This window comes from Amblyomma americanum, chromosome 9 (assembly GCF_052857255.1).
Source record: "Amblyomma americanum isolate KBUSLIRL-KWMA chromosome 9, ASM5285725v1, whole genome shotgun sequence".
In the NCBI taxonomy this organism is placed as follows: Eukaryota; Metazoa; Arthropoda; class Arachnida; order Ixodida; family Ixodidae; genus Amblyomma; species Amblyomma americanum.
Window position 1 is genome coordinate 138156371 of NC_135505.1, and position 54343 is coordinate 138210713.

The 54343-nt window shown below is 45.4% G+C and overlaps 2 protein-coding genes, 1 long non-coding RNA gene and 1 pseudogene across 11 annotated transcripts; 3 read left to right on the forward strand and 1 right to left on the reverse strand.

Moving 5' to 3' along the window:
• Positions 1 to 3164: 3164 nt before the first annotated feature.
• On the forward strand, positions 3165 to 6145 carry LOC144104565 (cyclin-dependent kinase 1 pseudogene; annotated as a pseudogene). Its single transcript, XR_013308573.1, has one exon. The product of XR_013308573.1 is annotated as a cyclin-dependent kinase 1 pseudogene (transcript).
• A 1612-nt stretch (positions 6146 to 7757) lies between these two features.
• On the reverse strand, positions 7758 to 44906 carry LOC144104567 (uncharacterized). Its single transcript, XR_013308575.1, has 3 exons — positions 44791 to 44906; positions 19917 to 20107; positions 7758 to 8174 (listed from the first exon to the last, which is right to left on the reverse strand). It is a non-coding gene; the product is annotated as an uncharacterized LOC144104567 (long non-coding RNA).
• On the forward strand, positions 12136 to 40784 carry LOC144104566 (uncharacterized). Of its 2 annotated transcripts, none has more exons than XM_077637656.1 (4): positions 12136 to 12351; positions 15185 to 15342; positions 18245 to 18442; positions 39540 to 40784. In XM_077637656.1, the coding sequence occupies exons 2-4, from the start codon at positions 15236 to 15238 to the stop codon at positions 40042 to 40044; spliced, it is 810 nt and encodes a 269-aa protein (XP_077493782.1). In that variant the 5' UTR covers positions 12136 to 12351; positions 15185 to 15235; the 3' UTR covers positions 40045 to 40784. The 2 variants fall into 2 exon arrangements, with proteins under 2 accessions (XP_077493782.1, XP_077493781.1); XM_077637655.1 differs by having other exon boundaries at positions 12136 to 12338.
• A 46-nt stretch (positions 44907 to 44952) lies between the features above and the next one.
• On the forward strand, positions 44953 to 53387 carry LOC144104574 (zinc finger autosomal protein-like). Of its 7 annotated transcripts, none has more exons than XR_013308578.1 (5): positions 45049 to 45492; positions 47300 to 47469; positions 48160 to 48429; positions 50146 to 50305; positions 52551 to 53387. XR_013308578.1 is itself a non-coding variant. In XM_077637672.1 (3 exons), the coding sequence occupies exons 1-3, from the start codon at positions 44966 to 44968 to the stop codon at positions 52936 to 52938; spliced, it is 615 nt and encodes a 204-aa protein (XP_077493798.1). In that variant the 5' UTR covers positions 44953 to 44965; the 3' UTR covers positions 52939 to 53387. The 7 variants fall into 7 exon arrangements, 1 of the variants encoding a protein (XP_077493798.1); XR_013308581.1 differs by having other exon boundaries at positions 47358 to 47469; XR_013308577.1 differs by lacking the exon at positions 48160 to 48429 and having other exon boundaries at positions 45060 to 45492.
• Positions 53388 to 54343: the final 956 nt, after the last annotated feature.

Consider the following 54343-nt stretch of genomic DNA (forward strand, 5'->3'; position numbering starts at 1 on the left):
ATGTCTTCGACACTCCTACGTGAAATGTGTAGGTTGGTCACAGCAGCGGGCTGTTGCGTTCTCAGTTCACAAAAAAACACTTGTTCCCATCTTGCTTATTTCAATGCACAGTTAGCACAGGTTCCCGCTGAGCAAACTCAGCTTGCCGCATAAATGGCTACCAGCGAGGGGGCCCACGGACTTACGGCCTAGTAGGCACCAGAAAATGGGCTCAGCTCACTTCGAGTCAAGCGCCTTAGGATGCTTCGGTTCTCAAATGAACTGCATGCATTGCTGCACTACACAGCCACAAAGCGCACGAAACATCAGTAAAACCTACAGTGGTGAAAACGAAACTGAACAACCAAAACAATTAATGTGAATTAGCTCAGCTAATCCAGGATATACACAGCGAAAGATATCGGCGTTCACTGTGTTCATTGGCGTTAGCATTGACAATGTTCTAGACGGCGATGGCTTTGAGCAAAGGAAGGGCGCATAACTGGCTCCCTGGATATGTGGACGCCTCATTCGTGCTTTGATTTGTGGTGATAGAGAGATGTGGAATGAATGAATTGCGCTGGAAGCGTTGTGGCTGACATGCGGCACTGCAGCAATACCTAGGCCGCAGCGTTCATTTGGTGATCAATCTCTCGCGATCAACCATTAACTGCATGCGACCTCCCAGGGTGGCAGGGAGGGCGCGCTGCCTATCCAGTGTGCGGAACGCAATCAATTCAGGCTTTTGACACTAACGCCATGTACATGAAAGCGAGATTGAGGTCTCCACTGACCCACGGAGCCGGTTGTGCGCCTTCCCTTTCGTGAAAATGAACCGCCATTGCAAAGTTGTCAACGCAAATGAATTTTATGAACGCCGTCGGCCCTCTTGTTTTGTTTGGTTTTTAAGGAAAGGAAATGGCACAGTAACCGTCTCACATATCTCGGTGGACGCCCGAACCGTGCCGTAAAGGAAGAGATAAAGGAGGGAGGGAAAGAAAAAACTGAAAACTAAAAGTTGCATTTCACCGCGCACCGGACGGCGGCTCGCTGCTGCAGCGTATGCGCTCGCACCCGCGCTCACGAATGGGCGCGGCGCTGCTCGAGTATGAGCAATTGACCCAAGGCCCACCCCCCTACGGCTCCTGCGCGCCCTGGCCTGCTGCCTCGGAGGTACAGCGAGATATCGTCAGCATTGCGGGAAAGCGGAGCACACCCCTCTGTGCTGTGCAGCAGCTGGCCAGAGCCGTCATACACGAGGAGCTCCGGGACCATCTCCTCGTGTTCACCGACGGCTCAGTGGCCCGCGACAGCTGCTCCCTTGCTGCGGCGGCCACCATCCCCGCCCTGCGACTGCACAGCCAGCAACACGCAGCCTTCCTGGGCTCCTCCACCACGGCGGAGTTGATGGGGATCCGGCTCGGGCTGGACCTGCTGCTCACCCTCGGCCCTCCGCCGCTTTCAGCCGCCTGCAATCTAACGGCCGCGGTACCCCACTAGTGCGGGAAATTCGCTCGCGCATCGAGTGCCTCGCGCAGAGAGGTTGTGTCGTGCGTGCACAGTGGGTGCCCGGTCACTGCGGCATCGCAGGCAACGAAGAAGCTGACGACCTCGCGACCCGCTGCACACCAACTACCTGCCAGCGATCTGCCCCTTGCGCTGGAGGACGTGCGTGCGGCCATCCACGACCATCTCCGAAAGCAGCACCCCGACCCACGCATCGCGGGAGGTGAGCGCATCGACAGTGTCACCGGCTGTCGCGCTCTTACACGGTCACAACGTGCAATGATCCTCCGCGCGCGCATTGGCTGCGTGTGGCCCGGGGAACGACGCGTGCGTCACGGAATCGCGAAGAGTGATGTGTGTGACGGATGCGGCACAGTGTAAACACTAGAACACCTGCTCCTTCACTGTACCACGTTCGCCGATGCTCGTCGCGATATGCTCGCGGCCTATAGGGCGCAGGGCATACTACCAGACTCCATCAAGACGCTATTGTGGCCGCAGGGCAGTGCGCGCACTCGTGAGCGAGCTTTGGTGAGCCTCTGTGCATTCCTAGAACACACGGGCTTGACGTCCCGTCTGTTCTCCGTCAGGTAGTTACACGCAGTGACCGAACGCTCCGCGAGTTCTGCCTTGAACGATTAATAACTGGACGCCCCACTCCGGTTGTAACCAACACAGTGATGTGCGCGTGTGTGATTTAATTCCTCTAAAATGAACTAAGCACGCGCACAACCTGGACAGATTTCTTATTGTGTAAATAGTTTGTACATATTGCTTCTCCCCCTATCCTCTATTCCTGTCCCCTCACCTCTTCCATTTGATTTCTCCATTCTGCCTGCTATCCTTTATTTCTGCTGCCCCAGCTCAGGTGCTTCAGTATCGATGGCAGATGCCGGGGCTAGCAAAAATCTTTTCCTTCCTTTTTACTATTATTTCAGTAAAACCACTACCACCACCACCATTTTGAGGAAGGGAGCGGCGCTGCGCAGTGGCGGGACACCTGTGGCTCGGTGTGACTAGGGAGCGAGAGAGAGAGAGAGAAAAGGCGACGGAGTCGGCGGCGGCCACCTGCGCCGTGCGTGACGTCACTCGTGCTCCGACATACGCCGGCTCACGCGAAGCGCGGTGTTGACTAGCGCAGTGAAGCTTTTCGCTTCAAAATTCAATCTGTAGCACAGTCAACAACAATCCGGTGTGCTGTCTTCCCGGCATGCCTCGGGCGTCCATGGTGCACGAAGTGAAAAGCCGCCAGCTTTCCCTCCAGTACACAGTAAAAAACTACGGGAAAAGGAAAAGCATTGAAACCTGGTGCGTGACCTGTACCAGTGCCTTATCAAACACTGCTCGGAATGCTTCGCGGAATGCCTTATGAAACCCAGTGCGACACACGTCGTCTGCACCGGCTCAAACCTTTTTCAAACGCCGCGCCATTGATACCGAAAGCGCTTCGGGGCTCGTATCACCATCAGCGCCCATGTTTGTTCGCATAACATGGAGGCAGGAAATAACCATGGTCCCAAACTTTATGATGGCCCCAAGCATAGAGCTGGCCCCATGGCTTGCCCAACGGTATATCAACGGTGTAACTCATTGTTCTCCACTAGGCAGCTTCTTCGGTTTTGGATTATTGTTCGTTTAGCGCAGTCGGCCTCCGCCTGGCTTTTGCCCCCGTACACCTGCTACTTAAAGCCAAGCCAAACCTATCCGTAACGCATACGTTGGGATTTTCGAATCGAGCGGGCGTCGCTGCTGGGATGTCACAGTCCTGTGGGCGCTCTACAATGAACAACTACGTCAAAGTGGAGAAAATCGGCGAAGGTACGTACGGAATTGTTTACAAGGCAAAGGACAAACGTGATGGAAAGATTGTTGCACTGAAGAAAATTCGCCTGGAGAGCGAGGATGAAGGCGTACCGTCAACAGCCATTCGAGAAATTTCTGTGCTGAAGGAATTGAAACACAAGTATATCGTTCGCCTTGAGGACGTGCTTATGGACGGGTCTGACAAAATCTACCTGGTGTTCGAATACCTCTCCATGGACCTCAAGAAGTACCTCGACGGCTTCGACAAGCACAAGCAACTTGACAAAGAACTCGTGAAGAGCTACATGAGGCAGATATTTGAGGCCATCCTGTTCTGCCACCAGCGGCGTGTGCTTCATCGTGACCTGAAGCCTCAGAACCTGCTCATTGACGGCAAGGGTACCATCAAGGTGGCCGACTTTGGCCTGGCGCGGGCCTTCGGCATCCCCGTCCGCGTGTACACCCACGAGGTGGTCACGCTTTGGTACAGGGCGCCAGAAGTGCTCCTTGGAGCGCAACGCTACTCCACGCCCGTCGACATCTGGAGCATTGGCTGCATCTTCGTCGAGATGGTCACCCGTAAGCCGCTGTTCCACGGGGACTCGGAAATTGACCAGCTTTTCCGCATCTTCCGCACGCTTGGAACGCCAACGGAGGAGTCGTGGCCAAATGTGACAAAACTGCCGGACTACAAGCCGAGCTTCCCCGGTTGGAAGGAGAACATTCTGGCAAGCCTACTGCCAGAGATGGATGGCGAGGCTCTGGACCTGCTGAAGAAAACGCTCATCTACAACCCTGGCGACAGGATCACGGCCCGGGCAGCCCTCAAGCATAAGTACTTTGAAGGGCCCCCAAGCTAACTGGCCATTTTGTGTGCAAAGTCCCATTACGAGTGTCGGGAAAGGCTGTGGAGTAAACTTTTATGCATGTTTCCAGGTTAATCGCGTGTGCTGTACAAATCTTCGATGCTGCATACTCGGTTTACACAATAAGATGTTACTACAGGGACTCAACAAGATCTCATGACATTTCATGTCGCTTTTTTTCTACTCAGCTTGGTAAAACAAACGTGGCCAGTGAGCTGAACTTGCAGGATAAAGCACGTGCTTCGTAGCAACAAAGTGCCTCTAGACAGAAAAAAAAAAAAGTGCTTTTTTTTTATGTAGTGCATGTCAAATGTTAAGCGGGTACCATTTTATAAGGCTAAAGTTCAGCATTGTGCATTTGCCTCACTCTGTAGTTGGTGTGAAAGCGACTACAAACTCGAATATGTCACTTTGTATGCATATGTTACTTGTAAAGGTTTTGAAGCATGCAGGTTGAAGGTATGGGTGCTTTGTTAAAAGAGAGAATAGCACAGATGCCGAGTACCTGCGGCAGCTCGCCATACACTTTTCAGCACCACAAGTGATGATGTTTCGATATGCAAGGTGGTTGTTCCCAACAAGTAACAGCTACTATTTTCCACTTTTTTACTTTTTTTTAAATGTTTAATAAGTAATGACACTCTGAACATGATGCACGATGCTTTGTGGCCTGATATACCTTGATGCTTGGCTAATTGAATGCAATGCAGGGAGCACATTAAAATGTACAAAAATTATTCCACGCTGGTGTTGGCGCAGACAGCTGGCCCAATAAGACTGTGCGTCCCTTAGTACTGACTGATCTCGCAATTTCTGCTGGCCCAACAATGGTAAGCATCCCGTAAAATTCAACTGCCCTCATGTTACCCAGCGCAAGCTGCTACTTCAGCATCCTGAATGGTTAAAGAAGCTTGTTGGAAATGATGTCGCCTCTCACTTAGGGAGTGAGGCCTCTGCAGTGTCTGGAAGTGGTAGCTCTCACTGATATCATGTGCCCTTCATGTTGCTGTTGTCCGTCCTTTGTGGCGCGTGAATTATTTTCAGTTGGCTCTTTTCGACTTGCCATGCAGAACATATACGGAGTTGCTAAGATTGTGCATGTGCGATGAGCAGGTAGTTAATGAATTTGAAATGACTGTTGACAAAAAATTGATTGGTACTATGTAAACTTGATTCACATTGACAGTGTAGGGTTGAGAGTTCCAGCTAGTTTTCACAGCAGACATACACCAGTACCTTTTTCTGGGCCATTATTACTGTACTCGAGCAGTTCATAAAGTGCATGTATTCATTAAAATAGTTCGGAGATTTTTTTAATTGCATATGTTGTGGAACATTGTACTTTGTGTTCGTGCAGACCATAAACTTGCCTGTTTCATGTATGTCATAAAATCACATCATTTTTCTAGTTTGCAAACAAATTCTTTTACTCTCTGCTCTGTGTATTGCGAAGTGGTATTTTCTTTTTTCTTGAGCTTTGTGCAATCAAGTAGAATGTATGCTTCAGTGCTTGCTAGAATCTGTCAAGTATGGTATCCCCATTAATTGCACCACTGGTCTGTTTTCTTGTGAAAAATGCATTGTTTTGGTCAGTTGCTTGAAGTCGCTGTTGTATTAAAATATATTTGGATGCAAAGCTGTGTATGAACCTCTGTGTGACCTTTGTCCAAGCGACTCTTTCATGTTGCCTTGTGCTCACACTTGCTACAGAGACTGTGCTCAGGTTTTTCATGGGCCAGCAATACTCTATATTGTACCAGAAGATGTTTTTTTTTGGCTAAACAGAACCAGGCAAAAACCTACCTTTGGTGTATTTCAGTCAGAATTTTTCTTTTTTATGCTCATAATCTGTTAGCTATTATGTACAGAGCACACTGCCAATCCCTTTGTTGTGTCTGTCTGCTATTTGCGTCTGTTTAAGCCCTTGTTTGGTAGACCATGTATATTGTGCTCTTGTTCTTGTGAATAAAATTTTACTTTATTTAACGGCAGCCACAAGAATGCGGAGCTTAATACTGCGCCAGATACCTGGATTTTTTCTTAGAGAGTTTTTGAACCATGTTGGTTCTTTTTGAGTTTGTGTGATGGATGGAATAAGTGCAGAAATGCTTGAAACATTTTCAAAACCCCAGTCATAACATCCATTACAACCGTTACCTGCTCTGCTTCACAGAAAGCTTGAGCAAGTTAATCTCTCGCAGCTGTTGCTATGAAATTGAGGACTTGTAAGGATGTTTCCAATCAAAGCATAAAAAAATGTATTTGTTGCCAAATTTATATTGTTTTAGAGAGGATTTCGATGTCTGCTTAGACTTTTAGTGACTTTTGATTAAGGTGTAAACATTCTATTTTTTATCAGACACTTGAAGCAATTAGGAGTACGGTTAAAAAATTAGTGGCATGTTAAAATCAAGTTTCCTGAAAGGGAAAAAGGAAAAGAGAGTAACAAACCGACAGATTATGTCTTTTGGATACACACATTTGGGGCTCCGCCAAGGTGGCTCAGTGGTACAGGCGCTTGACTGCTGGGTCTGAGAACGTGGGTTCAATCCTGGCCATGGCAGCCATGTTTTGACGGAAGTGAAATGCAAGGTAATTGTGTACTATGCAATGTCAGTGCACAATAAAGAACCCCGGGCAGTTGAAACTAATCCAGAGGCATCCACAACGGTGTCCCTTGTAGCCCATGTCATTCTGGGACATTAAACCCCGTATACCTCACAACATACTTGGCATCGAGAAGCAAGCAACGAAAAGCTAAGACATGATGCTAAGAAAGAATCAGTACAGAGCATTGAAACCGAACCTTATTGCTTTTGCAATGCATGTCCCACGTTAATTGTTTGTGCTGTCTTGTGTCCATTTATATTCTGACTTCTTGACCACTAGTGAGGCGCCGCAGTGACTCGGTGGTTATGGCGCTCGGCTGCTGACCCGAAAGATGCGGGTTCGATCCCAGCTGCGGTGGTCGAATTTCGATGGAGGCAAAATTCTAGAGGCCCATGTACTATACAATGTCAGTGCACATTAAAGAACCCCAGGTGGTCGAAATTTCGAGAGCCCTTCATGGGGTTTAACGTCCAAAAACGACTCGGGCCATGAGGGACGCCATAGTGAAGGGCTCTAGAAGTTTTGACCACCTGGGGTTCTTTAACGTGCAGTGACATCACACAGTACACGGACCTCCAGCAGTTTGTCTCCATCGAAATGTGACTTCCGCCGCCAGGACTGAACCCACATCTTTCGGGTCAGCAGCCGAGCATCATAACTACTGAGCCACCGCGGCGGCTTTATCAGTGTTTGTATTGGCACTAATAGTAATAAGGATAAGCATTTGTGCAGATTTTTGGAGGGGTAGCTGGCATCTTTTAGGTGAAATAGTATACGCTGTTTGTTTAAAGCTTGCCTGACTTCAGCTGTGCTTTTGGCATTTCAGAGAACCTTGTCAGTATTGTTCCTGAAATGAATTCAGCAACACTTGACTGAGTCCGTGGCTGTTTGTGTTGGTCACCTGCTGCGCCAGTTTTGTGCTATGAACAGTGGCTGTGAGTTTAAACGCTACTAAATTCCATATTCAAAAGCTGGTGCACTGGGAAAAAATTTGCCCCTCTCCAGGCACTAGATGATTTTGTATGCAAAAGTTTAAATGGCTAGGTCTAGAGTATGCTTTTTCAAGGTGTGCTCATTCAGCAGCTGGAGTTTGTTACAACTTCCTTTCTCAGTTGTAGGATGTATGCGACAATTTGTTGCTTCACTCTTGGGAACGTACTACATTTTTTTATGCTGCATGCATGTTTGGATATTCATATTCACTGCCCATGCTCCTAATGCTTGTAGTGTGGCATATACTCAAGCACATATATTTGTTGTGTGACACTGCTTTTTTTACCGTGTTTTTTTGGCTAATGTTTTATACTGCATCAGTGGTTTTATTAGTTGGTACATTCACTTAGCTGCCTTGCACTTGTTACTAGCTGTTGGTGGCTCTGATGTAGTTTCTTGTATGCAATCACTTTTAGCCTGCAAGAAATGAGAAATGAACATCAGCAAACATTTGTGAAATTCAAAAAACAAAATAGGGCTTTAAATTCTACTTTGGTTACTGCACTCATTTATTTTGAGTTTACTACAGCACATATCCCACAAGGAGCTGTTTATTCGACTCCTAAGGGCTGAAGACCTGTTCAGTGTTTTAAATCATTTTCTGTTGGCTACATTCTTTTTCACAAGTAAAGTTGGAAATGAAATGCACTTTTTTTTTTTCCAGTGATGACCAACATTGCACTGTTTCTTTTTTATCACTATGAAAGGTTTTTTGTATTGCTGCAATGGTTTTTGCTCTCGGCAGATTTCTGTAAATGGAATCCCGGGAAATAATGCGCATAAATTTGTGATAGTTATGTCTGTGGTTCGCTCTTGGTTAAGTTAGTGGTAAAATCTCAGTGCAAAGCTCTGGAGGGCAATTACGGTAGTAAAATTTGTGAACCACAAAAGTAAGCTGTTCTGTGGCGATTAGCAGGTTGCTAAAGGAGTAAAATTATTCGTTATTCATGGCTGCTTGATTGTAATTGGATAATTGGGAGTGAGTGGGAATATTTTTCACTGCTTCTAATTGAGTCATTGAGGTAAAATGCTGGGATGCAGTACTTGCAGTGTGCATTCACGTTATGGCATATTCACGTGAATACAATCTGTGTACAATGCGCACTCAAATTTAGATCAGAAACTACATCTGAAGTCGGACTTTGGGGGTGGATGAGGAAATTAAGTTAGCTCTAAAAAACTTGAATGAAAATTTGTTCAGTCTGCTTTTTGCAACATTCATCTAAAGCGTGCTTTCACATGAGAAACTACTGGTAAAATCACTATTCGTGAAAGCACTTAGGTCACCTGCAGTTGTGTTAGTACTTCAAATATGTGGTGGGAATACTTTACACAAGGGGGAGAAAGAAGAACAAAGCAGTGTAATAGAAAAAAATTCACGGGGACACCTAATTACATTATGTTTTACATTATGTATCATTAGAAGCTGTTGATGCCTTTAGCGGAAGTGATATCACTTCCAGTCTGATGAGATTATTTTCGGTCTATAGTCAGATACAACTTAAAAATGCAGAGAATTTTCCCTGTCAAACGATCCCCTTCCAGCCGATTCTCATGACCCTGCTATAGTGTGACAAAACAGGGAGTGGTAGATGAAAAGGGATGATCTCTATAATTAGGGATAGACCCCTCTCTCCATTGTGATGATGCTCCCTGCATTGTCACGCTAGCGGGGTCATAAAAACCGGCCAACTCCATTGGCTGGAAGCAGTGTCATTGACGAGGAAAAGCCGCTCTATTCTTGAGTTGTATCCGACTGTAGTGATGTCATCTCCCTCCAGCCAATCAGTGAATTTTATGACTGCATCACTCCACAGATAGAGTGCACAGTTTTCTTCAGTAGTCATACAGTAGGCCCACAGAATTTCAGTGACCTTTCCTTACTCACTGCATCTGCTTGTTTAGGGCACTTGATGCATATCCCGAGCATGGTCGCCACGGCACATGGTGGGATATGGTTGGCATTTTTGTTTTTGTCCTCTGTACCATTATTGTACGGGCTGCCATGCACACTTCACCCCTCGTCGACCCCGCCCGCACCGAAACCACTTTGCTGCTCATGAGAGAATGCACATTGGCGGGCAGCCCTTTGTGTGCAAGGTGTGCAAGAAGGGCTTCAAGAAGGTGAGTGACCTAAGCCCCTACAAGCTGATCCACATGGGGGACAGGTTGTACGAGTGCACCGACTGTGGCCAGCGCTTCTCCGATCCATCAGACATGACGCATCACTGCCGGCTGGTGCACTCGGGCAACGGTGCAGCCTTGCACATGTGTACCCATGCTCTGGACATGAATGCGCTGATGAAGACAACGTGCAGGACACCATCAATGGGTGATGGAAGTGCAAGGAGCAGGCACATCTCAATGGTGGATAAGTGGTGACGGAGAATAAAAAACAGGGAGCTGGCTGCAGTCGTCTTCAGCAGCTAAAGGACTTCATATTAATGCAAGAAAACTGTGGGTCCCGAGGCACACACCAAACCTCAGCAGCAATGAGGGATATGGCAAGAGGACACATCTTCCTTCAGTGAAGAGGTTATTTGGAAGTTTTTCACAGAAGCAAAACTACATCTGCGGAAAAGGTAGCAAGCAAGGAGCACCAAAAGCAAATAAAAGTGGTTACGTTTACTGGAGCAACCTGTGTTGAGTTAATGTGGCTTCGATATTAAAAAGTCTGGCACCAATTTGCTTTTCCAGAAAACTCTGTGACGCTGTCTGATGTCTGAATTTTAAACATGGTTAGCTACACTTTTCAATTACTGCGTCGCTATACCTGCCAGCCAGATATGTTGTATCATGAGGCCTCGTTGGCCTCGTGTTATCCCAGCTTAGACCACAGCTGGAGGTATATAAGAATCATAGCCGTACCAGCAAAAGTGGGTTATTTAGAAACATGCTTAGAGCCGAACGTGTGAAATAGCCTAATGTTGTGAAATATGCGGGCACAGACTAGTGTTGTCCGGCAGCGTCGGAGCGCTTACTTCCGGTGTTGGCCGCGTGTTTGCGGGCTGCGGCCTCGCGCTTACGTGCAGCGCATACAGATATACAGCTGTAAAGGGAAATGTGTGCTGTGCCATGGATAGACTTCCTAAATGGCTAAATGAAAATTTTGAGGACGCTTAACCTTCGTCTTTAAGAGCAGGTTGCGACAGCGTGTTGCGGCGTTAATTCCATTCGTCCGTCCGGCGTGACCCCTTTCCCGGACAATTTAAGGAAAGGAAACATAGCTTGGTGGACACACCGAACCGCGCCGTAAGGCAAGAAAAATGAAAATAAAATTGGCTTTAAGGAAAAGAAATTTATTATTTATTTTTTTTATGGTAGTTTAACGTTCCAAAGCAGCTCAGGCTATGAGGGACGGCGTAGTCAAGGGCTCCGGAAATTTCGACCGCCTGGGGTTTTTTAGCGTGCACTGACGTCGCACAGTACACGGTCCTCTAGAATTTCGCCTCCATCGAAATTCGACCGCCGCGGCCGAGATCGAACCCGCGTTTTTCGGGTTGGCAGCCGAGCGCCACAACCACCGAGCCACCGCGGCGGCGTAGAGGAAAGGAAGCGATGCCTGTCTCGCATATCTCGGTGGACACCCAGACCGCGCCGTAAGTGAAGAAAAAGCACCCTTCTAACAACACCGTATTCACTAGACGCGCCTTCGTTTATTCCAAACCATCGAACTGGCGTGGCGTGGCTAGCGTGCTCGCCTCGCACTCCGGAGGCCCTGGTTTGATTTCCGAACTCGACCATTTTTCTACTCGGTTTTATTTATTAATGCTTCTGGGATTTCTCGCTCACGGCCAACGCCGCCAACGCCGACGACCGACTTTTCTGCGACACGAGCCCAAGTGTACGAACCGATCAGGGTCAATAACAAACTGATGAATGTTTCGCGTCATTTTGGCAAGCGCATTTGCCACTAATGAGAGCATAAATAAACCAAGCACACCGAGAAATGTTTAATTACATCATGTTTTCATTTTATCACGAACACACATAGCGAGGCCACGAATCGTCAGCAGGCGTTCAATTTTCACCGGCGAAGCTGTCATAGATCAGTGACTGTCTTTGTTGTGTTCATAGCCGCTATCGTAGCAGCGCTTGAGGATCACAGTTCGTTCTCGGTTGCGGCATAGAACGCTAATGGCGATAATGAGCGAAAGGCTGGCGCACAACAAGCACCACGCCGGTTTGTTTACTCCCGCTGTTTGCGAACTACAATGCACATGTAAAAATATGCGGAGCTGTCATTTTAACTACTGAATAAATAATTATTCGTAAACTAATTAGCGCTGCCTAAAACTTGTAATTAAAATTTTAAAATTCGTTTATTAGTCTCCGGTTTTTATACTTTTGCTTTCTTTAATATTGAGAGAGTGCGAGACTGCTGCTTGAGACAGCGTTTCGTTGTAGTTTCGTTTTGTTCGCGATGCCGCGAATGTCTGTGGACATTGAAAGTGGGGCAGCGACCCATCTTCATTGAGTTTGATGACCTTACTGCAGCTCTGTTTGTGACATTTCGGGGTGCATCATCAACCGTGTTCTTGCAACCTCAGCACACCATTGAGACCATGGCTACTCTTGCAGGTTGCTTACTACAGTTCGTGTCGCGCCAAGTTTTCGTTGTTTCTTTGTGTGGCATTTATTTGTGCTAACATGCGGCGACAAGCGGCCAGGTTATTTGAAGCGTAACGGTAGCCGCCTGGGAACAAATTTTCGGGAGATGTAATCGCCACGGTGACCGCGTTTCTATGAAGGCGTCTTTTTAAAACTTTTTCTCAGTTGAACATGTGCAGTAGTTTTCCCGTTTCGTAGGCATCCTGTTGTGCATGTGTAGATGCAGAACGCATATGCTAAGAATGTTTGGAGCCTATGCTTGCAATATTGGAGACGCGTATACGTAATCTTCTTAGCTAGTCATTGTAACTGCACTAGTTGCGGTTGGGCGTTTTGGTTTTAGCTTTTGTGCATGTGATCCACAGGTTCAACCACACAGTTTAAGAAGCATAATTTGCAAGCGGACAATTAGGCTCCAACTTTTCCCTCAACAGAGTGCACCTTGAATACAGCCAAAAATAGGTCCTGTCACGAGTTATATCTGTAGCCCAAGTGCATCACTCTCCTCATGCTTCTTGGAAATGTGCTAATTTGTGTCACGCTGAGCTCTTGCTGGTTATCGTAATAAACAAATGTGGTTGCACTGGTCAAAACCCAGAGAATAAAAATAAGTCCTGCATTCACACGCGCCTTTTACAGCTTTTGCAGAGTATTATTTCTGAGGGAGTAGGAGCACTTGTAAGAATAGGGAGTGGGCTGACAAGTATGTGGCATGACAAATGATAAAGCACAAACATTTGCTTTGAGAAGCTATTCTATGTTGCCCTGTAATGTATTTGTATTGCATCACTGGCTTTATTAAACAGCTACATGGCTGCTTGCACTTGCCGCTAAATAATGGGAATCCCCATGTCTTTTCTCTTCTGCAACTAATTTCAGTCTGGAAGACGTGAAAAATAAGACATTACAGTTGGTTACAGTTTGAACTCAGTATATGAACCGCAGAATACAATGCTATGCTCCTACGCGTTGCCTTGACCACTGAGCTCGTTCCTTCCGATTTCACTGTGGCATATATCCCATTAGGAAATGTTCTCTAATCTCTCAGGAAAGGTGGTATTCTGGATGTTTTAGTTAATTTTGTCTGCCGCATTGTCCCAGTTTTTCGCTTGGACACCTGTGAATGCTGTGCTAGAAATATGTATTTTGTGTAAGACGGGGGTTTACTGAAAGAAACTGGGAGGACGGGGGGCAGCGGTGAAAACAGTCCGAGGTCAGCCAGGTCGAGCCCAGACATTTGTGGCGATAGCAATACGGCTGTTGTTGTTTGCCTCACAAAGTAGCACATACCCAAAAGGGGGATTGGCCATAACCAGGCGGTGACTATTTGCATTGCAGATTGCGTGCGGCAAGCATGGGATGACCTAAAAAATTGGGCAACTCAGTTTCTGTGACAGAGGTGGTTGCAGGTAGTTAGGGCGTCTAACAAGCTTAAATTTAGTCAAAGGAGTGAGTACAAGGAGAAAGGAGGGAGAATCGGCTGTTACGCAAAGCCATCATCTTCTTTGTCATGAGTCATCTGCTTTGTATTTGTCATCTTCTTCTTTACATATGATTTAGAATATGTTGTATATTTTGTTTTAGCCTCTTTCTTTGATAAGTTGAGCTTGGAATTCTTGTTCCCATCCTGCTGATCTGTGGATGTTGAGTGCAACTCCAAGTTCATTCTATTTTCTTCCACAAACCATATGATTGCAGCCTAGAATAGCAATTTCATCAAGATTACGAGGAACATTCTAGGTTTTGGTTTATCAGTAATGGCAGAAAATCACGTTGATTTAGATGGAGTACCTGATACAGGCATGATTGCAGTTTTCCTTGAACAGAAAATTACTCGTTCGTAATACCACTCCAAAAGCATGTTTCACTGATGTATGGTTTCTAGTTAAAACAAATTTTTTCTTCTTTTTTTTTTTTAGAATGACACTCAGGGAGTTTCCTGTAGATGTAGAATGTTAATGAAAAGTGTAGTCGCATACTCGTGCTCTCATGTACTTATTTAGTAGAACAGGTAAATTATTTCTGAGTGTCTGCGAATCCTAAATGATGCTTTGAAACCTTTAAAAGTAATCAAGCTGATGAGAAAGATTTTACATCGTAATGCATCAATGATCGTTACAGGGAAAAATGACTTATCTGTAGTTATTGGAATTTTCCCTTCAGATAACATGATTTCAATTGGTTTATTTATAATCTGAATGGTGCAGCATTAGAGCAAAGGTCTGCAAAGTGGTTCAGCTTGTAAATATTGTGAGACAGACAGGATTGAGCTATTTCACTGTAAGCAGCGAGTTTCACAGACAGTTTTATGTGGCTGTCATGAAGGAAGTGGTAATATTTTGCCCTTATTCTAGCTCGGCTGTTCAGGCAGGTCTGCAGGGATGCAATATTGATAGTGCACATTAATGAGGTGGGATACAGGTCTCAGTAATGAGTTTGTGAGCTCAGCGAAGGTATGCTTGCGAGACACAATGGGAGAAGAGTGCAATGTTTGAATTAAGCCCGAAATGACCAAAATAAGGATTTAATATCTCTTACATTCAGCAGAGTTCTGCTTTGAGGAAATTAGAGAGAGGTGGCAGTCACCAGTTCGATTATGTAGCTGGAATGCAGTTATTCTTATAAGTACAGATACGCGGTGTGGATACTTCATACAGGCAAAAGCAGTATGTTGAAAGAACAAGATAGTAACGGAAACTTGCACACCGTCTGTCGTGTGCTTGTGGTGACTAACAATTAATAGTAGGTGCTCTGCGGGAAGCTCTGCTAGTTAATAATAGCTCTTTCACTCATTTTTCTTACGTTTCTCCTCATAGGTGGACAACAGGGTGCTTACCGCCCACTTCTCGTGTGAGACGTGCAGTGAAATGTTCTCCACCCAAGCCCTCTTGGAGACACACCAGCAACGTGAGCATCTCAAGAGACCAAGGGGAAAGTACTACTGTACCTACGGCCCATACACAAGCAATGAGCAGTAAGCCAGGTTTTCATTGCTTGCCTTGTTTCTGTGTTGCTTATACGTGAGTGTACGCACAGCAACGTGGGCTTTCTTTTTTAGGATTTCGAATCTGTATTGGGGGTGGAGGTCCGGGATGATCGGGGGTGTTATCAGGTTTGGGTGTCTTTAGAGGCAACTGTGTTGTAACAAGATGAAACAGTGGCATGGAAAGCTGCCAGTTTTCTTCTCTCTCTGGGGGATCGAAAAAGTGGCACCAATAGTTGTGCGACACTTTGTGTACTAAATTGAGCCTTTGAGGGATGTGTTGGTGCAACACTGCATGGGTAGAAAACGCCCATTTGTCAGTAGCCGCTGCATGCCCACATAATTTCAGTTGCCCTCAGTCCACAGTACCTGCTGCGACCTCTTGTTCCGGCGCTCGCTATGTGTTCAGTTCCTTACTTCACTGCTGGTATGAAGTAGCTGGCAGTTATTGCTGGGGCTAGAGGTAGGGCAGATAAATCCAGCCCATTTTTCCAGGGTATGGTAGATGGATCCAATGAGTGTTTTTCAAGCTGTGACTAAAAACGCGTCTGTCGTTTCACAAAATATTTTACGCTTAAGTTAGAGTTATCCTGAAAGTAGCCATAAGGGTGGAAGCTGGTCTTAGAAAAAAAAACTTTTATTAATGAAGTCACAATTATGAAATCTTCAGGGAACATGTATTTCTGCGTGCTGATTCCAAATGTGGAATTTAATTTAATGTACAACAAGTCCTTGTGGACTTGATGCAATATGTTATGTAACTTTTGTGGAGAGCTTTAACGAAATTTTGCTGCAGGGAACTTGCTAGAATATATGCCTTCCGCTTGTCTTGACAACAAGCTATGCAATAAGGGTAAAATTATTATCCTGCCTATCACAGAAGTTTAGTTACAAGGTTTTGAACTTCGTACTTCACAAATGGGAAGAAAAATTTGTCTTCCTGTTTCTGACGTGACAACTTCAAAATTCTATAACTCAACTTCTATGACAGGCAGGATGATAATTTTAGCTTTATTGCATAGCTTAATGTCAAGAGAAACCAATTGAATGCATTCTAGCAAGTTCCCTGCAGCAGGATTTCTTGAAAGCTTTCCACAAAAAGTTACATAACATATTGCATAAGTGCTCAAGAAATTGTTGCACATGAAATTAAATTCCATATTTGGAATCAGCATGCAAAAATACATGTTCCCTGAAGATTTCATAATTGTGACTTCGTTAATAAAAATTTTTTTCTAAGACCCTCTTGCCCCCTTAAGGGACCATAAAATGGTACCCCCAGAGGTTAGGAATACACGGCAAGCAGTCGGTATTCTATGACACGTCACTGCACCGCAAAAATCAGTTAGACTGAAGGTATTGGTTACTGAAATTAATGTTCCTCCTTGCCCCCTTCAACTCATACATGCCAAAGTGCCAGGAAAAAAAAAAAGAAAATAGTTCGGGGCTGCACCCCTCCGCACCCCATCTATCTCCATCCCGGTAGCCCTGAGCACACCCATTGAGTAGGCTCAAACATATTGCCTACTGGCATCATAGGGGTAGGGGTGGCTAGGAACACTCAGTGAGGTGTTACCCTAATCAGTTGCTAACTAGTGCAAGCAGGAGTTAAAAATTATTTGTAAATTATAGGTTCCACACAGAGCTTTAAAATTTGGCTGGAGTACCCACAAAGACCACCTCTACAGATCTGTTGCACTAGAATATAACCATAGGTTCCACACAGAGCTTTAAAATTTGACTGGAGTACCCACAAAGACCACCTCTACAGATCTGTTGCACTAGAATATAACCATCATAATCCAGCAGGCAGGAGCGTGTCGGTAGGCCGCCTGGCTACAGGGAGACTGGAATCTGCGGGCGGGTGCTCGTCAGTAGGCCGCCAGGCTACCGGGAGGGTGGAGTCAGCGGGCAGGGTAGCGTGGTGCTACGCGGGCAGCCAGACCCCGCAACTCGATGCCCAGCCGGTACAGGCTGGCTGGCCTTGGGGAAACGCCGCACTCCAAAAGCTGCCCCCCACTCAGCCACCCATTGCCACGACTGTCTCGAAGCTGAGCTCCAACGTTCGGTCATGCACGCGCACCGGCACACCCCGCACGCGGCCACACTTTTTCTTTGTTCGCCCAAAAACCCATATTGGCACAATCCACATCATCACACTGCCCTCTTTGCGCACTAATAGGATAATGATGAGTTGGCTGGTACCTCCATAACAAGTACACACTGGTTTAATGTCCGAGCCAAAGTAGAGATACAATTATACCGATGCGCCACCTGTTAACAGTGCTGTGGAACGAAATACAGAGGTTGGGCAGCAGCCACGGCAGTATGAGTGTTCTAACAGGCCCTCTGATTACTATGGAGCACCTTCTGTCAACTACGCTATGAGGCTACACCTTATGAAGCACTGTTACATACTTTTATGAGCAGATTGGTTTTATGTAGTTTAATGTCCCAAAATGACTCGGGCTATAAGGGACGCCGTAGCGTAGGGCTCAGGATAATTTTGACTGCCTGGGTTCCTTTAACGTGCACTGACATCGCACAATACACTGGTCTCTGGCATTTCACCTCTATCGATTTGCAGCTGCCACGGCCGGGATTGAATCCGTGTCTTTTGGGTCAGTAGCGGAGCACCGTAACCTCTTGAGCCACCGCAGAGTCACTCCCCTCCATTTTGCTGTGTGGTCTGCACGTTTACAGCGACATCTACTGCACATTTTATGAATGTCAAATGGACATAAGTCAGATTTAGCATGCATCTGACAACATCAAGGCATTCGTAGACATCTTTTTTCAACTTCATTTGTTGTTGTTGTCCTGTACATCAACATTGGTGCAAGCACACGCTTAAGTGTGACCACTGCCCTTCCTCTTTTGTCCATGCACCCAGGGCCCATGTCACCACACACAAGAGGACACACACTGGTGAGCGGCCCTTTGTGTGCAAGGTCTGCAAGAAGCACTTCAAGTCACTGAGTGACCTTGCCCGCCACCGTTTCATCCACACGGGGGACAGGCCATTTGTGTGCGGCAACTGCCTCCAGGACTTCAAATACGCGTCAAACTTGGTGCGCCACCAAAAACTCGGGTAAAGGTAAAGCTTTGCACGTGTGTGCCCACTGCGGAAGGGGACCCACCAACTGAGCAACCTCAACAAGCACCTAGTGACACACACGGGAGTGCGGCCGCATGCCTGCTCTCGATGCAGCGTGCGGTTCAAAGAAGAGCGCTACCTCAAGCGCCACATGACCATAATGCACGGTTCTGCCAGAGAAGACAACTTGCAGAATACCAAGTTAGTGACTGAGGCGCAAAGGATAGGCAACACATACCTCGGAAGTGAGGAGTGCATCAGTTTCAGGTTGAGAAGAGACAACACGAAAAGATGAGGACGAGCACAAAGGCGGACAAGACTGGCACTGGCCGAGTGTAGAAGAAATTAGGCAAACTAGATGTTTGGCTTGTCTGCCTTTTGCATTCATCCTCGTATGTTTACGCTGCCCTCCTCATTATGCAAACAGCCCAACAAGGCCAGACCAAAACTCTAGTCCATCAACTGTAGGGACGATGCACGTGAAATAAAAGTAAGGAACTGGAGGCTGTGGTTGTCTTCAGTAACTAAAGGACTTTATCAGCAACATCACGGCGGAAACTTGGGGCTCAAGTCTCAGGATGAAGCTCGGCAACACTGGGCATTGCCTCTTCAATGGATAGGTTATTCAGCAATTTTTCGCTCAAGCAGAATGATCTTTGTGAAGAATGTTTGCAAGCAGGAAGCACCAAAAAGACCAAATAAAACTGCTTGCGTTTATTGAAGCAACCTATGTTAATTCTTTGTAGGGTAGCATGACGCACGTGTCCCACTTGCTTCAAGTGCTGGCAGAAGGAAAATGATGAACCTACGAACCATACATTTTTGCGTGCTGAATACTACTGAGCTATGAACCAAACCATTTAATGTGTTTATATCTTTTGCTAATAGGCCTCCTTGATGTTTTATGCGTTCTTACAAGCACGGGTGTACAGTTTGACAAAACACAGCCTGGTGACAAAAACATAAATTGGAAAAATATTTGAGGTGTTCAGCCTTTTCCATCGGTCAACGGCCTCGTAATACTCCTTGAAGCAATTTTAAATTCTATGGTAAGTCATCTTACATGTCGTAAATACTGAGCTACGGGTACATACCTCATTTGAGATTTTTTTACGAAGGAAGTGGTTCAGCTAACTGTGAATTCTTTTTTTCTACAAAACCAGGGATTGAAATGGCTTGAAAACGATGTCATTCAATTCCTAGAGACTTTCAGAGTGCAATTTTACTATTTGTATGCTTGCGAGACATGCGCCTTATAAAGGGTTCAGTCAGCTCTGCTTTTTACTCGCATGTGTGAACTGACCTTTTCTCCTGAAAAAATCTCTTGAAATTTAGGAGGGAGGGGGGGGGGGGGGGGGGGGGTGCATTCATTATGTGGAGCAGAGTACTATTCAGAAAAAATTTAAATAGGTAAAAACAAGGCAGAAAGTAAGATGCTTGAATGAATACTTGATCCAGTACAACTCACCTTCAGAATAAAACAAAATGCAATCTGCAGCACGATTTCCATGCTCAGGAGTGTATGAACAACTTGTGGGGTTGTGACAGGAGGATAAATACGTTTTCCCTGCTTTTTTCATGGCCGGTAGACCACTGGCTCCACCCAGTCCCGGTAGTCACTTGTGCTACTGAGTGCACGTGGCCATGGCGATCTGCGCTCTGAGAGCAAAGGAACAACACATGCTGACACTAGAAAGGCATTTATTCCTTGCATAGCGGCCCATTATGCCGAGTAAAGAGAGCACAACTAGAGATCAGTCTAGCACAACCCGCAGCAAAGACCAAACATAACGCTCCTTGTTATGCTGATCAAAGAAAGCTCTGCAGCCTGCGGTGGTTTCTCATATTGGTTCCTAGACTCTTTGCACGATGTTTTTATTGGCCATTCTTCCCATATGGTGAGATATCGTCGTCTTGACATTCGACAGGTGGCGCTTTATAGTATAGAGCGCTTCATGGCTGCCACAAGCTCAGATGGTCACGGTGCTTCGGTATGGGTTTGCTCAACATGAGCTGTGCCGGCTGTCGAGCAAAACATAAGGAAATATATCAGGTGCTGGACAAGGAATAACTGTCGCTGTGTACTGGGGCCAAATCGCACCTGCTGGACATAGAGCAGCCTGCAATCCACCTGGGCTGGCGCAAATTGAGCCAGCCACAACCGCAAAGGAGGAGGGGTGGGTCTGCTATGTCTTTGGGACCTGCATTAGCAGTGTGCTGAATCAGACTGTACCGAACATATGTGGGCAATGGGCGACCTGCTCGGTATGCTCATAGCTGTGTACTTTGTATACCTCTCTTTAGGGAGGCCTTGGCTACAAGAAAGCAGCATAGTTATAGCATTTACTCAAAGGGAAGCGAAAAATTTTGCTCGAGACATGGGGCTGCTTATCATTGGTGATTTCAATGCCAGTCTCTCGGAGCTAGACAGCTGCATGGATTAGAACGATGATCTACAGCGTTCGGAACGTCTCAGTCTCATGACCGCCAACCCAAGAATGAAATGCGAGGAACCATTTACTTTGTGCGCCAGAGGCAGTAAGACCACCACAGGCTATGCCCTGATGTCACTGCGCCTTGATGCTCTCTTCAAATGCCTTAACGTCGATGAAGACTGTGCTTTTACCCTAGGAAGCAGCCACTACCACCTGCGTCTGGATTTCAGTCGCTTCCAGCACACAGCCATGAGACGAAGACCCAGCTCAGCAAACACCCGGTATCTACCATTCCATGAGCTGTAGCATGAGAGGTTGAGGCTAACACAACACACCAGGGAGCCAAAACAGAGCCAAAACATCTGTCTGAAGGCTGTTTTGTGGGCAGGCGAGCAGCCTGAGTTGAAAAACATAGCAGAATTTAATTCAGAACGGTTCGGCCTTTTTCGAAGAAGGCCGGTCCTCCAGCTGAAACATTGTGAATTATATATATATACACACACATACACACACGCGCGCGCGCACACACACACACACACACGCATAGCAACCCACCATAGCAGCTCATTTAATCATGAGAGGCAGCTTGGGAAGAGCAACCCCAACCAAAGCAACTCAAGTCACACCAGTGGCAGCACCTGCCATAGAAGGGCAGTGGCACATCGCTTGATCGCTACACCACTGCACCAGGAGTAGTAGAAAGACTCCCACGGATCCATGAATTAAGAGAATGACCAATTCTGCATATATGGACGTTAACACATTATCGCTATCTGAACAACTGCCATCCGTTACCACTGGATCTGAACACCAGAACCGAATGGGAAATCGAACTACTAGCATACTTAGTTCGCATTTGGCCTAACAACGCAAATCGACCGCATATTTTTGTTTCCATACATATGGCACCAATGACAATGTTTGCGAGGTGCTGGTAAGATTGTGCGAAAGCTGGAACAAGGGGCATGTGAGGTTAACGCAAGTGCAGGTGTATAGGGCTAAAGAGTACACCCCGCTGCCTGGAAGTTTTGTGAGTCGTTGAGCTGTGTACCATATGCATGTTATTGATGGAAGACACTGAAACATTGCCAGCACCCTATTGAAAGCAAACGTGTGCTACAGCCTTGCCATCATAGCTGCGCTGCTCACAGAAAAGCTCAAGATACAGGCAGACCTATGGCTGTTATTCCTTTGAAAACTTATAACTTGCAGCAGTTTTACTGCTTTTGCATTCCGAAATATATTTGCTGCCAAAATATGCATTGTTCTAGAGAGAAATAGGATGTACCCTTCCCCCCCCCCCCCCCCCCCCCCCCCCCTCATTCTTTGTCCCGTGCAAACACCATTCTCATTCGTCAGGCACAGACAAACTCCCTTATCTGTGAGCCATATTCCCATTGTATCCTTTGTAAACCTGGGCACCCCGCCTGTCTCTGTGTGGTGAGCATCCCTCAAACATTCATGCATATTGGCTATGCCCCCTATGCAACAAACCTTCAGTTGTTAGTCAACACTTTTCGTGTCTCCTATTCTTGGTCTTGTCTTTTGCCTCTGTTTTTGTTGAAATCCTCTGACTCCCTCGACATACTTCCCGCACATCTTGTGCCTCCTTCCTACCACCTCACTTGGTCCCAATGGACCACTCCGCCAAGCTCTGTGGAGCTTGTCCCCTGGCCTCTTCTCATCACCCACCTCCAGCAAATCCAAAGGCCTATCAAACAGGTGACTAGGAAAATTCGGACTTGAGCTGGTAAATAAAAGTTAGTAGCTCCCTAGACAGAGGATTAAAATGAGCAATTTTAACCACTCCAGCCGAGTTTAAATTAACTCATGAACTGGCATATCAATCAGTTGAGGTAATTCAAATGTTAATCAGTTTCAAATGTGCATGCTGCATTAATGGCTAACAGAAAAACTTCAAAATATGTAAGTCTCTGACGATGTCTCGCGTCATTTGACTGCGCAGAGGTGGTGAACATGGAATGAAAGAAAAATTGGTAGAAAATGTGAAAATAGTGTATTGCTTCTGTTGTGTTGTCTCCCTTATTGTCATTCTTTTTCTGTCTTGCTCTTTTGTACGATTCTTGCTTTTTGACAACTAATACCGAGGTCGTTTCTTATGTTTACAACTGAATTGCCTCAAGCTGGTGTTAACTAGTAAATAACTTAATAATATAATTTGGGCTTATTATTGCTGTAGCACTGAAAAGCCTCAGAGGGGGAAAAATGTGTCAGTCATAAAATGCACCCATTGTCTGGAGGGAAGTATCGCCAGATCGGATAATTCCCATTGGCTGGAGTGAAGTGGCATCACTTCCGTTAAAGGTATCAACAGCTTCTGATGCTGTTGCTTTGCCAGCACATAATGTAATTGGGTGCCCCTGTGAATCTTCTCAAATAGCAAGGTTTGAATAATCATATTGTGCTTTAACGCTACACAATTAAATTTCAAGTGATTGTGTCCATGTTAAAAAATTTTTGGAGCTGTAGCAAAAATTCTTCAGATTATGCAGCATGTGTTATTGTAACTTGCCTAACTACGGGTGTATATGTGATATTTCAGAGGACCAATTAGCCTTTTGGTGACTACTTCAGCAGCACACTGCCGAGACCATGGGCGTTTGCGCAGGTTGCCTACTACAGCTGATCTGTCCAGCCTTCATCATTTCTGTGTTGTTTTTATTTATGTTGACATGTTTTGCAGCAGTCTCCAGTTTTGTTAAATGTGCTGCAGCAGTTTTTTTCATCATGAAGGATGTCCCTGCACATTTCACATTTTTGTTCAGTTCAGTGATGGCAAGCACCTGCTCCAGACAACTTTATTCCATGGGAAAGTGAAGTGCTCAAAACACAAGTGCATCTTTTAGAACTCTTTTATTTTTATTCGTTTCTTGCATAAATTATTCCACTTTTTGCATGACGAAATGTGTTTTTGCTGCCGAATATGCATCATTTTGGAGCCATGATACGAAACTTGAGAATTTGCATGACTTTTAATCAGTTAACAGCTCATTATTCAGATAGTCACAGTAATTAAAAATGGTGTTAAAGGGTGTTTCACTGACTAATGATTATTATTTTGCATCATTTGACTGCCCAGAGGTGAGCATGGCATGAAAAATAGATTGGTATAAGATAGCAAAATACTACAGTAGAATTTCGGTGATACAAACCGGTTGGTACGTATTTCGCGATGATACGAATTCGTGAAATTTCCCGGCCAGAGTACACTGTGTATGATGTGCAGAATTTCGGGTGTTCTGAACACTCTGCCTCGCCTCTACGGATAATACGAATGCGCGAGCCGCTGCCGCACCTTTGAGCACTAAGCGCTGCCCGCAAATCGCCGACGTCGCAATCGCTAATCGCGCGGTACACACCGTACGCAGTGAGCGGCGGTGCGCGGCCTGCACATCGCCAAAGTCGCAATCGCTAATCGTGCGGTGCGCACCGCGAGTAGCGAGCTGTGGCCGCACAGCAGCGAATAAATCTCGTCAACCATAAACAGATCTGCGTGAATGCATTTTTCATGCTTCTGCACACGAATTTTGTTCGTTGGGATGATAAAAAATTTCAAATGATAACAATTTTTTTGCAACGCCGTGAGATTCGTATCACCAAGATTCTACCGTACATCTTTTGTTATGTCCTTTCCCATTGTACTTTCCATCTTTCTGTTCTATACAATTCTTGAATTATGGTGACTATAGTCAGATACAACTTAAGTCTACAGTGAAGCTCCGCCCACATTCAGCTGCCGCACACAGAATTCCTCCACGACGAAAAAGTAGTCCGCTGCTGAAGTGTTTCTCGTTACCGGAACAAGAAGCTTATCACAAGAAAAAAAATTATGAGCTCTAGAATTTCGATACATGAATTGTTTGATATAGCCAAACATTAAAAAGCTGATTTCATTCGCTGTTGCGATTGGCCAGCGGAGTAGTACAGGACACAGCGGACGGCGGCCCAGGGTTACAAACTGCTGTTTCTTTAAGTTGTACCCTACTATAGCACAGTTTGTTCTTTTCATACCTTAATTACCTTGAGCAGCAGCTAACTAGCAAATAGCTTTATAAGTGGAGCTAATTTTTTCAACTTATTTTCTTTATTTCTTGGTTACTTAGAGGAACCCTTGCAGGGTTTGAATAGACATTCCCTTTAATGCTCCTTAATTCAATTTTAAGTTATTCTGTCTTTGCTAAGAAATTTCTGCAGTCACGGCAAACATTTTTCAGATTGTGCAGCATGTGTTCCTTGTAAATTTCCTAACTGTGGCTGTGCTTGTGATATTTCAGAGAACCGCATTAGCCTGGTTGCAACAACTTCAGCAGCACTACATTAAGACCATGGCTGCTAGTGCAGATTACCCGCTACAGTGCTGGACACGTCCACCTTTATCACTTATTCTAATTTGCGCTAACATGTCTTGCAGCAATCTCCAGTTTTTTTTTAATGTGCTAGCAGTTTGTATAATGAAGGATGATCCAACACAGTTAATTTTATTTCATTCAGCAGTGACAATCTCCTGCACTGAGGAAAAACTTCAGGTCGCTCTGGGCGTAACGTTCCTGAACATTGGAAAGTGGAAATGGCTTGGTTCTCCGAAGCTCAACTGCAGCAACAGCTGTCTGGGGAAAATGTTTTGCAGGACTGGTGTTGCTGCAGCACATGTACATAGCTTGTTTCGTTTCTTGCTCAGTTGAAGGACGCATGCAGCAGTTGTCACTTTGGGTGAGCATCCTGCGAGATGTGTTGACGCAAAATGCATGTTTGGACAATGATACTCAGTGCCCATACTCTCACTGGAAGAGAGTAATCATCTCTACTAGTCACTTGTAGCTGCTGTAGCTGTGGTTGACTATTTTGGTTTGTTTTCAAGCTAGTGTCGCCAACTGCACACCATTAAGGGCCATTGGTTGCAAGCTGACATGAGTACATTGTCAACACAAGGATTACAGAACACTCGCTAGTCTTCAAAAAAGTGTACGCCTATAGATATAACGTATGTTTCCTTGTATTTATTTTCATGCTTATGCAGCATTTCTGAGATGCTCTGAGATACCATAGAAGTTGTAGTGTTTGCTTGGTTTGTGACTACGAGGACAGTGTGTTTTTGTGACCTTCAAAACATTGTTCTGGACCATGTTTAGCATTGTAAATTTCATGCAGCTAAAGCAGTCAAGGGTTATTCATGGGTGAATATCTACTTATGTGTGGTGAATTTTCTTATGTATAATATATGTAGGCATTTTTCAGTGCAGCCAAATGATGCACTGAGACATATGATGACACCTCACTAAATGACGCATGTATAACCAGACAGTGTGCTTGTTTGTGACCTCTGGCTCCTCGATTGCTGTACAGATGTGGACGAAACTGTCAGCTCACAATGCACGACTGTAATGCATTGTGCTCTCAGAACTTAAGAGAACATAATGTCGTAGCTATCACAATATTTTTCTGCACTTGAGTTGTTCAGCTGTTTCCAATATGAAGCTGTAAATTTTTCGCACCTTGAATACAAGCAGAAGTTGGGTCTGTCCCAAAATTATGTGTCTCCAGTCTGAGTGCATTTTCCTTACTTCTGAAGTCTTGTGAAATATGAGCCAGTTTGTCGTGCTGAATTCTTGCTGGCTATTTTAGCTAAAGAAAAGTGTTTATATAGTCGTTTTGTTTGTTATAACCCTAGAAAAGATGTCGAGTCTTGCATTGCCAGGCAGGTTATTCACGTGCTTTTCTGTAGCCTGCCATTTTTCTTCGAAGAAATGCCCCAGCAAGAACACTTGCATCAAGAAACTGGACTTGCTGAAATTTGTAGCTTGGTGCATGCAGTAGCAAGTGCATTTTATCTAAGAAGCCTGTGACAACACATGGGAAGTGGTGTGGCCTGTGTGTGTTCAGTGGCTTCATTACTTGGTGCACATACTTGGCCGCTCACACCAGCTGCTGACTGTTGGGGTTCCCTGTGTCTTTCCTCATATGCCATCACTTTTGTTTTGGAAGAAATGAGAAACAGTCATCGCAGTTTGTTACAGTTTCAGCGGACATTTATGCAAGCTGGAGAACAGTGCAGAGCTTTGAAGTATGGCCTTGATTACTGAATTAAATACGTCTGCTGATTTCACTGTCGCACTGGTCCCTGAAGGGACATTTCATTAAGCACTTGGGAGGTGTGCTGTCAGTGGAGAATTTTGATTAGCTTTGTCTTGGCCACATTGTCCTAGTCTTTCATGTGCAAAGCTTGAACTGCAATGTACTAGTGTGTTGTGGTATTGTGGGTAATGAACAACCTTCATTTGTTTCATTTGTATTACTGTGACCAGCTATATCATTGCTGATGTTATGCATTGCTTTGATGATTTGTGCATTATACTATTGTATTGCTCTGACAGGTCATATTTTCCATTTTGTCTTTGCCTGCTTCTCATAAAAGTTCAGTGTGGAATCCTTGTACCCATCCTCATCTCTTGTGCATACTCAGGCAGGGCTCGTGTTGACTCTTCCTTCTACAAGTCTCTCTCCTTATGACTGTAACCTAGAAGAGTGGTCATTCAGTGAAGATTTGGAAAATTCTCGGCCTGTGTGCAGCATTATCTGAAAGGAAATACTAACTGCACAGCTGTACAGATGGGATGGGGGAAAAATCGTGGTTCTTCATAAACACAAAGTTAATGTACTCGTAATAGAACTAGTACATCACCCTCAGCGGATGATTGTTTTCAAAGCTGAAGCCACTACTTTGTCCCGTTTCCAAAGTGGTTCTCGAAAAATACCTGGAGACAGAACACATCATTTAATGAATGAACTACTGCCGTATTTGCACATATTTCAGTTATTTATATGCACCTGTAAGGCCCAGTCCGTATTTTGGCACCTTGCAAAGTGAACAAGCTTATAAGGAGACTGTCGTTAATAGTTATTGCAAAAGATAGAAATGACTGTCACAGTTTTTTACCTGTGGTTAATTCAACGTCATGTTACTGGTGTGTTATCAGTTAGAAGCTTCGGATTTTAATTATGCATGTAAATTTGCAGTAAATTCCAAAATCTACATTTCTACATAGATTTAAATAGATGTGAAACGGTTAGCAATATTTTGTGCCATTTCTACATGGGTGTATTCAGTTAGCCGCTGGGGTGTGGTACTGATGATGGGTCTTCGTACTGTGGAATACAAATGTTAATGAGTTGGTGAACTCGGCGGAAGTCTCGAAATGGCTTGTTGAATACTCGTTTGGTCTTTGGGACCTTTTTAAAAATTGTGCTTTGAGTAAAGTGGACAGTATGGAGTCACTAGTAAGTGCGCTTAGCTGACATGCAGTAATTCTTATTAATATACTTGGTGCCCCAGCTAACTTGAGCCAAGGGTTAAAAAATAGATTATTAGAGACAGGTAAGTAAAACAAGTTTCGTATTGGTGGCAGCCATCTTGCGCACCACAGGCAAATTTTTGTTTCACAATTAATTGTTCAATTCATAGTTATGGCGGTGGTTTCTCGTCTGCGTCAGCCAGCAGCACACATGACAGTGCAAGTTGCCGCCGCCAACATATTGGCTTGCTGCTGGCACGGGGCCATCGAGTCAAGGCTGTAGATGATTTCGTTTGCTCAAACTACGCTTGAGAGCAGCACAATCTTGGTGCGCGAATGCGTTGGTCACGTGTTTTATTTTGTATTTTGAGGGCTTTCTTTGGATCTGGAAAAAAAAAAGACGTGAAGGTTTCCTTTCATAAATGATGGAATGGGGGTTTGTGAAGGTGCTCGACAACTCTTCAAATGCAATTTGTTCTCTAAAGTCAATATTAATTTATTTAATTAAACGTAATTGAGCTATTAATTAATTGCAAAGCAAGAGATTGCCTGTGGTGCGCAAAATGGTTGTCCTCAATATGCACCTCTCTCTGATAATTTTCTAATCCTTGGCTCCAGTTAATTGTGACACCGGGTATGTGATGCAGATACTTCGCACTGGTTAAGCTGCAGTGTCGAAAAAACGAGAACGAGGGCAGTGATAGAAAACTTGTGCCACATCTGTCATTGTGCAGTTGTGATGACTGAAGTGTGCACTGTGCTGAAAGCTCTTCAAATTATGCCTTTCTCAGAAGCCATTCATTGTCTGTTCTGCATGCCTTCAGATGTGAAGAGCAGTGTGCCCGTTCTTCCCTTCTCGTGCGAGACTTGTGAAGATGTGTTCCTCACACAAGACCTCTTGGAGGTGCACCGTCAGCGCCAACATCCCCACGGACCGCCGGGAAAGCATTGCTGTACCTACTGTCCCTACTCCAGCGACTTCAAGTAAGCCAAGGCTTGACTGCTTACCATGGTTTCGTGTTGCTAAGTCATGGATACCCCTCCAGCATGGGTGTTATGAGGGGTACTGGGTTGTTACAAGAGACAACCATGTCACTGCATCAGGATTTAATGCTGGTGTGTAGAAGCTCCCACTCTGTTTTTGTGAAGTAAAGAAGCGATACCAATAGCTGTATGACATTTTGTAAAAGCTGTATAAGGCAAGAGCAAAACATAGTTCAACCACTTGCAGCACTTTAAATTTCCTACTAGTGCACTCGATTATGCTGCAGGTGACATTTAACGATTAGCTCCTTCTACAGTGGGAGTTCATTTGGGTTCTCTCGATCGCCTCTCAGTTGCCCAAAATTCGGTCGCACTGGTTTTGACGCCTGAAGAACATGTATCTCTTGATGTAACTTGGTTCATGACACCATCTGTCAGATGAACTGCAAGGTTCCACGCAATGATGCACTGCAGCGAAGTCTGTACCCTTACATCGACATCCGACATACCTTTAATGAATGGCAAAGGGACATACGTTGGGCATATATCTTACATGACTTGTTTGTTTGTTTCTGTTCTCTGCTCTATCTCCAGATGAAAATGGTGACTCGACAGACTTTAGTCAGGGGTACTCATTCCAGCTGGGAAACCCTTTTCCAACTGAATTTCCAGCTGGAGTGACATTTTCCAGCTGGAAACAAGAACGTTCCAGCTGGTACACTTTTCCAGTTCAATAATCCAGCTGGGACTTGAAAACGGGTTAAGACCCACAGTGCGGTGAGTCCGGCGGAGAAAGTGAGCAGGGAATAAGGCAGCGGCAAGCAATGGCGACGCAGAAAAGTAGGAGACGGCGTGAAGAGGACACTGGCATCGCGGACACAAGCACAGGAGAGAGGCACAATCACGGAAGAGCACGCAGGAATATCGGTACTGTTGGCAACAAAGGCTTTAGCAGGAACAGGGGCACCGCAAATTTCAGTCTCTGGCACGGGATTCGGCAACATGGAGAGCGCTACTTGAGCCCGAGCACAGTCGATGACCGCGTCATGAAGCGATAGGAAGTCCCAGCCCAAGATGATAGAATGCGAACATGACGGCAGAACGATGAACTCAACCAAATATAGGATGTCTGCTATGACTACTCGAGCAGTGCACGCTGCTAACGGCTGGATGAGGTGCGCACTTGCAATTCGTAACGACAGGCCAGAAAGGGAAGTCTTCACTTTCCTCAAAGATCGGCAAAGCGCTGCATCCATGACAGAAACCGCAGCACCGGTGTCCAAAAGCGCCATCACAGATACGCCCTCTACAAAAACTTCAATTAAATTGGCGGCAGACAGACGAGGCCTTTCAAATTTCGACGACTGCGCAGTTCTCGCCTCAGGAACTGCGGCACCTAGTTTTCCTCTTGAGTGGTCGAGGGACACCGTCGCATCGGAGAGATGGAGCGCCGACGTGGAAAAGGGGAACGGCGTCCAGAGAAGGAGGTGCGCTCAGGAGACAGAGAACGGCTTAGGGGCGGCTCAGCAGGAAGTGAGTACTGACGCTGGGACCAGTAACCGGAAACTTCAGGAGGTGTTCGGGAGATGTTCATGCGTCAACGGCAAAGCCGCGCCACATGACCTGGCAAGCCACAGAAGTAGCAGATCGGGCGGTTGTCAGGCGTGCGCCAGGAGTTTCCCAGTTGAGCAGGCGGTCGATTATTGTCAGGCGTGCCCCAGGAGGTTCGCAGATGAGCAAGTGGCGAAATAAAAGTAGCGGGCTCTCGAACGGGACCAGGAGGCTGAGCATAGGTAGGTGGACGAGGTCGCGCAACAGCGTCCGCATATGTCAGCGGGGCCGCAAGAGGTGTGGGCTGAGGGGCCTGCGGAAGAGCTTCAGCGACCTGTTCTTGAATGATGTGCCGCAAATTCGGAGTTATGTGTGGTGATGGCTCTTGATGGCGGGAAATAAGCGAGAGCTGGCGAGCAACTTCTTCTCGAATGAAGCTCTTGATGTGCGGCAGGAGCGATGACTGGTCTCTTGCATCGGTCAGGCCAGCAAGCGAGTCGACGTTCGTGGTATGTTCGCGTGTCAGAGCCCTCTGCTTGCGTAGTTCGTCGAAGCTCTGACACAGGGTGACGACTTCCATGACGGTGCGCAGGTTTCGCGCCAACAACATCTGAAAGGCGTCGTTATCAATGCCCTTGAGAATATGCCTGATCTTGTCGGCTTCGGGCATCTGAGCGTTCACCCTCTTGCACAGATCGACGACATCCTCGATGTAACTCGTGAAGTTCTCGCCAACCTGCTGTGACCGCGCACGCAAGCGCTGTTCGGCACGGAGTTTTCTGACTGCCTGGCGGCCGAATACCTCTGAGAAGTTAGATTTGAAAACAGACCATGATGTAGTATCCGCCTCGTGGTTCCGATACCACAGATTCGCAACGCCCGTCAGATAGAAAATCACATTGTTCAGTTTGGTTTCCGCGTCCCACTTGTTGTATGCGCTCACCCGCTCATACGATGTGAGCCAATCTTCAACATCATGGTCGTCCGTGCCACTGAAGATAGCGGGGTCTCGCTGGCGGAGAGAACCAGCACAGATGACGGCGGCCAGGCTCACTTGGACGGCTTGGTGGTTAGGCATCGCGGTAGGGGGTAGCGTTCGGTTGCGGAGTTCCAGGGCGAGAGGACGTTACCCGGCACCTGCACCAAATGTAAGGTGGGGTTTATTCTGAGCAGCTTCCTAACGGGAGCAGGGCCAACAGCGGGTCAGCTAGTCCAGCCGAGAGCGTGTGCCAGGCGATGACCATACAGCTCGCGCATATGCTCATCGTCTTCTTTACAATGGAGCCAGGAGCATGCATCCGGCGATGACCATGCAGCTTGTGGATATGCTCGTCGTCTTCTTTACACTGATAATTAACTTTTTTTTAACTATCACAGCTAGGCAACTCGTTGCAACTAGATATTTGTAGCCGGTCGTTAGTAAACGCCATATCAGTTTTTTTTTAAAATGCAATTACCCTTGGCGCTGTGGCTTCACAAAATTTGGCCTTTTTGGCTAGTTACATGCACTGGAAAGGTTGCTTTGCCCGCATGCTTTTTTAAAACTCTATTTTGCCACGATATAGCCAGATTTTATCGAGCCACAGGGCCAAAGATAATCGCGTTTTAGAAATTCTAAAAACCAATGGCTATCGCTAACGGCCGGCTTCAGATCTCTAATTGCAACTAGGTGCCTAACTCTACCGGATAAAAAGTTAATTATTAAACGTTAAGTTAACCAGCTTACTACTAATGATGATTCAGCGGTTTTCTGGTGTCCACCAACACTGGTAATACTGTGCAGAAAAAGCCATATCATTACCTCAAAAAACCTGTTTTTTTAAATTTTTGAAACTTCCCTGAAACATCTGGTATTTCCTCGCAGCTTTTCTAAGAATTAGTGCAGATTGCAACACAAACAACCTGTACTCAGAAAAGGTTCGAAAGCAAAATGGAGCCATCTTTAGCTCAGCCTTTTCTTGTGTAGTTGCAGAGAGCACAAATAGTGCAGAAAATGCATATTTCATTAACTTGTATTTTCTTTTTTATGGGATTTCATTCCAGTGCTTGTGCAAGCATTTCAAATTTTCCTACCAAATGGACGCACCCTGCACTGTCGTCACTGACTTGCCCTTGCATGCTCTACAAAAATGCTGCTATGGCGATGGTAGCTACTTCATTGATGCTTTTAGTTGATGTTAAATGTGGCGCAAAATTTCAGTGCAAATGTTGCAGTAGGCAAAGTGCACGATTGACGCTGGATTACGGGGCAGTACCTAATTTGTAAATTGTTGCCCATTTTTCAAATAGTTGATGTGCTTAGAGGTAGTATTAAAAAACTTAAATGGTAAAACTGACTTGTTCAGTGGAAAACGGGAAAAACTTCGAAATGGTAGATGATGAGTGCCTCGCGTCTTTTGACTGCAGGGGCAACACAACATGAAAAAAAGTAGCTATAAGACACAAAAATGGCTTAGTTCTGTTGTCATGTCCTACAATAGAGTATCAGTCTAATGGGGTTGGGAAAATTATTCATATCATTAGAGTCTATGCAGAAGCATGGGAAATGCATCCACTCAGATCTGTTTACGGCTGACAGGATTTATTTGTGGCCATGAACGCTGTACACTGCTCGTGGCCTATACCACGACTTGCAATTGCACCATCGCCAGTGTGCGTACCTCGCTTCGCCACTCAATGCTCGGAATGATTATTGTATACGACTGTCGATCATGGCGTTGGCAATGTGTGGGCAGCGCTAAGCGAACACTTGAGTGTCTAGTCACAGTTTGCACGTTCATATCATTCATAGCAGAATGGTAGTGTTTGGAAGATCCGAAATTGTGCACATTGTACGCAATGCATTGGTTAGGAAATTTTATAAATCCGTATCAGCCGTAATTGTATCATCGATCCTCTACTGTATATTCTTTCTTTTTATTGTCTTGGTCTTATCTACAGTCCTTGCTTGGTGACAATTAATACTGAGGTCATATTTTCGTTCATACCTTATTTACATCAAGCAGCAACTAGTTAGCAAATTGACTCTTAAAGGGGCTCTGAAAGGGGCTCTAATAAAGTTTTGGTATGCCTGTGATGGTAAAGGACACTGCTTCACAAATATCCTCCAGCAAGAATTTTTTTATGCGCTTTGTAGATGCTGAGTTATCTGTAGTCAAAATTTGAATTTCAATGTCTTCGCACCTTTCCCTCTCCTCCCATCACTTTTTGAATGCTTAAAGGTAAGGTTGCCACTCTTCCGCTGGCCCCACCACCGGAGCTATGCCACTTATTGGCAGCAGCCATGGTAGCTGCCTGACGTCTGAGAAGAATCTAACGAATAGCCATCTCTGAACAGGCATATGAAGGAGCAATGTGACGGAGGGGGGTGCGAGCAGAAAAAAAATGTTGCCGGAAAGGGCTCGCCAACTTTTGTGCAATTATGGGTTCTCTGCTGCGTGTCGAAGCATATTATTTATTTCACACAGGTGTTCATGACAAGCCAGTGCAGTCATTGAGCGAGTTGATGAGCTCTTCTCAGAAGGAGCTTCAAAGCTCTTTTTATTGCTCTTAGGTGAGCCCTAGCCAAGTTTGAATAGACGCATGTGCTTTGCTGCCCATTTTAGATGGTGAGGAGTCTCTCTTGTCATTGCAAACATTTTTCAGACTATGAAACATATGTGCTCTTTGTAATTTGCTTAACTGCAGGTGTACTTGTGATATTTCAGAGAACTGCACTGGCCTCGTTGCAATGACTTCAGCCGCACTGCCTGAGAACACTGTTGCTCGTACAGCTTGCCTGCTGCAGATTCCAACCTGTCCAGCCTTCGTTTTTTGTGTCAGTTGATTTATGCCATGTTTTGCAGCAATTTCTAGTTTTGTTAAATGTGCTGTAGCAGTTTGTATCGGGAAGGCAGGCCCAATGCAGTCAATATTTCATTTAATTCAGCGTGCATAAGCTGCGCACTGAGCAACCACCTCGGGTGGCTCTGGATGTCAACTTGCTTGGCATCGCCTTTGTGTTGGCACTTACTTGACCTGTGTTATTTTAGTGTATGTGATGTCCCACTCCTGCGACGGCCTCAAATGTGAGGCCAGCAGTATGTTCAAATAAATAAATAAATAAATAAATCTAAAATTGGAAATGGTAGGGTTCTTGGAACTGTAACTAGAGCAACAATTGTCTCAAAACATGTTTTTTCAAGACATAATGCTGTAACATATGAAACCCGTTTCAACATTTTTTTACCGTTTGAGGACGTGCAACGGTTGTTTCACTTCAGCCGACCATCCTGTAATTGCAGCCCTGCAGGTGTTGATTCAAAACGGGTATTTAGATACTCATTTTCAGTGCTCATGCTCTCATCAGAAGAAAGGAATCATCTCTGTTCGTCATTTGTAGCTGCTGTAGCTGTGGTTGAGCATTTTGGTTCTTCGTTTTTGTTCACAGTACAGTGTTATAATGCAATTTGCTCTTGGAACTCCTCAACAGAACATTGTGTTGTAGCTAATATGTTTTGCAGCTGTCTCCAAAATGATGCTGTCACTTTTTCCTCATGCAAGAGCTTCTTGAACATGAGTCAGTTTTTCACACTGAACTCCCCCCTGGCTATTGTTGCAACGAAAGATATTTATATATTGTTTTTATATGCATAACCTAAGTTATATAGTCAATTTTGAAATCACTCAACAATTATATGCTTTTTTCTGGAAAGTAATATTTTCTATGTAGAAAAGCACTTGCGATAAAGAAATTGGACGCTCAAAACTGTAGCATAATGCACTGCACTCTATACCATACATATTTGTCCCTTTTTGTACCATTTAGCCCTACATCCAGAAGGCAACGTGGGGCTATGAAGTGCGACCTTGACCACTGAATTAGTTACATTTGCCGTTTTTATAGTAGCACTTATCTCTCATGGAACATTTTTGTGAAACATTGGGGGATCTGCTGTTTTCTGAAGATTTAAACTAATTTTGCCTTGGCTGCACTGTCTTAATTTTTCACATGCAAATCTTGAACCGCAGCATACAAGTGCATCACTTTTCTACTGTGGGTTGTTATCAACAATACTGTACAGTACATCGTTTCATTTGTATTGCTTTGCCAGGTTATATTTTGACTGGCGTTATTCTATTTCTGTGGCAGGTTATGCATTATTGTATTGCTTTGACAGTTTGTATCATAGTGCATTTTGTCTATGCCTGTTTCCTTGATCAGTTCAGTATGGAGTCCTTTTGTCCGTCCACATTACCTGTGTATATCCTATCCAATGTCTATGTTAGCTCTGTTTGTCTTACATGTCTCCGCCCTTTGACAACAGTCCAGAAGACTTCCTATTTCATGAAAACTTGGAAGATTCTTAGCCTGTGTTCAGCATTATCGGAAGGGCGACAGCCACACATTGGCATAGATAAGAAGATAAAATTGAAGTTTTTATCAAAACACAAAGTGAATACACCCGTAACTCGGCTCAGAAAACACATTCTACAGATCCTGGTTTTCATGGTTAAAGCCACTACTTTCATTTTTTTCCAGTGCAGTTCTAAGATATTTTCTGGAGACAGAACATGATATTTAATGAAAGAACTACTGACATATTTGCACATATTTCAATTATTTATGAGCACCTGTAAGGCCCAATCTGCCAGAACCTTTCACAATGTGAACAAGATTAAAGTTTAGAAGAAAGCTTTTACAACTTAATGTTATTTTATTTCAAGCAACAAATTCCAGAAACATTCAGAGTCTGCAATACTGCATAGCTTTAACTGAATAAGTGGGTGGCAATGTTTTGCACAACTTCCACACAGGTGTATTTAGGTAGAACTGCAGGTTATGCAAGACTGATGACGTGTATTCAAGCAGTGCAATGTAGGTGATTATGATGAGTTGTGAATTCGAGATGAGTCTGCATAGTTACGCTTAAATTGGCTTCATGAAAGCTTATTTAGTCTTTGGGACCTCCTGAAAAATTGTGCTTTGAGGGGAGCAGAGAGATGGCAGTCACGAGTAAGAGTATTTAGGTGGCATGCATTTGATATTAGTACAAATACACAGTGCAGGTACTTCATACAGGCGAGCACACATTGTTTAAAGGAAGAGCACGGCAGTGATGGAAGCTTGCACCTAGTCAGTTGTGTGCTTGTCATGACTAAACATTTGATAAAAAGTGAACACTCAGCTGAAAGCATTGCTAATTATCATGTTTTTTTTTTTTTGAAGCGATGTTTATTGCCTCAGGGCATAAAAACTGTGAAGTGAGAGATGAGTAAGATGCTTAAATAAATGAAAAAGGTGGGCTGATTTGATGAAATCAAGAAGTGAACGATGGTATGGACCCTGTGTCCAGGCAATATAGGAATCCGGATTGTCCGGTGAGAGTGCCACTGCCGCCAGGTGCCGAATTCTTGTCGGCTCCAGTGCCGGACAGTCCCACAACAGGTGGTGGATATCCGCCTCACAGTCTCTGTTCTTGCAGACTGGACACCCGGGGCGGGGATATAAATCTTTGAAATGCGGGCACTTGCTAATTATTTGTTCAATGGGTTTTCGTTCTCTCGCCCATTTCCCCTCAGAGGTCAACAGCTGTGTGCCTGCCTCACTCATCTCGTGTGAGACGTGTGATGACGTGTTCTCCTCGATAGACCTCTTGGACAAGCACCGACAGCGTGAGCATCCCCAGGGGCGGCCGGGAAAGTACTGCCGTACCTACTGCCCATACTCCAGCAATGTCAGATAAGTGGAGTTTTGACTGATCGCCACATTTTCATGTTTCTGGGACATTAATGTGCCCCCCCCCCCCCCCCCCCCCTTAGCAACATAGCTTTTTTCAGAATTCTGATCTGATTCCACATTGGGGGCGTGTTTTTTAAGGCTGCTGTGACAAAATGGAATGGCAGTTCTACTTTCATTGTTTCCATGAGGTGAAGAAGTGATTGTGATTATTGTACAGCACTTTGTGAACGAAACTGAGCCCCTGAAGGAGATTTCAGAGCAGTACCCTCCTTCACAGGTGGAGAATTGCCTTCACTTATCGGGGCAAAGAAAGCTTACCGAATTCCAGTGTTTCTCAGTAATTGCCTGCTGCACCTCTTGTTTCGGGCACTCCCTTGTGTTCTACATTTGACTGATGATGCGATGTAGTTGGCAGTTATGGCTGTGGTTGGAAGTGTGTCAGATGGCTCCAGTTAATTTGTCTTTCCACAGTAAACTGGATATATCCGATCAATGTTTCTAGGGTACAACTGAGACTATCCGATCAATGTTTTTAAGGTACGACTAAGACATCTTCATGTCATACAAGGCATTTTACATGTAAGGTCAAGGTCTCTTGTGAGTACAGCTGTCGTGGGTACGTCGGTTCATCTTTCTCCATCCACTGTTAGTCGTAGAAGTAGGCCAATTCAAGTTGATGTGATCACCTAATGCAGGTTGTACAGTAGCATGATTTGAAGCATAGCGATCTCTGTAGTATTCCTTGGACATTTAGTCCTTGTTCAATTATCTGCTTCATTTTGTCCTCGTAGTCCACTTTTGTTATTGTATCTACAACAGTAGTTACATCTTTGATTCACAATTTTTTTTTTCCTCTTCACGAAGAAAAGCAGTGAACTATATCTTTGCTACCCTGCAACAATCACCATATGGTTGCATTTGTGCCATTTGCCGAAGGTCATCTGGTTGTAGCGCATGAACTGCAAAATTTTTGTTGGCTATTTCCATGAGAAGATGAGGCACATGTGTTTTGCTGCCCAGTGTCATTAAGCACTAAATGTAGTACGTACAGGGGCGATGGAGAGAAGCATGAACACATCAGAGCCTAGGCACCCCGCTGTTCGCATTTCTTTTCATCATGTTTTTACTTCGGTGGTAGCAAAAAGACAGTAGAGTCGTCCGTCATGCATTCTAGGACAACTATCCTCTTTTTCTTACCACTGAGGTAAAAGTGTGATGAAAAGAAATTCCAACAATGGAGCACGTTATGCGCTGCATTGTTCGCGTTCCTTTCTGTTGTGATAGTACCGTATAGTCTTGTGCAAGGGCTGCACTCTCATGGGCTGTGCCGCCTATTCTGGACTAGGTAGTAATTGAAAAAAATACACTTTTTTTAACTATAATCCTAGAGTGCAAAATATGAAGACAAATGAAAATGAGGCGAGGCAAACACGGCGCTGACTAACAATTGCTTTATTCACAATGGACAAAATTTGTAGACTGCAGAAAAAGTTAGAACTATCAACGAACACTCCCTGAAGTTAAAAAATGACTGTAAAAAGTTTCAACCAGTACCAGCGTGACAAGTTCGCACACGCCCCAGCCCCTAAAACCAAAAAGAAAACAACAACAAAAACGCAAGGTGAAGATGGCACAATGCACCATCGTAGTCAATCAGGCCTTCCAGTCGCAGGATCCAATCTCATTTTTGTGGGGCATCACTGTAGCCTTTTCCACCAAGCTTCGCCGTCTTCAAGTTTTCGAACCAGCTCATCCAAATTTTTGTGCTCCAGGAGTTTTTTAAATCCGTGTGCGGGCCGCACCTTCGTAATTCACACCTTTTTTTTTAAGTGTGTCCCTTACAGGAGTTTATATGGTATCTGGGAGGCTACATATGCTCTGAGGAAGCTGTGTAGCTGGATACCTCTGACGTTGTACCATCACCTGCTTCGTACCAGCACCTGTGAACGTAGTGTGGAACTGAGCAGCTTTCTTCTTTTGCATGCATACAGGACTGGGTGTGCAGAAGCTGGCTTTTGTCATTTGGGAGGGCATTCAGATGTGTGTGTTTCACTCCTTCATTGTTCTCGTTCTTTTATCTCTGCACCCAGGGCCTATCATGCCAAGCACGAGATGACGCACACTGGGAAGCGGCCCTTCGTGTGCAAGATCTCCCAGAAGGGCTTCAAGCTCTCCTGTGATCTTAGGCGCCACCTGCTGGTTCACACGGGGGACAAGCCACATGAGTGCAATGACTGCGGCCGGTGCTTCACTGACTCGTCGAGCATGATGCGTCACCGAAAAATAGTGCACTCGGACGATGGTAGAGTCGCACCCTCGTGTCCCCACTGCGGAGTGGGGTCCACCCAACTGAGTAACCTCAAAAAGCACTTGCTGAGGCACACAGGAGCATGGCCACATGTCTGCTCTCAATGCAGCCTGGGGTTCAGAGACATCAGCAAACCCAAACGTCATGAAAATGCGACACACGATCTCCCCCACTCGCTGAAATGCCCGCGCTGCGGCAAAAACTTGGCCACGGTGTGCAGTCTAAGAAAACACATGCGCAACTTACATAGTTGCACTAGAAAGGATAACACGCAGGACAATCATTGAGTGATGAAGGCGCTAGGAAGAGATGCCACACATCTAATTTCAGGTTAGATGCATTATTTTTGAGGATTATTACACATGAAAGAAAAAATTGGCGGTGGTTTAGCTTTGGATAAACCTGGAGTGACACGATAGCTACAGCTGGCTGTGTGGGACTTGCTCAGTTGAATCGCAAAGTCATCTTTCGCCGCTCCGTTTCGCTGGGCGATCCTTCTTCATCTTCGTCTAACTTGACACGACGCATGCGCACAGCTGTGGCAGCTCGGTTTCGCCGACGCGCCGCGCCGCCGGCCGCAGCAGCTGCTCTGCACCACGTGGCTGGTCAGGTGACCAACCACGTGAGAACCATGTGTTCAGCCACAGCACCACGCCGCCGGCCGCTGCTCCGCATCACGTGACCAACCACGTGACAGCGTGGTGGCGCAGCCACGGTGTGGTAGTGCAGCCATGCTGAAGGCTCGAAATGCTACTGTAATGTAGCTATCACTACAAAAAAAAAAAAACGGGAACTGAAGGCTGCAGTTATCTTAGGTACCTATAGAACTTCCTCAACAATACAACATTTGGGAATGCAAGGTACAGACGCATAAAGTCTGGCTGCTTTGAGATATTGGAAAAAAAATGTGTTCGTCTTCAGGGAAGAGGTTATATTTGGATGTTTTTCACTCGAACAGAAATGCGTCTGAAAATGGTTGCAAGGAAGATTTCAGCACCAGAAGAGCAAATAAACTGCCTACATTTACTGGAGAAACTCGTGTCAATGTGGCTCTGGAGCAATGGTGTTACAAAATCTAGCGCTACTTTGCTGTAAATGCTCACTTGCCATCTGATATACTTTGAGCATAGTTTTCCTGTCATTTGTATGTCACCTGCATCATGGGGCCTCGTTTAATTCCAGTCCATGGTGGATGATTAGGGACCGCACCCAGAACACCCCGAGCAGGATTTTCAAGATTCATGCTTGAAGCATAAAAGTGCGTGTTTTTCTTTTAATTGTAAGAGAATGAATGTGTGCAGAGATATCATTGGGTGTAGTGACTGAGGAAATTCTAGTTCAGTACCCATTGGGAGAGCATAAACGGTGCTTAATTATACAGAGGATTGTGTGATCAAATGTTACTGTTCTAACTTGCAAATATAATAAATCTTAGTCAAATCACTTACCGTCAGCGCTAAACTTTCAAGACTGATAACTCCCTGACCTGCCATGGTGACCCAATGGTTAATGTGCTGAGCTATGCTAAGAAGGGCAAGAAAGGAGGCAGTTGCTGGCTCTGCATCCCCCTCATTCTTCTAACTCGACCCCACCACTTTCCCCAAGAACCACGGGCAAGCTATGCTAAGCTGAGATATGCTAAGCTATGCTAAGCCTATAGACACAGATGGAACCCCCCCTTCGACGATCATGTTTTGGTGAACAAAAAACACAAATTGCCCGTGCACTTCAAAGAACTCCAGGCAATTGAAATTAATCAAGAGCCCTCCACTAAGGCATCTCTCATAGCCAGTGATGGAGTTAGGTTTAGGATGAAAAACCTTGTATACCATACCATAATATCTCTATGATTGTCAAAAGTTTAGATTTCCTCGTTGTCATCGCTAAAGAATTCATGTGGACGCACAAAGATACATGTTGTAATTACAATTGAAAAACAAGACTAAGCAATCCACATATCACTGGAGCCTTTTGTTATGGGCAGGTTAGTGTGAATTTGAGTAGTGTATTAAAGGCATATTTTTCATTTATCATTTGTGGTGCTTCATCATAATGAGGTTTATATTGTTCATAGCAATTAATATTCTACTAAATAATGGATGCATTATGTGCTATCGCCACCGAATTGCCCTAATGTGCCGTACAAGGATTCCACAATAGCAGTTGTATCTCCTTCATTGATGGTTTCATTGATGAGAAATGGGTGAAATTTTGATGTACATATCGCAGTAGGGAAGCACAATGGCATTGGCGCCACTCACACTTTAGAATAGGGCAGTAACTACTATCTGAACCTAGCATGTAAAAAGCTCCTCTGCAATGGACTGGGTGTGTTCGTAAGGTCAACTGAAGTAGTGGGGCCTCTGATGAGTATACATGAATAGCAGCACTAGCTTCTGTATCAGAAGCACTTCACTAAGCAACATACCTCTCTTGGGCATCTCAGCAAAATCTAATATGTCCTGGAGAAAACTAACGCCCATTGATTTGTAAGGCAAGTGCTTTTAGTATGTTCCACTGTACAGGATGTCCTGTGTACATCAATTACTCAATGGTTTGGTACATTTTGTAGTTCTGTCAAGTTCGAGCATTATATGTGCATTACAAGGTTCTATGCTGTTCCCAAAACATGTACGCATGTTTCAAGGAATGGCTAGATATGACTATTCCTGAAGTAAGTTTTCAGCACAACTCAAATGTTTGGTGAGGATATCATATACCGCTGTGACAGTTTGAACTTTGCACCAATAACTAGATAATATGTATAGTGTTAACAATATATAGGAAGTTGGTTGTTGATTGTGCAGGGAATCACGCAAAAATGAGTGAAAGATGCAAAACACACGAATAGCTCTTTTCAGAGCAATAAAATGAGTTGAGTGCGCACCCAGTCTCTATTACTGTTCCTTCGTGTGTTTTCGTCTTTCACCTTTTAGACAGTTTAGCGAGGTTCAAACTGCATATGACATGTATACTGTCGGGATCAAAAGTGGTGTGTCTACCACGCAAGCTTCAAGTAGACTGCAGGGTACCACCACGGCCATGCTTGGTGTAGAGGGTGAACCATACAAAGGGGTGGGGGGGTCTGTTTGTACAGCGCCCTCTACAACATAGCGCATATTTTCGAAGCGAAAACCCTCGTTCGCAGATTGCACTTTCTCAGTCGTTTGAAGCGAAAAGGAGATGCTTTATTATCTGTACGAGAGGGAAGTTGTTGAAAGGACACTGTTGAAAATTTCCACTGCATGGCTCTAGGGCACCATGGTCACAACCCCTCAGCTGCAGCGCGGGTCACTATAGCTTATCCACAGTATAAAATACTGGCTGTCTCCCCTTTTGTGTTCAGAGCAGGGGTGCAAACACAAGGAGCAGGTCGAGAGAGGTACAATGGCGCAAGCACCGTGGATGCAAGAGAATGCACGTACCCTTTCGACAACCACACACTATTTCGAAAGCTGATGGTAACCGGTGAGGATCAGGGACACACAGATTAAGGAGCATCCCCTTCTCTCCGTTTCTAAAGAGAATACAAAGAAGTGCGACTTACTCATCTTCCCTCGCGCTAACCGTTTCTGTTAGCAGAGCAGGCAGTGAAAACGCGCTCTGTGAACAAGGATTTTCGGTTTCGAAAAATTCCTGCAAGTCAACTTTCCTGCAATTTTGCTGTCCTGGCGCATGCGCAGGCCGTTACTGGAATAAGGAAACTTGGCACTGCGACGCAACTCTGTCGAAGCTCGAGTGGCTTGGACCGCTTTTGCTCCCGAGAGCACCCAAGACATTTATGCGATGATTAAAGCGGCGAATACACCGAAGCGGACCGCGACAATCTAGGCAAAGAGGCGCCAACTCGAGCCTGGTTTAACAATTCCACGCATCGCGCTGCCGTATTCAAAAACGCCTGCCCATTGACTAAAACATTTCATTCGCCGGAAAGAACTTGGAACGAGGTCGTGTTAAGTGGTCGAGAGTACATAGCCCTCGACGACTTTGTCAGCCCACTCCACCACCAGAACTTGCGTTCTGTGGTCAGAGCTGTGGTCAGGCTCCCACCGCTTGAGAGAATAATAATAATAATAATAATTGGTTTTGGGGGGAAAGGAAATGGCGCAGTATCTGTCTCATATATCGTTGGACACCTGAACCGCGCCGTAAGGGAAGGGTAAAGGAGGGAGTGAAAGAAGAAAGGAAGAGAGAGGTGCCGTAGTGGAGGGCTCCGGAATAATTTCGACCACCTGGGGATCTTTAACGTGCACTGACATCGCACAGCACACGGGCGCCTTAGCGTTTTTCCTCCATAAAAACGCAGCCGCCGCGGTCGGGTTCGAACCCGGGAACTCCGGATCAGTAGTCGAGCGCCCTAACCACTGAGAAGGAGCGATAACTAGATTACCCGGTGGTGGCTCTATTTTACAATCCCACAGCATGTGATCGTAGCTGGCTCGCCTGCCCCAAGAAGGACCGCCCTCCAAGAATCGTATTTCGCGCGTAAGAGACAACATAAGGGCCATTTTTTTTACCTACACTGGCTACACTAGTGTAGCATGGTTTCATTTTTTTTTTTGCCAGTGTAGCAAAAGTGTAGCTAAGCCCCACCCACACGGACGCATTTCTTTTACGAGTAGTGTAGAACGAAACTACACTTTCTGCACCGCTTTATTTGTAGGTGTAGGCTAGCAGACGAAAAAATAAGGGGCGCGTTTCAAACGCACAACGCCATTTTCTGATGGTAAATGCCGCCAGCGGTTGCAGCTGCCTCCAAGTCCGTGAAGTTCGTGCGCAAGGACGACGGTAGCGTTGTGGCGGTGCACCCATGCGTCTAAGGCAGTGGCAACCTTACCTTCGACAAGATGAAATCGCTTGCACGACTGAAAGTGCATATTTTAGTCTGCTGAACGCTACTTCGCGTTTAGGTATACGCCGCGTACGTTCGGTTGGTATCAGCGCTGGGCGACTCGCGTGAAAAATATAAGTATATTTTCATATATCGTAATCTACTTATCTATGTATGTTAGTGCCAAGCTTCCTAAGCTTACAGTATCATCTTTCACGTCTGTGTATTAATACGGCGGCGTCTCAAAGCGGTCGGTCAGCCCGCTGGCGAGCCGAGAAACGGCCATCGAAAGTCGCACCACATGCCGCGGAACGCCGGTTTCAATTTCAACGCGGCGCATAACGCTGTTCCCCTAGTGCCCTAGTCACGACAGAAGCATGGATGCTTTCTCTTTCGCGCGAGGAACTCGTCATCTACCCGTCACTCTGCAGTATATATTTTGCAGTATGTATTTCTCATTTCATCTTATAGTATATTACGACGACCCAAATATTCAGAGCTTGTCGTCTGCTCCCAAGGACGGCGGCGATCGGTATCACGCTATTCGGAAGTTCGCGAGGCAATCCAATATGGCTCCCGGAGAGATTATCAGTGCGGCCGCATAGCGGGTCTAGTCCATAAGCGCAGCGTACGGCCGGTCTCTTTGTTGTGCTCTTCGCTCGCTAGCAACCATGCCACCTTCTTTACTCGGCCATTGTGTCTAGGAGACATAATGAAACATATTGGACAAGATTGCTTGATTGAAGGCGAAGAAGTCCTCAACGCCGGCCACCTGATCTGCTATGGCCTGAAGGATTGCTCCCCTGCGTCTGCGACAGTGCAAGGCCTCTGCTTGCAAACATCGCACGTGAAGCAGAAGCCGCACGAAGTGAAGTGCGTTTATGGAATTGATGCCTCGTTGCAGGTATGTGAGTCTACATTTTGCATACAAATTGTAGTATGGTGCGACGCGAATGAAAAAAAACGGCACCAGCGCCCTAGCGTCGGTGCGGCCTTTCAGTGGCCGAAAATTCTTCGGCTGCAATAAATGTCAAACATCGTGGCAGGCGTTGATTTCGTAATCATGGGTAATGATATCGAGACATGATGTATTATTATGTTCAGTAATACGTTTTCGCCTTTCCAAAGCAGACAACCAGGCTGACTACTGTGGCCGTCGCTGCGACCGCACCGACGCTGCGACAGTGCGACCAGCTTGTTGAAAGTCTGTCGCAGTGGCCCTGCGACGAGAACGACACGCATTTCTGTCGCACAGCGGCATAAATCGCACTGCGCTGCGGCAACAATCGCATCATGTGAAACGGCCCTGCGATAACTGAGGCCAGCAGCACCCCGCCGAGCAAGGCTGCTCTTGCAGGTTACCTGCTGCAGTGCCTGTCGCGTCTGTTTCCATTGCTTTGTGTGTCGTATTTATTTCCGCTAAAATGCTTTACGGCCTGACTGCTCTTGACCAACCAGCCCAGCGACAACTTGTGTTGAACTTGCTGTCGCAGTTCGTACCTGTAGCGACTAGTGCCCGCACTAAAAATCGGGAGCGGCCGTCGAGCCGTACCCGCCACGGTGACTGCGCTGTATGTGCTGTGCAGTGTCAGTGCGCATGAAAGCAGCTCTTTCTTTCTCTCTCTTTTATTCCCCTTCCTCACGGGGCTGTGTTTGAGGTGTCCACCGAAAGTGAGACAGTTACTGCGCCTTTCCTTTTCTCAAAACTGATTTATTATCGAAACGCGGTCGATCCTGACCATGGCGGCCGCGTTTTGATGGAGGCGAAACACAAAATGCGCCCATGTGCTGTGGGATGTCAAGTGCACGTTCAAGATCCCCAGGTGGTCGAAATTATTCCGGATCCCTCCACTACGGCACCTTCTTTCAATCTCCCTTATCCCTTCTCTTACAGCGCCCCCGTTCAGGTGTCCCCTGAGACCTGAGACAGATACTGCGCCATTTCCTTTCCCCAAAAACCAATTTTCATTTATTAATATTGCAAGACTGCTTATGCTACAGCACCTGGAGCTTGCTAGAACTTTTTCTCACTTGAAGGATGTTTATGTTAGGATACAAATTAAAAAAAAAAAACGGGCCAGTAATTGACACGGGGCCAAAGTCAGTGGCGTCCTATATCTCCGTTTGCCACTTGCAACAGTCATGATATCAGCTTTTTAATGTCTGACTATATTACACAAGCCAAGCATCAAAATTCTAGAGCTTATAATTTTTTTCTTGTAGTAGCTTCTTATTTAGTTAGAAGTTTCCACAATTGTCAACAGACTACTTTTTAGTCTTGAAGGAATAATGTTTGGGGGGGGGGGTCCTGAATGTGGGCGGAGCTTCACTGCAGACCTAAGTTGTATCTGACTATAGCCGTTTAGTGCCCATTCTCTTTTTGGAAAGCGATCTTCTTCGCTAGTCATTTGTAACTGCATTCGCTGTGGCTCAACACTTCGGTTTTAGTTTTTATGCAAGTGTGGTCCACAGCTTCAACTACACACCATCAAAAGCAGCAGTAGCAAGCAAACGGGTGTGTTCACTCTTATCAAGGGGTAATTTTCGTTCATTTTCTGATCATGCTGTTTGATTTAGTTTGCGTCAGAGGACAGCATATGGCATATGTTTGCGACCTGCCAAAACTTTGTTCTGCAGATCATGCTTGTCAAAAACTGTGTGGAGCTATAAGAATGTACTGACATTTATTGTGTGCATGATGTGCATGTCAGAGCATCGGCACCAGTGACATCGGGCGGAGGATAAGGCAGTAATTCCTCTCCGAACCAGGCACGTCACAGGCACCTCTACAGTGGCATGGTTTAAAAGGCTGCTGGAAGTGAAGCCACTGAGCACCCATAGGTGTCACTGTCACTGAGGGAGGAGCGCCCCTGATGTGTTTGTAAGTGGCTGCAGTGGCTTCCATATCAAAAGCTCTCCTCTTTTCGCCAATGTTCATAGCCTTAATGGTACCTGAACTATTTTACATTTTTTGTGTTTCTCATGCACGCACTGCATGAAGGCATCTGCATACTGGTAAGATTGTGCATGAGGTGGAGCATTACACGGCAATCAATAGTAGTACTTGCATGTATGTATGTAGAGCTCAGACTTATGCCACAGTACTTGTAAATTTTGTGAGTCAGTGAGCTCTGTCAGCCTTTCTTATATATTGGTGATTGGAAGACATTGATGCATTCCCAGCATCCCATTCAAAATGAACGTGTACCTGTGCTGCCCATGGAAAAGCTCGGGACAGAAAATCACCTGTGGCAACTGTTCGTCTAAAACTGATTAGTACTTGCAGGAATTAAGGCACTTTTTGTATGATGCATTGTTTATTTACTACCAAATGAGCTATGTTTGGGGATTATTTGAAGCAAAAGCTAAGTAAGAAATTAATAAAGTAGTGTGGCTTGGTTGTTCACTTTGTTTCCCTTGGTACTTTGTCACTAAGCAAGGTTAAAATGAACATTTCAAGTGACTGTGTCCTAGGTAAGAAGTTTTGTAATTGGCTAAGCAAACATTTTTCAAATTATACACCATGTGCTCTTTGCAACTCGCCTAATTGCAGTTAATTGTGATATTTCAGACAACCACTTCAGCCTCATTGTGACAGCTCCAGCATCTCTCCACTGGGACCACGGCTGCTTGTGCAGGCTGCCGACTAGAGTCTTTTCAGCCCAGTCTATTATTTCTGTTGTTTTTATCTATGTTCACATGTTTTACAGCAATTGCCAGTTTCTCTAACTGTGCTGCAGCAGTTTGTGTTATGAAAGATGACCCGGAGGAGTTCACATTTTAATTCAGTTTAGCGTGCAGAAGCTCCTATGCTAAGCAACATCTTCAAGCCACCATGGTTGTAAGGTTCCTTGTTATTTGTATCTGGAAATGACCAGTCTTGCAAAAGCTTGCCTTGGCTGCTTCTTTTGCCTTGACTGCATTGTCTTAATTTTTCACATGCAAAGCTTGAACTGCAGTATACAAGTGTGTCATTCTTTTTTCGTGAGTTGTTATGAACAACATTATACGTTGTTTCATTTGCATTACTGTGGCAACCTATATTTTTACCCGTGTTGTTATATTTCTGTGGCATTTATGCAGTGCTCTATTCCTGTGATAGTTTATAAAATTGTGCATTTTGTCCTTGCCTGTTTCTTTGATCAGTTTAGTGTGCAGTCCTAGTGCCTATTCACATTGCCTATGCGTATTCTATGCAACATCCCTGTTGACTCTATGTCTCTGTTTATACTAACATCCTAGAAGACTAATCATTCCATGAATATGTGAAAGATTCTCAGCCCGTGTTCTGCATTTTCGGAACTAAACGAAAAGAAGAAAGCACTCATCGACACACATGAAATAGACAATAAAAGTTAACCTGTGGCTGTTCTTAAACACGCCTGTTAATACACTCATAATAGTACTCGCAAAACACTTTATACATATCCATGTTCCCACATTTGAAGCCATTACTTTCTTCTTTTTTGAATGTAGATTTGAGAAAATGTTTGGAGACAGAATGTATTATTTAATATTTATATTTGCACATATTTCAATTATTTGTGGTGAGCAAGATTATAAGGAAGCTTTTGTGACCTAGTGTTATTTTACTTGAAGCAGCAAATTACAGGGACGCCCAGAATGTGCGTTATTGCATAGCTTCGACTGAATAAAATGTGAGTGGCTATACTTTGCACAACTTCCACATGGGTGTATTAGGGCAGATCTGCAGGGGTGCAAAACTGATGGTGGATATTCAAGCACTGCAGTGCAGCTAATGCTCATAGGCGTGTGCAGAGGGGGGGCAAAGGGGGCTGCGGCTCCCTTAATTGGCATTAGGGAGGCATGAGACGCAGAAGATGTGAACAAGCACTACCATGAGCATGGCCCTCCCCTTATGGAGAGAACTGTGCACGCCTATGGTTTACCAGGGTGTTGTTGCGGGCTAGTTGCTGAAAAGGGAACAGCGCGAACACAGGACGAAGAGAGGAACGTACGACACAGGCGCTGACTTACAACTGATGTTGATTCGAAAGGTGCAGTCCATCCATCAACCTGATGTCTAAGGAGACTGCCTATCTAGACAAGTGATTTTACCTCGCTTTTTAAGTTTTAAACTATTTTTCACCAAGTGTTAGCCACGTTCCCGTTTTTTTACCTTACCGCATGCCCATCTTCCATCCTTCACCTGCATCTTGTTGTTTGCTTTCTCTCATGTCACCCTTCCCACAGGCATCGTTTCTTGTTAAAACTTTTGTAACTTTTATAGCTTTTAAGATTTTATCGCTTTCATCCGGCCCTCTACACTGCCCATGAATGTTGACTCAGCTGACAGCTTGCCGCGAGACTATTTATATGTATGTGCACCTTTCGAATAAACATCAGTTGTAAGTCTGTGCCTGTGTTGTACGTTCCTCTCTTCGTACTGTGTTCGCGCTGTTCCGTTTTCAGCCTATGGTTATGCTAGTAAGTTCTGAACTCAGGCTCTAATGGGCTGCATAAAAGCTTATGTGGTTTTTGGAACCTTGTGCAAAACTATGCTTTGCCCTTTGTCCTCTATCCCATTTCTCCGCAGAGGTGGACAGTGATGTGCCGACCCCACCCTTGTGCTGCCAGACGTGCAACGGTGCGTTCGCCACACAAACCCTCCTGGACGAGCACCAGCAGCGCGAGCATACCCTGGGACCGCAGGGAAAGTACTGCTGCACCTACTGCCCGTACTCCAGCGACAGCAAGTAAGTGAGGGGTTTACTTCTCGCCACGTTTACTTGTTTCTGAGTCATTAATCTCCCCACCTCCCCAGTTAAGTAGGTTTTTTCTGAATTTTCACTCTTCTTGGTGGCGGCGTTGTTGTTACAAGGCTGTTGCGACATAATGATCTTTTTGCAACATAATGATGCAGTTCCCATTTTCCTTCTTTAAATTGAGCCTCTCAGAGTGACGTCTCAGTGCAGCCCATAGAATTTTGGTTTCTCTCAATCCTTACCTGCTGTGACCTCCTGTTTTGGGCACTCGCTGCACGTTTCACACCCCACTAATGGTACGACATAGTTGCTAATAGCAGCTGTCATTAAAAGTACTGTAAACAGGTTATCTTTCATGAGTGCAATATTTGGTGAATTCAGCTAAAGTTGAAATTTTGGAATATTTCACGCAAGCTAGATTTCTCTCGGAAGGTGTGCTACGTTTCGGACACTGTAAACACACAAGCATGGCTCGGCGCTAAGTCGTCCTCCCCTCTCGCAGTTGTGACCATGGCAGGAGCTCTACATTAGATGAAGAGAAAGGACACCAGGTCGATGTCCTAGCTGAAATATACATTTGTTTGGTCACTGCAGCGGTGGCCTGATGGCCTGAGCATCCACAGTGCATGTGGGAGATATGGGTTTCGATCCCCAGTGACGTTAGGTACCTGTAAAAGCTTTCTCCTGGCCAGTGCTTGGCTGCACAGCCTGGGCAGCCAAAGGGTGCTCTTGCGTCATAAAAATCCATCATCATCATCATTTGTTTGGTCAGGTTGCCACCTGTAGACGTTGCCGCTAAACAAAATACAACAACGAGGATATGCCAGAGGGGCTCCATTGTTCTTTTGATTACCTGATGGCTGCATCTATCAGACACAGTGGGAATCTGCACCCGATGAAGCCGGTGAAGTGCTATAGTCAGCTCTCCTCTCTGTATTGCTGTGTGGTTCGCACACTTGAATTGTTCCTTTAACGAGTAACAAATGGATATATCGTATTTACACGATTGTAAGTCGACCTATTTTTAAAATTTGAAAATCCGAAGTGGGGGGATCAAATTACAATCGAAATGAAAACATCGCACTATATATCAGGCATGCTACAGAGTGGTTGCATTTTTGCTGCGTGGCTCTGTCGCATCGCTCTTGGTGCTGGCCTTGAGCAGCTGCTATGTCAACGCACAGAACTGGCATCCACTCCCCGCGCGCGCGGGTGGCGGCCGATAGCGGCTATCGATAAACAGCAAACTGGCACCCCACACTTCCCACACATGGCTGCTGACTGCGGTTGCTGATAAGCGGCGGCGGCCCGATAACGCAATCACATTCTACGGGAAGCTCAAGCGTCCAGAAAGTTTTCTTTTTACTTTCAAATGTGCGCTCGGCGCTCAAGGGAGCGTTGATAGTTGATGGAAGGGCCGCTGTTCCAATCGAGGCAGCAGCCCACTCGGAACGGCAGCAGTGCTGGGGAGTGTCGATAGCCTGCGGAAGAGCCGACGCCATTCACACATAGTTTCTCTTTGACTCTGACGGATTTGACTACTGCCGGCCATGCTTCACAAGTTTTTAATCTTGCGCTTCGTCAGTCATCATTTGTGCTCCAGGTCCGGCAAACAACCGGCGCTCGTTCACAGCTACATTCAAGATGGCTGCCATTTTTTACGTCGAAAAAACGAACAGCCGCGCACCGGGCCGCAAGTTCAACGTTCGCAACGGGTGATACAGGTTTGACAGCTGCAACAAGGAAACTTTTCAGCTGTTCCACACGATGTCGTGATGTGGATGTTTGCGAAATGCGGGATTTCGCTGGACGACGACGTTAGAACGACGTGCTGTACAACCGCAGCAGCGATCACGATGGCAGTGCTGCTGAGGACGATGGCTCAAGTGTGGACGAGTAGTCCAGTGACTAATACATTTTCGTTTTGGAGTGTGCCCACGGGCACGCCAGCGCGCGGCACCCGATAGCGGCTGGCGATAAACGGCGGCCGCTGGATAATGCTATTGTGTTCAACTATTCAAGGACAAGCTTAAACAGCCTCTGAAGTTTTTTTTTTTTTTTGTAAATGTGATTTTGGGGGGTCGACTTGCATTCGAGTCGACTTGCAATCATGTAAATACGGTACTTCGGACATATGTCTTTAGATATCTGCTGTTTTTTGTTGTTGCATAGCACCATTAATGCTACTACGTGCAATGTGTACCCATTGTGCTCCTCTTTTCATCCATGCACCCAGGACCCATGTCACCTTGCATGAGAGGACGCACACTGGAGTGCGGCCGTTCGTCTGCAAAACCTGCAAGAAAGCATTCAAACAATCGTATTCCCTTAAGCGCCACTTGTTGGCCCACGCGGGAGACAAGCCTTACAAGTGCACTGACTGTGGCCGGCGTTTCACCGAATCATCGAACTTGTCGCGTCACCGCAAACTGTTCCACTTGGATGACAATGCAGCCTCAAATGTGTGTCCCCATTGCAAAAAGGGGTTCTGCCAACCGTCTGACCTCGAGCAGCACCTGCTGAAGCACGCGGGGCAGTGGCCACATGTCTGCTCTCAGTGCGGCATGCGATTCAAAGAAATCACCGACCTCTGGCGTCATGCGACAATGAAGCACAACAAATAGAACTCACTCTTGGGCCCACACTGGCGGAATCTCAACCGTGCTGTCTGACCTGAGGAGACATATGCACAAGCTTCACGGATGCATAGGAGAGGGCAATGAGCAGGACATCATCGAATGACAAAGGCACAAGGATGGCGCGGCACATGTCTGATGGGAGGCTAGATGCATTATTTTCAGGATAACTACACATGAAAGAAAAAAAAAATCCGAAGGCAGCAGTTATCTTGAGCAACTACAGAACTTCTTCAACAACACAACAGTGGGAATGCAAGGTACAAGGTGCATGATGAAGCTTTGCGGCTTTAAGATGTTGGCAAGAAAATGTGTCCTTCTTCAGTAAAGAGGTTATTTGGATGTTTTTCATGTGAGCAAAAATATGTCCGTGAAGAAGGTCGCAAGCAAGACTTAAGTACCAAAGGAGCAAATAAAACTGATTGCATTTATTGGAACGACCTGTTTTGAGTCAGTGTGGCTTTGAAGGAAGGGTATGTATTACAATGTCTGGCACCAGTTTGCTTAGCTGTGAATTCTGTGTTGCCACTTGACATACTTTAAGCATGGTTTGCATGTCAGGTATATGTCACCTATGGGGCCTTGCATTATGCTAGTGCATGATGGATGATTAGAGACCATACCTAGACCGCCAGGAGTAAGATTATTAAGAATCATGCTTGGAGCATGAAAGTGTGCATTTTCCTTTTAATTTAAAGAGAAAGTGTGCAGATGTAATATTGGCTAGAGTTACTGAGAAAATTCTGGTTCAGTATACATTCAAGGAGAATAAAAGGTTCCGAAATGCTGAGGATTGCATTCTCAAAGGTCGCCGTTTTACTTGCAAAAATAATAAATATTAGCCAGTTCATCTACAACTAGCTTCAAGACTGATATATCTATAATTGTTAATTTAAATTTTCATGCAGTTTTCTGTAAAGAATTGCAGTATTGCAAAGATAACTAATTGCACATTGCAATTCCAAAATAACAACACCATCCGTAGCTCATGGGAATCTTTACTTGCGCACTGCAGTCAACTATAATGCAGTGGTAAAAGCATGCTTCTCTCACTGCATCTTTCTTTTTCCTGTGTTTCATTATAACGCTTGTGTCAACACTTTGTGTTTTGCTATTCAGGGGATGCACTGCATACTATCGTCACAGACTTGCCCTAGACAAAGATGGCACGGTAGTGATGGTAGGAGTTTCGTTCGTGCGGTTCGTTGCAATCAAACGTGGTGCTAAGTTTTGATGTGTGTGTCGCAGCAGGCATGGACAACGAAAGCATTGGCACCAGTGACATTGTAGAATACATCAGTAATTGCTGTCCAAGCCTGGCATCTCATAAGCACCTACCTCTGCAGTGACTTGCATGGGTTCAAAAGGTTGCTGGAAGTGAGGCCGCTGAGCA

Coding starts and splice junctions, on each gene's coding strand:
- LOC144104574 (XM_077637672.1), top strand. CDS start 44,966: ATGGATGCTTTCTCTTTCGCGCGAGGAACTCGTCATCTACCCGTCACT. Junction 45,033..50,145: donor TCTGCAGTATATATTTTGCA/GTATGTATTTCT, acceptor ATTTCTCCGCAG/AGGTGGACAGTGATGTGCCG. Junction 50,306..52,550: donor CCGTACTCCAGCGACAGCAA/GTAAGTGAGGGG, acceptor CCATGCACCCAG/GACCCATGTCACCTTGCATG.
- LOC144104566 (XM_077637656.1), top strand. CDS start 15,236: ATGTTCTCCACCCAAGCCCTCTTGGAGACACACCAGCAACGTGAGCAT. Junction 15,343..18,244: donor CCATACACAAGCAATGAGCA/GTAAGCCAGGTT, acceptor CCATGCACCCAG/GGCCCATGTCACCACACACA. Junction 18,443..39,539: donor GTGCGCCACCAAAAACTCGG/GTAAAGGTAAAG, acceptor CTCTGCACCCAG/GGCCTATCATGCCAAGCACG.